This window comes from Notamacropus eugenii, chromosome 1, assembly GCF_028372415.1.
Source record: "Notamacropus eugenii isolate mMacEug1 chromosome 1, mMacEug1.pri_v2, whole genome shotgun sequence".
Taxonomy (NCBI): Eukaryota; Metazoa; Chordata; class Mammalia; order Diprotodontia; family Macropodidae; genus Notamacropus; species Notamacropus eugenii.
This window is the reverse complement of record NC_092872.1, coordinates 145339500-145411307: the sequence shown is the minus strand read 5'-3', so window position 1 is coordinate 145411307 and position 71808 is coordinate 145339500. Positions and strand designations below refer to the sequence as shown.

Genomic DNA, 71808 nt, shown 5'->3' with positions numbered 1-71808 from the left:
TCTCGGGGGCACTATCAACTATTATGCAGACGTCTCTGACGTCCCAGTTTCACTGCCCCAATACACAAGTCTCTGTCACCGCAGTCAGCACCAGTCTTAGGAGATTGTTTCAAAATTTCCTTTCCTAGACCAATGACGTGTAGATCCATGACTAGAGTGGCTGTTGTATGCCACTGCTGGCAAGATCCTACCACACCCTTTCTGATCAGAGAGAAGTTTTCCTGCGAGCTGAACTACCAGACCTATGGCACCACCAGGCTGGGCGTGTATATTCTGAAGAATGACATCCTCTACCTAAATGGTGAGCTACCTAACTGAAGCAAGGTTTCGCACCCATGCCTTTTTTCTTTGTTCTAATCCCAACATTACCTTTTTTCTCATTTTCATTATGCTTTGGCCCCTCAGGCAGCCCAAACTTTCTTCTCATTCATCCCTTGTCGATACAATTGCACCAAAGTCATGTTACACATACCTAGTTCCCCAGAGAGTGGGTTCTGGCTTTTCTTCTTTTCAGTCAGTTTCAGTCACCAATCTCTGAGGAAGTAGCTGTTTGGTTCTACAGATTTCTAAACAACTTCAAGGAAGTCATACATAAAAGGAAGCAAATGTATAGATGACACAGAGTTGTTTGGTAGGTAGCTACCATACGGCAAAGAATCAGGATCTGGTAAGGACTCAACTCACTGGACAAACAGGCTGTTACATTTAACAAAATAAATTGAGTGAAGACGAATATAAGATTTTGGAATTAGGTTTCTTTCAATCAATGGATTGAGTTCAGAATGGAGGAGACATGGCTAGACAGCATTTTGTGGGGGTTCTCACATACTTCAAACTCCATAATGAATGACAAGTACAATGACAATGGCACAAGTTAGTTGAAAAGTATCGTGCATATATTTACAGAGACTATTTTCACATGCAGAGCTTTAGAAGTGTTAGTCCTACCATGCTTTGGATGCATCAGAGTACATCTGAATACCGAGTTTAATCTCTCAGTTACAATTGAGGAGGGTGTTGGGCAGGGAGGGGCTCACTGAGGAACAGGGTGAAAATGGAGTGGACTTCCATTCAGGTCAAACCAATTATCTTTTGGATGGTTGTCTATTGAGTGTCATTCATTTTGCTGAGCTCATAAATTCAAATAGCGTTTGAACTTAAGCAGCTTGCATGTATCCAGAAAGAGCAAAACATGAAATATATTTACAGCAAATACACGACATCTCTTTCTAGTGGGGTACATCAAGAAAACGGTTCGAGGAGACAGGGTTTCAGGTGAACCAGTGAGAGGATGAGGGGTTCCTAGCAGTGGAAGTGAGGATGGACAGCTTTCCAGGGGTGTGTGAGCACTTATGTAAGGCCAGAAGATGGAATGTCAGGTACGGGTAAAATACAACAGCTAGAATGTATAGTGTATGACTGTGAGACATGTAAATGAAATGGATAGAGATCATTGGGCTTTAACTGGATTTGTTGTTGGCTTAAAATATGAAATAGGGACACTTCTATTTTATTCCATGGCTAATCTTAAAGAAGGGAGTCTGCAAATTTTAGACCAGTGAAGGTTCTTAAGGATGTGAGTGGCATGGCCAGACCGGGGCTTTGGGAACTTGAATTTAACAAGTGTGTGGAAGATGGGCTGAAGTCGAGAGGGCAGAATCTGAGAGGCCAGTTTGTGGAGGCTATTGTGCTAGGCCATGCCAGCTAGTGGGGATGAGGACTTGAATGAAGGTAGTGTCTGGGTGAGTTAATGTGTGCGGTGCTGTAGAAATAGAATAGATGTTAATTTTGGAAACTGGAGGCAAGGGAGCAAGGCTGAGGGTGAGTGTTGTGAACCGGGTCACCATGGTGCCATCAGCAGCAATAGGTAGATGATGCTGAGATGTGGGTTTAGAAAGACATCTGAATCACCCTCTGGACAGGTTGTGTTTAAGATGAGTTTGCAACCTTTGTGTGGAAATGTCCAGTCATCGTGTCCCTCAAGAGAAGAATTAAATCATATAACGCTATGAAAGAGAGAGTCTGGAGGAGAAACGGTGTGATCAGCAGTGTCTGTATCATAGAAATTTCCAAAGGAATAAGGACTGCGTAAAAGTCACTGAATTTAGCGATGAAGAGATGATTGGTCAAACTCAGGGAGTTTCAGTTAAATGGTAGGATCAGAAGGCAGATTGCAAGAGGGTGAGAAGTGAGGAGGAGAGGGAGAAGCAGCTTTTTTCTCGATTGACTGTAAAAGGGAGAAGACATGTAGGAATAGGGGAAGGTGAGGACAGGATCAAGTGAAAGGTATTTTTCTCCCCCTAAGGGTGGAAGACATTTGTAGTAAGCAGAAGAGGAATTGGTTTGTCAAATGTTGCCATGCTAATGTTATGGACAGTATGGACAAATGGTGACTAGATGGCATCACAGCTAAGTAGTTGACAACTGGAAGAATGGCTGGACCCAAAGAATAGTCAGTAATTATTCCTGGAAGGAGGTGTGTAGTGAATTGTCCCAGGGATATTTCTTGGTCTCTGTGCTACCTAGGGAAGGAAAACAGCTAGAGAATAGGTAGAAAACACGTTTACTGATTTTACATCTAACCCCAAGGGTTTGAGATAGAACCAATAGATCTACTGGATGACAGATTTGGAATTCCAAATCTTAGGCTAGAATGGTGGGCTCAGATGTAGTAAGGTGAAATTTAATAGACATAGTACAATTTTGCGTCTGTACTCTCAAAACCCTTTTATGAGTCCAAGATGGACAAGCAGAGGCTGGGAATTTCTGAACAAATATTGGGACATTTAATGGACTGAAGCTCAACATGGTTCAACAGTGTGATGTGTTAAATAACAAAGGTTAAGGAAAACCTTAGGGTACATGAAAGAGACAGAGTATTCAAGTGTCTTCAGGGAGTTAAAGGGCTGTCACAGGGAAATGTGCCTGGACTTGTTCTGCTTTGACCCAGAAGGTAGAACGAGCAATACAGTGTCACGTTACAAAGAAGCAAATATCCACTAGAAGTGAAGAAAAATTTCGTATCATGTGGTGGGATGGTCTACTTCAGGAAGGAGAAGGTTTGCCTTCCCTGAGGAATGTCAAATAAATGGTCGATCACCACTTCTTGGGGATGTGGTGGAGGGTATTCCTGGTCAGGTAAGGGTTGGACCAGGCCATGCCTGAGGTGTCGCATTTCTGTTCGTCCTTCATCCTGATGTGTTGATTTTCTCCTACAAGTCAGAAGACTATGGAGAAGAGCCTGGTGACAATCCAAGGCAACCCATGGGAAAGTGTGCTGTTGTCTGTGTCTCTTTAGAGCAGAGGACAGCAAGTCAAGATCCTTTGTTATGTTTGTCACGGTAGAGAGCTGACAGGTTCCCAGGAGAATTCTCTTGTCCCTTTGTTCAACGATCACATCCTCCACATCTTGTGTGGGGGAGGGTGACCCTCAAAGACCTCCTCCCAAACGCATGTGCACATATACCCACACAGAAGACAGGACATAAATTTCCTGCTGTGGAGTGAATGACTAAGTACATATACATATATATACATATATATACACACACACACACACATGTGTATATCATTTACATCTTTATATATATAACATACATATATATTTATAGATAAAGATAGATATATTTATATATATTCATATCTATATCTATGTATATATCTATATATATGTATATATACATGTGATTTGTTTCCACATGGGCATCCATGTATCTAAGCAATTAGCTACCATTCATGAATCAGTCAATATGTCACTCTGTCCTCCTTGGAATGTTTTGACAGCTTGATGCACTGCCACAAATTCAGCATATTGACCCCTTCCACCTGTGCAAGGACTTTCCAATATCCACCTAGTACTTGGCTTAGAGGCTACCGCTTTCCAGTGTATTCTGAGGCCCTAATATTCTGCTGCACCATCAGTAAATTATTCCTTTCCCTTTTCTTCAGTTAATCCTTCTAATCCCTCATTCCATTTTGCCAAGGGTTATACCAACTTTTGCTATGGTTCGGAGGGTATATCATTTCCCTTAATGGGTATGTTTGCTATTCATTCATAGAGGGTTGATTTAAATGTATTTTGAACATAGCATTTCCAATGACTTGTCCAATTCTTTGAGAAGCTGGTGTAATCATTACCCAGGTCTTGAATCCATTTGCCAGCATTAATGTTACCCCATGAGTCAAAGTCAGTTGTCCAGTCTCTACCAAAGCCCAACAGGCAGCTAACCACTGCTTTTCAAACGGGGTGTATTGAATGCCAGAAGAAAGGAGTTTCCTAGACAAAAATCCAAAGGGCACATTTCAGACAGGTTGAATATGCCATAAATCAAGGCTCAATTGGATCGTGGTCTATGCTTCCACAAAAGCTTTACTTTGTTCAAGTGACCAAGTGCCAATTCAGTGTTTTTTATTGTAATCTTCTATAAGGGTTCAAATTTTGTTCTTGATGTGGTACATGATGTCCCCAATATCCAAATAATCCTTGAAACTTTTGGGCCTCTATCTTATTGGTGCAGATGGAAAAATTCTGAATCTCTTGTCAGGTTTGTGGGAGGTGTCAACACCCTTTTCCTTTATGTACCCCTCAAATTTTCCAAGTTCAGTTAGCTCTTGAAACTTTGCACGGTTAATTTCCAAATTTTATCCCCTGGAATCCTGTCCATGGTGCCAAATGAATCGCTAAGGCAGTGTTTACGGTACTGGGGGTAACTGTGAATATACTGGCATAGTTGTCAATTGCAAAGTGTAACAGATGCTCCATAGAGAAGGTAGAAAAAAAACATTGATTGGGACCTCAGAAAGCCACGTTCCCAAACCACCAAGCAACACCATGTATAGTAACAAAGAAGTCAATACACATGATGGCAAAGAATTTTTCGTTTAAATTACGATTATTCAGGTACAGAGGGCAAGCTTAGTATGCATTTCCTCAGGAGTGTCTTACTGTATTTTCCTAGCAGATGAGAGGCATAGGCAAGGGAGGTTGAGGAAATGGTAGGGGTACCTTGAAATGGATGTTATTGAGGCCAGGGATTACCAGTTTTCCTTCCATGACAAGATAAGAATAGATTTGTCAGTACATCTATTTGTTCGATGTGCCCAGAGTTCAGACATGGATATTTTTTCCTCTTCTACAATAGCTGGTGTAAACAGCCTGCAGCCTTTACCATTCAACTTCATCAGGACCAGCTTGTCCTACCAAGACCACATGGATCACCCTGGTTCTGCCTATTTGTGTTCCATCAAAAGGACCTTGCAGCAGCTGGTGAGATTTCTCAGTCCCTACCCTGACCTTGGGATGCTCTAATGGACAAAAGCATTGGTTCTGGAGAGATAGGACACTGGGTTCAAATACGTTGTCTGGTGCTTCTTGCCTGTGTTACCTTGGGCTAATTATCTAATCTCCCTGAGCCTCAGGTTTCCTCATCTGTGAAATTAGGATAGCAAAGTCAGAATAAACGAATGAATGAATGAGTCTTTCATAATCAAGGGCATACTGTGTGCTGGACAGTTTGCTAACTACTGGGAATACAGATACAAGTGAAGAAGACCATCCAAGCTTTCAAGGAGCTTGAATTCTAAGGGGCCCGGAAGGGGTTGAAGACAGCACATTAAGGCAATGTGGAAAATCAGCAGATTATATATTCCAGATTGCATTGTGTCACAGTGTTTGAGAAATGTCCTAAGGCTCTGGTTCCGGGGATGATAAGGTGAAAGCTTATATTTCGGTGGCGATGATTGTGTTGGGGAGAGAGGTATGATAGAACGAGTCAGGAGCAGAGTGTAAGCAGTTTAGTATGTAGGCAAGTCAGAAGACAGCTTCTAAGGTGTTTGGGAGCTCCAGATTTATGATGTCAAGCCCCCTCCTCCTCCTCAATAGTCTACTCCATTCTTTGGGCGTCATCTTTACAAGGCCCATTTGTTCACTCACATTTTCCTTTCCTTGCAGCTGAATCCCTTCTCCTCGGGAAGCACACTAACTTCACTGAGGTGAGACCTGGGAAGCTAAGACTTGGAGGTCTAGGTTTCTGTCCTGGGGCTACACTCACATAAGTAGGGCTCACGGTAGACAATATACATATAAAGTCTCCACAAAGTGACCTTTTCCTGCATTTCCCCATTCCTCAATTGTTTCATGCCTCTCTGTCTTGGCCATGGAGTGTCAGGAATGGAGATCTTTGTGTCTTCCACAGTGCTTTCTCCAGAACAGTTGTAGGTTTGTAGGTCCTCTCGGGGGCACTATCAACTATTATGCAGACGTCTCTGACGTCCCAGTTTCACTGCCCCAATACACAAGTCTCTGTCACCGCAGTCAGCACCAGTCTTAGGAGATTGTTTCAAAATTTCCTTTCCTAGACCAATGACGTGTAGATCCATGACTAGAGTGGCTGTTGTATGCCACTGCTGGCAAGATCCTACCACACCCTTTCTGATCAGAGAGAAGTTTTCCTGCGAGCTGAACTACCAGACCTATGGCACCACCAGGCTGGGCGTGTATATTCTGAAGAATGACATCCTCTACCTAAATGGTGAGCTACCTAACTGAAGCAAGGTTTCGCACCCATGCCTTTTTTCTTTGTTCTAATCCCAACATTACCTTTTTTCTCATTTTCATTATGCTTTGGCCCCTCAGGCAGCCCAAACTTTCTTCTCATTCATCCCTTGTCGATACAATTGCACCAAAGTCATGTTACACATACCTAGTTCCCCAGAGAGTGGGTTCTGGCTTTTCTTCTTTTCAGTCAGTTTCAGTCACCAATCTCTGAGGAAGTAGCTGTTTGGTTCTACAGATTTCTAAACAACTTCAAGGAAGTCATACATAAAAGGAAGCAAATGTATAGATGACACAGAGTTGTTTGGTAGGTAGCTACCATACGGCAAAGAATCAGGATCTGGTAAGGACTCAACTCACTGGACAAACAGGCTGTTACATTTAACAAAATAAATTGAGTGAAGACGAATATAAGATTTTGGAATTAGGTTTCTTTCAATCAATGGATTGAGTTCAGAATGGAGGAGACATGGCTAGACAGCATTTTGTGGGGGTTCTCACATACTTCAAACTCCATAATGAATGACAAGTACAATGACAATGGCACAAGTTAGTTGAAAAGTATCGTGCATATATTTACAGAGACTATTTTCACATGCAGAGCTTTAGAAGTGTTAGTCCTACCATGCTTTGGATGCATCAGAGTACATCTGAATACCGAGTTTAATCTCTCAGTTACAATTGAGGAGGGTGTTGGGCAGGGAGGGGCTCACTGAGGAACAGGGTGAAAATGGAGTGGACTTCCATTCAGGTCAAACCAATTATCTTTTGGATGGTTGTCTATTGAGTGTCATTCATTTTGCTGAGCTCATAAATTCAAATAGCGTTTGAACTTAAGCAGCTTGCATGTATCCAGAAAGAGCAAAACATGAAATATATTTACAGCAAATACACGACATCTCTTTCTAGTGGGGTACATCAAGAAAACGGTTCGAGGAGACAGGGTTTCAGGTGAACCAGTGAGAGGATGAGGGGTTCCTAGCAGTGGAAGTGAGGATGGACAGCTTTCCAGGGGTGTGTGAGCACTTATGTAAGGCCAGAAGATGGAATGTCAGGTACGGGTAAAATACAACAGCTAGAATGTATAGTGTATGACTGTGAGACATGTAAATGAAATGGATAGAGATCATTGGGCTTTAACTGGATTTGTTGTTGGCTTAAAATATGAAATAGGGACACTTCTATTTTATTCCATGGCTAATCTTAAAGAAGGGAGTCTGCAAATTTTAGACCAGTGAAGGTTCTTAAGGATGTGAGTGGCATGGCCAGACCGGGGCTTTGGGAACTTGAATTTAACAAGTGTGTGTAAGATGGTTGAAGTTTAGAGGGCAGAATCTGAGAGGCCAGTTTGTGGAGGCTATTGTGCTAGGCCATGCCAGCTAGTGGGGATGAGGACTTGAATGAAGGTAGTGTCTGGGTGAGTTAATGTGTGCGGTGCTGTAGAAATAGAATAGATGTTAATTTTGGAAACTGGAGGCAAGGGAGCAAGGCTGAGGGTGAGTGTTGTGAACCGGGTCACCATGGTGCCATCAGCAGCAATAGGTAGATGATGCTGAGATGTGGGTTTAGAAAGACATCTGAATCACCCTCTGGACAGGTTGTGTTTAAGATGAGTTTGCAACCTTTGTGTGGAAATGTCCAGTCATCGTGTCCCTCAAGAGAAGAATTAAATCATATAACGCTATGAAAGAGAGAGTCTGGAGGAGAAACGGTGTGATCAGCAGTGTCTGTATCATAGAAATTTCCAAAGGAATAAGGACTGCGTAAAAGTCACTGAATTTAGCGATGAAGAGATGATTGGTCAAACTCAGGGAGTTTCAGTTAAATGGTAGGATCAGAAGGCAGATTGCAAGAGGGTGAGAAGTGAGGAGGAGAGGGAGAAGCAGCTTTTTTCTCGATTGACTGTAAAAGGGAGAAGACATGTAGGAATAGGGGAAGGTGAGGACAGGATCAAGTGAAAGGTATTTTTCTCCCCCTAAGGGTGGAAGACATTTGTAGTAAGCAGAAGAGGAATTGGTTTGTCAAATGTTGCCATGCTAATGTTATGGACAGTATGGACAAATGGTGACTAGATGGCATCACAGCTAAGTAGTTGACAACTGGAAGAAAGGCTGGACCCAAAGAATAGTCAGTAATTATTCCTGGAAGGAGGTGTGTAGTGAATTGTCCCAGGGATATTTCTTGGTCTCTGTGCTACCTAGGGAAGGAAAACAGCTAGAGAATAGGTAGAAAACACGTTTACTGATTTTACATCTAACCCCAAGGGTTTGAGATAGAACCAATAGATCTACTGGATGACAGATTTGGAATTCCAAATCTTAGGCTAGAATGGTGGGCTCAGATGTAGTAAGGTGAAATTTAATAGACATAGTAGAATTTTGCGTCTGTACTCTCAAAACCCTTTTATGAGTCCAAGATGGACAAGCAGAGGCTGGGAATTTCTGAACAAATATTGGGACATTTAATGGACTGAAGCTCAACATGGTTCAACAGTGTGATGTGTTAAATAACAAAGGTTAAGGAAAACCTTAGGGTACATGAAAGAGACAGAGTATTCAAGTGTCTTCAGGGAGTTAAAGGGCTGTCACAGGGAAATGTGCCTGGACTTGTTCTGCTTTGACCCAGAAGGTAGAACGAGCAATACAGTGTCACGTTACAAAGAAGCAAATATCCACTAGAAGTGAAGAAAAATTTCGTATCATGTGGTGGGATGGTCTACTTCAGGAAGGAGAAGGTTTGCCTTCCCTGAGGAATGTCAAATAAATGGTCGATCACCACTTCTTGGGGATGTGGTGGAGGGTATTCCTGGTCAGGTAAGGGTTGGACCAGGCCATGCCTGAGGTGTCGCATTTCTGTTCGTCCTTCATCCTGATGTGTTGATTTTCTCCTACAAGTCAGAAGACTATGGAGAAGAGCCTGGTGACAATCCAAGGCAACCCATGGGAAAGTGTGCTGTTGTCTGTGTCTCTTTAGAGCAGAGGAGAGCAAGTCAAGATCCTTTGTTATGTTTGTCACGGTAGAGAGCTGACAGGTTCCCAGGAGAATTCTCTTGTCCCTTTGTTCAACGATCACATCCTCCACATCTTGTGTGGGGGAGGGTGACCCTCAAAGACCTCCTCCCAAACGCATGTGCACATATACCCACACAGAAGACAGGACATAAATTTCCTGCTGTGGAGTGAATGACTAAGTACATATACATATATATACATATATATACACACACACACACACATGTGTATATCATTTACATCTTTATATATATAACATACATATATATTTATAGATAAAGATAGATATATTTATATATATTTATATCTATATCTATGTATATATCTATATATATGTATATATACATGTGATTTGTTTCCACATGGGCATCCATGTATCTAAGCAATTAGCTACCATTCATGAATCAGTCAATATGTCACTCTGTCCTCCTTGGAATGTTTTGACAGCTTGATGCACTGCCACAAATTCAGCATATTGACCCCTTCCACCTGTGCAAGGACTTTCCAATATCCACCTAGTACTTGGCTTAGAGGCTACCGCTTTCCAGTGTATTCTGAGGCCCTAATATTCTGCTGCACCATCAGTAAATTATTCCTTTCCCTTTTCTTCAGTTAATCCTTCTAATCCCTCATTCCATTTTGCCAAGGGTTATACCAACTTTTGCTATGGTTCGGAGGGTATATCATTTCCCTTAATGGGTATGTTTGCTATTCATTCATAGAGGGTTGATTTAAATGTATTTTGAACATAGCATTTCCAATGACTTGTCCAATTCTTTGAGAAGCTGGTGTAATCATTACCCAGGTCTTGAATCCATTTGCCAGCATTAATGTTACCCCATGAGTCAAAGTCAGTTGTCCAGTCTCTACCAAAGCCCAACAGGCAGCTAACCACTGCTTTTCAAACGGGGTGTATTGAATGCCAGAAGAAAGGAGTTTCCTAGACAAAAATCCAAAGGGCACATTTCAGACAGGTTGAATATGCCATAAATCAAGGCTCAATTGGATCGTGGTCTATGCTTCCACAAAAGCTTTACTTTGTTCAAGTGACCAAGTGCCAATTCAGTGTTTTTTATTGTAATCTTCTATAAGGGTTCAAATTTTGTTCTTGATGTGGTACATGATGTCCCCAATATCCAAATAATCCTTGAAACTTTTGGGCCTCTATCTTATTGGTGCAGATGGAAAAATTCTGAATCTCTTGTCAGGTTTGTGGGAGGTGTCAACCCCCTTTTCCTTTATGTACCCCTCAAATTTTCCAAGTTCAGTTAGCTCTTGAAACTTTGCACGGTTAATTTCCAAATTTTATCCCCTGGAATCCTGTCCATGGTGCCAAATGAATCGCTAAGGCAGTGTTTACGGTACTGGGGGTAACTGTGAATATACTGGCATAGTTGTCAATTGCAAAGTGTAACAGATGCTCCATAGAGAAGGTAGAAAAAAAACATTGATTGGGACCTCAGAAAGCCACGTTCCCAAACCACCAAGCAACACCATGTATAGTAACAAAGAAGTCAATACACATGATGGCAAAGAATTTTTCGTTTAAATTACGATTATTCAGGTACAGAGGGCAAGCTTAGTATGCATTTCCTCAGGAGTGTCTTACTGTATTTTCCTAGCAGATGAGAGGCATAGGCAAGGGAGGTTGAGGAAATGGTAGGGGTACCTTGAAATGGATGTTATTGAGGCCAGGGATTACCAGTTTTCCTTCCATGACAAGATAAGAATAGATTTGTCAGTACATCTATTTGTTCGATGTGCCCAGAGTTCAGACATGGATATTTTTTCCTCTTCTACAATAGCTGGTGTAAACAGCCTGCAGCCTTTACCATTCAACTTCATCAGGACCAGCTTGTCCTACCAAGACCACATGGATCACCCTGGTTCTGCCTATTTGTGTTCCATCAAAAGGACCTTGCAGCAGCTGGTGAGATTTCTCAGTCCCTACCCTGACCTTGGGATGCTCTAATGGACAAAAGCATTGGTTCTGGAGAGATAGGACACTGGGTTCAAATACGTTGTCTGGTGCTTCTTGCCTGTGTTACCTTGGGCTAATTATCTAATCTCCCTGAGCCTCAGGTTTCCTCATCTGTGAAATTAGGATAGCAAAGTCAGAATAAACGAATGAATGAATGAGTCTTTCATAATCAAGGGCATACTGTTTGCTGGACAGTTTGCTAAGTACTGGGAATACAGATACAAGTGAAGAAGACCATCCAAGCCTTCAAGGAGCTTGAATTCTAAGGGGCCCGGAAGGGGTTGAAGACAGCACATTAAGGCAATGTGGAAAATCAGCAGATTATATATTCCAGATTGCATTGTGTCACAGTGTTTGAGAAATGTCCTAAGGCTCTGGTTCCGGGGATGATAAGGTGAAAGCTTATATTTCGGTGGCGATGATTGTGTTGGGGAGAGAGGTATGATAGAACGAGTCAGGAGCAGAGTGTAAGCAGTTTAGTATGTAGGCAAGTCAGAAGACAGCTTCTAAGGTGTTTGGGAGCTCCAGATTTATGATGTCAAGCCCCCTCCTCCTCCTCAATAGTCTACTCCATTCTTTGGGCGTCATCTTTACAAGGCCCATTTGTTCACTCACATTTTCCTTTCCTTGCAGCTGAATCCCTTCTCCTCAGGAAGCACACTAACTTCACTGAGGTGAGACCTGGGAAGCTAAGACTTGGAGGTCTAGGTTTCTGTCCTGGGGCTACACTCACATAAGTAGGGCTCACGGTAGACAATATACATATAAAGTCTCCACAAAGTGACCTTTTCCTGCATTGCCCCATTCCTCAGTTGTTTCATGCCTCTCTGTCTTGGCCATGGAGTGTCAGGAATGGAGATCTTTGTGTCTTCCACAGTGCTTTCTCCAGAACAGTTGTAGGTTTGTAGGTCCTCTCGGGGACACTATCAACTATTATGCAGACGTCTCTGACGTCCCAGTTTCACTGCCCCAATACACAAGTCTCTGTCACCGCAGTCAGCACCAGTCTTAGGAGATTGTTTCAAAATTTCCTTTCCTAGACCAATGACGTGTAGATCCATGACTAGAGTGGCTGTTGTATGCCACTGCTGGCAAGATCCTACCACACCCTTTCTGATCAGAGAGAAGTTTTCCTGCGAGCTGAACTACCAGACCTATGGCACCACCAGGCTGGGCGTGTATATTCTGAAGAATGACATCCTCTACCTAAATGGTGAGCTACCTAACTGAAGCAAGGTTTCGCACCCATGCCTTTTTTCTTTGTTCTAATCCCAACATTACCTTTTTTCTCATTTTCATTATGCTTTGGCCCCTCAGGCAGCCCAAACTTTGTTCTCATTCATCCCTTGTCGATACAATTGCACCAAAGTCATGTTACACATACCTAGTTCCCCAGAGAGTGGGTTCTGGCTTTTCTTCTTTTCAGTCAGTTTCAGTCACCAATCTCTGAGGAAGTAGCTGTTTGGTTCTACAGATTTCTAAACAACTTCAAGGAAGTCATACATAAAAGGAAGCAAATGTATAGATGACACAGAGTTGTTTGGTAGGTAGCTACCATACGGCAAAGAAACAGGATCTGGTAAGGACTCAACTCACTCGACAAACAGGCTGTTACATTTAACAAAATAAATTGAGTGAAGACGAATATAAGATTTTGGAATTAGGTTTCTTTCAATCAATGGATTGAGTTCAGAATGGAGGAGACATGGCTAGACAGCATTTTGTGGGGGTTCTCACATACTTCAAACTCCATAATGAATGACAAGTACAATGACAATGGCACAAGTTAGTTGAAAAGTATCGTGCATATATTTACAGAGACTATTTTCACATGCAGAGCTTTAGAAGTGTTAGTCCTACCATGCTTTGGATGCATCAGAGTACATCTGAATACCGAGTTTAATCTCTCAGTTACAATTGAGGAGGGTGTTGGGCAGGGAGGGGCTCACTGAGGAACAGGGTGAAAATGGAGTGGACTTCCATTCAGGTCAAACCAATTATCTTTTGGATGGTTGTCTATTGAGTGTCATTCATTTTGCTGAGCTCATAAATTCAAATAGCGTTTGAACTTAAGCAGCTTGCATGTATCCAGAAAGAGCAAAACATGAAATATATTTACAGCAAATACACGACCTCTCTTTCTAGTGGGGTACATCAAGAAAACGGTTCGAGGAGACAGGGTTTCAGGTGAACCAGTGAGAGGATGAGGGGTTCCTAGCAGTGGAAGTGAGGATGGACAGCTTTCCAAGGGTGTGTGAGCACTTATGTAAGGCCAGAAGATGGAATGTCAGGTACGGGTAAAATACAACAGCTAGAATGTATAGTGTATGACTGTGAGACATGTAAATGAAATGGATAGAGATCATTGGGCTTTAACTGGATTTGTTGTTGGCTTAAAATATGAAATAGGGACACTTCTATTTTATTCCATGGCTAATCTTAAAGAAGGGAGTCTGCAAATTTTAGACCAGTGAAGGTTCTTAAGGATGTGAGTGGCATGGCCAGACCGGGGCTTTGGGAACTTGAATTTAACAAGTGTGTGGAAGATGGTTGAAGTTTAGAGGGCAGAATCTGAGAGGCCAGTTTGTGGAGGCTATTGTGCTAGGCCATGCCAGCTAGTGGGGATGAGGACTTGAATGAAGGTAGTGTCTGGGTGAGTTAATGTGTGCGGTGCTGTAGAAATAGAATAGATGTTAATTTTGGAAACTGGAGGCAAGGGAGCAAGGCTGAGGGTGAGTGTTGTGAACCGGGTCACCATGGTGCCATCAGCAGCAATAGGTAGATGATGCTGAGATGTGGGTTTAGAAAGACATCTGAATCACCCTCTGGACAGGTTGTGTTTAAGATGAGTTTGCAACCTTTGTGTGGAAATGTCCAGTCATCGTGTCCCTCAAGAGAAGAATTAAATCATATAACGCTATGAAAGAGAGAGTCTGGAGGAGAAACGGTGTGATCAGCAGTGTCTGTATCATAGAAATTTCCAAAGGAATAAGGACTGCGTAAAAGTCACTGAATTTAGCGATGAAGAGATGATTGGTCAAACTCAGGGAGTTTCAGTTAAATGGTAGGATCAGAAGGCAGATTGCAAGAGGGTGAGAAGTGAGGAGGAGAGGGAGAAGCAGCTTTTTTCTCGATTGACTGTAAAAGGGAGAAGACATGTAGGAATAGGGGAAGGTGAGGACAGGATCAAGTGAAAGGTATTTTTCTCCCCCTAAGGGTGGAAGACATTTGTAGTAAGCAGAAGAGGAATTGGTTTGTCAAATGTTGCCATGCTAATGTTATGGACAGTATGGACAAATGGTGACTAGATGGCATCACAGCTAAGTAGTTGACAACTGGAAGAATGGCTGGACCCAAAGAATAGTCAGTAATTATTCCTGGAAGGAGGTGTGTAGTGAATTGTCCCAGGGATATTTCTTGGTCTCTGTGCTACCTAGGGAAGGAAAACAGCTAGAGAATAGGTAGAAAACACATTTACTGATTTTACATCTAACCCCAAGGGTTTGAGATAGAACCAATAGATCTACTGGATGACAGATTTGGAATTCCAAATCTTAGGCTAGAATGGTGGGCTCAGATGTAGTAAGGTGAAATTTAATAGACATAGTAGAATTTTGCGTCTGTACTCTCAAAACCCTTTTATGAGTCCAAGATGGACAAGCAGAGGCTGGGAATTTCTGAACAAATATTGGGACATTTAATGGACTGAAGCTCAACATGGTTCAACAGTGTGATGTGTTAAATAACAAAGGTTAAGGAAAACCTTAGGGTACATGAAAGAGACAGAGTATTCAAGTGTCTTCAGGGAGTTAAAGGGCTGTCACAGGGAAATGTGCCTGGACTTGTTCTGCTTTGACCCAGAAGGTAGAACGAGCAATACAGTGTCACGTTACAAAGAAGCAAATATCCACTAGAAGTGAAGAAAAATTTCGTATCATGTGGTGGGATGGTCTACTTCAGGAAGGAGAAGGTTTGCCTTCCCTGAGGAATGTCAAATAAATGGTCGATCACCACTTCTTGGGGATGTGGTGGAGGGTATTCCTGGTCAGGTAAGGGTTGGACCAGGCCATGCCTGAGGTGTCGCATTTCTGTTCGTCCTTCATCCTGATGTGTTGATTTTCTCCTACAAGTCAGAAGACTATGGAGAAGAGCCTGGTGACAATCCAAGGCAACCCATGGGAAAGTGTGCGGTTGTCTGTGTCTCTTTAGAGCAGAGGAGAGCAAGTCAAGATCCTTTGTTATGTTTGTCACGGTAGAGAGCTGACAGGTTCCCAGGAGAATTCTCTTGTCCCTTTGTTCAACGATCACATCCTCCACATCTTGTGTGGGGGAGGGTGACCCTCAAAGACCTCCTCCCAAACGCATGTGCACATATACCCACACAGAAGACAGGACATAAATTTCCTGCTGTGGAGTGAATGACTAAGTACATATACATATATATACATATATATACACACACACACACACACATGTGTATATCATTTACATCTTTATATATATAACATACATATATATTTATAGATAAAGATAGATATATTTATATATATTTATATCTATATCTATGTATATATCTATATATATGTATATATACATGTGATTTGTTTCCACATGGGCATCCATGTATCTAAGCAATTAGCTACCATTCATGAATCAGTCAATATGTCACTCTGTCCTCCTTGGAATGTTTTGACAGCTTGATGCACTGCCACAAATTCAGCATATTGACCCCTTCCACCTGTGCAAGGACTTTCCAATATCCACCTAGTACTTGGCTTAGAGGCTACCGCTTTCCAGTGTATTCTGAGGCCCTAATATTCTGCTGCACCATCAGTAAATTATTCCTTTCCCTTTTCTTCAGTTAATCCTTCTAATCCCTCATTCCATTTTGCCAAGGGTTATACCAACTTTTGCTATGGTTCGGAGGGTATATCATTTCCCTTAATGGGTATGTTTGCTATTCATTCATAGAGGGTTGATTTAAATGTATTTTGAACATAGCATTTCCAATGACTTGTCCAATTCTTTGAGAAGCTGGTGTAATCATTACCCAGGTCTTGAATCCATTTGCCAGCATTAATGTTACCCCATGAGTCAAAGTCAGTTGTCCAGTCTCTACCAAAGCCCAACAGGCAGCTAACCACTGCTTTTCAAACGGGGTGTATTGAATGCCAGAAGAAAGGAGTTTCCTAGACAAAAATCCAAAGGGCACATTTCAGACAGGTTGAATATGCCATAAATCAAGGCTCAATTGGATCGTGGTCTATGCTTCCACAAAAGCTTTACTTTGTTCAAGTGACCAAGTGCCAATTCAGTGTTTTTTATTGTAATCTTCTATAAGGGTTCAAATTTTGTTCTTGATGTGGTACATGATGTCCCCAATATCCAAATAATCCTTGAAACTTTTGGGCCTCTATCTTATTGGTGCAGATGGAAAAATTCTGAATCTCTTGTCAGGTTTGTGGGAGGTGTCAACCCCCTTTTCCTTTATGTACCCCTCAAATTTTCCAAGTTCAGTTAGCTCTTGAAACTTTGCACGGTTAATTTCCAAATTTTATCCCCTGGAATCCTGTCCATGGTGCCAAATGAATCGCTAAGGCAGTGTTTACGGTACTGGGGGTAACTGTGAATATACTGGCATAGTTGTCAATTGCAAAGTGTAACAGATGCTCCATAGAGAAGGTAGAAAAAAAACATTGATTGGGACCTCAGAAAGCCACGTTCCCAAACCACCAAGCAACACCATGTATAGTAACAAAGAAGTCAATACACATGATGGCAAAGAATTTTTCGTTTAAATTACGATTATTCAGGTACAGAGGGCAAGCTTAGTATGCATTTCCTCAGGAGTGTCTTACTGTATTTTCCTAGCAGATGAGAGGCATAGGCAAGGGAGATTGAGGAAATGGTAGGGGTACCTTGAAATGGATGTTATTGAGGCCAGGGATTACCAGTTTTCCTTCCATGACAAGATAAGAATAGATTTGTCAGTACATCTATTTGTTCGATGTGCCCAGAGTTCAGACATGGATATTTTTTCCTCTTCTACAATAGCTGGTGTAAACAGCCTGCAGCCTTTACCATTCAACTTCATCAGGACCAGCTTGTCCTACCAAGACCACATGGATCACCCTGGTTCTGCCTATTTGTGTTCCATCAAAAGGACCTTGCAGCAGCTGGTGAGATTTCTCAGTCCCTACCCTGACCTTGGGATGCTCTAATGGACAAAAGCATTGGTTCTGGAGAGATAGGACACTGGGTTCAAATACGTTGTCTGGTGCTTCTTGCCTGTGTTACCTTGGGCTAATTATCTAATCTCCCTGAGCCTCAGGTTTCCTCATCTGTGAAATTAGGATAGCAAAGTCAGAATAAACGAATGAATGAATGAGTCTTTCATAATCAAGGGCATACTGTGTGCTGGACAGTTTGCTAAGTACTGGGAATACAGATACAAGTGAAGAAGACCATCCAAGCCTTCAAGGAGCTTGAATTCTAAGGGGCCCGGAAGGGGTTGAAGACAGCACATTAAGGCAATGTGGAAAATCAGCAGATTATATATTCCAGATTGCATTGTGTCACAGTGTTTGAGAAATGTCCTAAGGCTCTGGTTCCGGGGATGATAAGGTGAAAGCTTATATTTCGGTGGCGATGATTGTGTTGGGGAGAGAGGTATGATAGAACGAGTCAGGAGCAGAGTGTAAGCAGTTTAGTATGTAGGCAAGTCAGAAGACAGCTTCTAAGGTGTTTGGGAGCTCCAGATTTATGATGTCAAGCCCCCTCCTCCTCCTCAATAGTCTACTCCATTCTTTGGGCGTCATCTTTACAAGGCCCATTTGTTCACTCACATTTTCCTTTCCTTGCAGCTGAATCCCTTCTCCTCGGGAAGCACACTAACTTCACTGAGGTGAGACCTGGGAAGCTAAGACTTGGAGGTCTAGGTTTCTGTCCTGGGGCTACACTCACATAAGTAGGGCTCACGGTAGACAATATACATATAAAGTCTCCACAAAGTGACCTTTTCCTGCATTGCCCCATTCCTCAGTTGTTTCATGCCTCTCTGTCTTGGCCATGGAGTGTCAGGAATGGAGATCTTTGTGTCTTCCACAGTGCTTTCTCCAGAACAGTTGTAGGTTTGTAGGTCCTCTCGGGGACACTATCAACTATTATGCAGACGTCTCTGACGTCCCAGTTTCACTGCCCCAATACACAAGTCTCTGTCACCGCAGTCAGCACCAGTCTTAGGAGATTGTTTCAAAATTTCCTTTCCTAGACCAATGACGTGTAGATCCATGACTAGAGTGGCTGTTGTATGCCACTGCTGGCAAGATCCTACCACACCCTTTCTGATCAGAGAGAAGTTTTCCTGCGAGCTGAACTACCAGACCTATGGCACCACCAGGCTGGGCGTGTATATTCTGAAGAATGACATCCTCTACCTAAATGGTGAGCTACCTAACTGAAGCAAGGTTTCGCACCCATGCCTTTTTTCTTTGTTCTAATCCCAACATTACCTTTTTTCTCATTTTCATTATGCTTTGGCCCCTCAGGCAGCCCAAACTTTCTTCTCATTCATCCCTTGTCGATACAATTGCACCAAAGTCATGTTACACATACCTAGTTCCCCAGAGAGTGGGTTCTGGCTTTTCTTCTTTTCAGTCAGTTTCAGTCACCAATCTCTGAGGAAGTAGCTGTTTGGTTCTACAGATTTCTAAACAACTTCAAGGAAGTCATACATAAAAGGAAGCAAATGTATAGATGACACAGAGTTGTTTGGTAGGTAGCTACCATACGGCAAAGAAACAGGATCTGGTAAGGACTCAACTCACTCGACAAACAGGCTGTTACATTTAACAAAATAAATTGAGTGAAGACGAATATAAGATTTTGGAATTAGGTTTCTTTCAATCAATGGATTGAGTTCAGAATGGAGGAGACATGGCTAGACAGCATTTTGTGGGGGTTCTCACATACTTCAAACTCCATAATGAATGACAAGTACAATGACAATGGCACAAGTTAGTTGAAAAGTATCGTGCATATATTTACAGAGACTATTTTCACATGCAGAGCTTTAGAAGTGTTAGTCCTACCATGCTTTGGATGCATCAGAGTACATCTGAATACCGAGTTTAATCTCTCAGTTACAATTGAGGAGGGTGTTGGGCAGGGAGGGGCTCACTGAGGAACAGGGTGAAAATGGAGTGGACTTCCATTCAGGTCAAACCAATTATCTTTTGGATGGTTGTCTATTGAGTGTCATTCATTTTGCTGAGCTCATAAATTCAAATAGCGTTTGAACTTAAGCAGCTTGCATGTATCCAGAAAGAGCAAAACATGAAATATATTTACAGCAAATACACGACATCTCTTTCTAGTGGGGTACATCAAGAAAACGGTTCGAGGAGACAGGGTTTCAGGTGAACCAGTGAGAGGATGAGGGGTTCCTAGCAGTGGAAGTGAGGATGGACAGCTTTCCAGGGGTGTGTGAGCACTTATGTAAGGCCAGAAGATGGAATGTCAGGTACGGGTAAAATACAACAGCTAGAATGTATAGTGTATGACTGTGAGACATGTAAATGAAATGGATAGAGATCATTGGGCTTTAACTGGATTTGTTGTTGGCTTAAAATATGAAATAGGGACACTTCTATTTTATTCCATGGCTAATCTTAAAGAAGGGAGTCTGCAAATTTTAGACCAGTGAAGGTTCTTAAGGATGTGAGTGGCATGGCCAGACCGGGGCTTTGGGAACTTGAATTTAACAAGTGTGTGGAAGATGGTTGAAGTTTAGAGGGCAGAATCTGAGAGGCCAGTTTGTGGAGGCTATTGTGCTAGGCCATGCCAGCTAGTGGGGATGAGGACTTGAATGAAGGTAGTGTCTGGGTGAGTTAATGTGTGCGGTGCTGTAGAAATAGAATAGATGTTAATTTTGGAAACTGGAGGCAAGGGAGCAAGGCTGAGGGTGAGTGTTGTGAACCGGGTCACCATGGTGCCATCAGCAGCAATAGGTAGATGATGCTGAGATGTGGGTTTAGAAAGACATCTGAATCACCCTCTGGACAGGTTGTGTTTAAGATGAGTTTGCAACCTTTGTGTGGAAATGTCCAGTCATCGTGTCCCTCAAGAGAAGAATTAAATCATATAACGCTATGAAAGAGAGAGTCTGGAGGAGAAACGGTGTGATCAGCAGTGTCTGTATCATAGAAATTTCCAAAGGAATAAGGACTGCGTAAAAGTCACTGAATTTAGCGATGAAGAGATGATTGGTCAAACTCAGGGAGTTTCAGTTAAATGGTAGGATCAGAAGGCAGATTGCAAGAGGGTGAGAAGTGAGGAGGAGAGGGAGAAGCAGCTTTTTTCTCGATTGACTGTAAAAGGGAGAAGACATGTAGGAATAGGGGAAGGTGAGGACAGGATCAAGTGAAAGGTATTTTTCTCCCCCTAAGGGTGGAAGACATTTGTAGTAAGCAGAAGAGGAATTGGTTTGTCAAATGTTGCCATGCTAATGTTATGGACAGTATGGACAAATGGTGACTAGATGGCATCACAGCTAAGTAGTTGACAACTGGAAGAAAGGCTGGACCCAAAGAATAGTCAGTAATTATTCCTGGAAGGAGGTGTGTAGTGAATTGTCCCAGGGATATTTCTTGGTCTCTGTGCTACCTAGGGAAGGAAAACAGCTAGAGAATAGGTAGAAAACACGTTTACTGATTTTACATCTAACCCCAAGGGTTTGAGATAGAACCAATAGATCTACTGGATGACAGATTTGGAATTCCAAATCTTAGGCTAGAATGGTGGGCTCAGATGTAGTAAGGTGAAATTTAATAGACATAGTAGAATTTTGCGTCTGTACTCTCAAAACCCTTTTATGAGTCCAAGATGGACAAGCAGAGGCTGGGAATTTCTGAACAAATATTGGGACATTTAATGGACTGAAGCTCAACATGGTTCAACAGTGTGATGTGTTAAATAACAAAGGTTAAGGAAAACCTTAGGGTACATGAAAGAGACAGAGTATTCAAGTGTCTTCAGGGAGTTAAAGGGCTGTCACAGGGAAATGTGCCTGGACTTGTTCTGCTTTGACCCAGAAGGTAGAACGAGCAATACAGTGTCACGTTACAAAGAAGCAAATATCCACTAGAAGTGAAGAAAAATTTCGTATCATGTGGTGGGATGGTCTACTTCAGGAAGGAGAAGGTTTGCCTTCCCTGAGGAATGTCAAATAAATGGTCGATCACCACTTCTTGGGGATGTGGTGGAGGGTATTCCTGGTCAGGTAAGGGTTGGACCAGGCCATGCCTGAGGTGTCGCATTTCTGTTCGTCCTTCATCCTGATGTGTTGATTTTCTCCTAGAAGTCAGAAGACTATGGAGAAGAGCCTGGTGACAATCCAAGGCAACCCATGGGAAAGTGTGCGGTTGTCTGTGTCTCTTTAGAGCAGAGGAGAGCAAGTCAAGATCCTTTGTTATGTTTGTCACGGTAGAGAGCTGACAGGTTCCCAGGAGAATTCTCTTGTCCCTTTGTTCAACGATCACATCCTCCACATCTTGTGTGGGGGAGGGTGACCCTCAAAGACCTCCTCCCAAACGCATGTGCACATATACCCACACAGAAGACAGGACATAAATTTCCTGCTGTGGAGTGAATGACTAAGTACATATACATATATATACATATATATACACACACACACACACACATGTGTATATCATTTACATCTTTATATATATAACATACATATATATTTATAGATAAAGATAGATATATTTATATATATTTATATCTATATCTATGTATATATCTATATATATGTATATATACATGTGATTTGTTTCCACATGGGCATCCATGTATCTAAGCAATTAGCTACCATTCATGAATCAGTCAATATGTCACTCTGTCCTCCTTGGAATGTTTTGACAGCTTGATGCACTGCCACAAATTCAGCATATTGACCCCTTCCACCTGTGCAAGGACTTTCCAATATCCACCTAGTACTTGGCTTAGAGGCTACCGCTTTCCAGTGTATTCTGAGGCCCTAATATTCTGCTTCACCATCAGTAAATTATTCCTTTCCCTTTTCTTCAGTTAATCCTTCTAATCCCTCATTCCATTTTGCCAAGGGTTATACCAACTTTTGCTATGGTTCGGAGGGTATATCATTTCCCTTAATGGGTATGTTTGCTATTCATTCATAGAGGGTTGATTTAAATGTATTTTGAACATAGCATTTCCAATGACTTGTCCAATTCTTTGAGAAGCTGGTGTAATCATTACCCAGGTCTTGAATCCATTTGCCAGCATTAATGTTACCCCATGAGTCAAAGTCAGTTGTCCAGTCTCTACCAAAGCCCAACAGGCAGCTAACCACTGCTTTTCAAACGGGGTGTATTGAATGCCAGAAGAAAGGAGTTTCCTAGACAAAAATCCAAAGGGCACATTTCAGACAGGTTGAATATGCCATAAATCAAGGCTCAATTGGATCGTGGTCTATGCTTCCACAAAAGCTTTACTTTGTTCAAGTGACCAAGTGCCAATTCAGTGTTTTTTATTGTAATCTTCTATAAGGGTTCAAATTTTGTTCTTGATGTGGTACATGATGTCCCCAATATCCAAATAATCCTTGAAACTTTTGGGCCTCTATCTTATTGGTGCAGATGGAAAAATTCTGAATCTCTTGTCAGGTTTGTGGGAGGTGTCAACCCCCTTTTCCTTTATGTACCCCTCAAATTTTCCAAGTTCAGTTAGCTCTTGAAACTTTGCACGGTTAATTTCCAAATTTTATCCCCTGGAATCCTGTCCATGGTGCCAAATGAATCGCTAAGGCAGTGTTTACGGTACTGGGGGTAACTGTGAATATACTGGCATAGTTGTCAATTGCAAAGTGTAACAGATGCTCCATAGAGAAGGTAGAAAAAAAACATTGATTGGGACCTCAGAAAGCCACGTTCCCAAACCACCAAGCAACACCATGTATAGTAACAAAGAAGTCAATACACATGATGGCAAAGAATTTTTCGTTTAAATTACGATTATTCAGGTACAGAGGGCAAGCTTAGTATGCATTTCCTCAGGAGTGTCTTACTGTATTTTCCTAGCAGATGAGAGGCATAGGCAAGGGAGGTTGAGGAAATGGTAGGGGTACCTTGAAATGGATGTTATTGAGGCCAGGGATTACCAGTTTTCCTTCCATGACAAGATAAGAATAGATTTGTCAGTACATCTATTTGTTCGATGTGCCCAGAGTTCAGACATGGATATTTTTTCCTCTTCTACAATAGCTGGTGTAAACAGCCTGCAGCCTTTACCATTCAACTTCATCAGGACCAGCTTGTCCTACCAAGACCACATGGATCACCCTGGTTCTGCCTATTTGTGTTCCATCAAAAGGACCTTGCAGCAGCTGGTGAGATTTCTCAGTCCCTACCCTGACCTTGGGATGCTCTAATGGACAAAAGCATTGGTTCTGGAGAGATAGGACACTGGGTTCAAATACGTTGTCTGGTGCTTCTTGCCTGTGTTACCTTGGGCTAATTATCTAATCTCCCTGAGCCTCAGGTTTCCTCATCTGTGAAATTAGGATAGCAAAGTCAGAATAAACGAATGAATGAATGAGTCTTTCATAATCAAGGGCATACTGTTTGCTGGACAGTTTGCTAAGTACTGGGAATACAGATACAAGTGAAGAAGACCATCCAAGCCTTCAAGGAGCTTGAATTCTAAGGGGCCCGGAAGGGGTTGAAGACAGCACATTAAGGCAATGTGGAAAATCAGCAGATTATATATTCCAGATTGCATTGTGTCACAGTGTTTGAGAAATGTCCTAAGGCTCTGGTTCCGGGGATGATAAGGTGAAAGCTTATATTTCGGTGGCGATGATTGTGTTGGGGAGAGAGGTATGATAGAACGAGTCAGGAGCAGAGTGTAAGCAGTTTAGTATGTAGGCAAGTCAGAAGACAGCTTCTAAGGTGTTTGGGAGCTCCAGATTTATGATGTCAAGCCCCCTCCTCCTCCTCAATAGTCTACTCCATTCTTTGGGCGTCATCTTTACAAGGCCCATTTGTTCACTCACATTTTCCTTTCCTTGCAGCTGAATCCCTTCTCCTCGGGAAGCACACTAACTTCACTGAGGTGAGACCTGGGAAGCTAAGACTTGGAGGTCTAGGTTTCTGTCCTGGGGCTACACTCACATAAGTAGGGCTCACGGTAGACAATATACATATAAAGTCTCCACAAAGTGACCTTTTCCTGCATTTCCCCATTCCTCAATTGTTTCATGCCTCTCTGTCTTGGCCATGGAGTGTCAGGAATGGAGATCTTTGTGTCTTCCACAGTGCTTTCTCCAGAACAGTTGTAGGTTTGTAGGTCCTCTCGGGGGCACTATCAACTATTATGCAGACGTCTCTGACGTCCCAGTTTCACTGCCCCAATACACAAGTCTCTGTCACCGCAGTCAGCACCAGTCTTAGGAGATTGTTTCAAAATTTCCTTTCCTAGACCAATGACGTGTAGATCCATGACTAGAGTGGCTGTTGTATGCCACTGCTGGCAAGATCCTACCACACCCTTTCTGATCAGAGAGAAGTTTTCCTGCGAGCTGAACTACCAGACCTATGGCACCACCAGGCTGGGCGTGTATATTCTGAAGAATGACATCCTCTACCTAAATGGTGAGCTACCTAACTGAAGCAAGGTTTCGCACCCATGCCTTTTTTCTTTGTTCTAATCCCAACATTAACTTTTTTCTCATTTTCATTATGCTTTGGCCCCTCAGGCAGCCCAAACTTTCTTCTCATTCATCCCTTGTCGATACAATTGCACCAAAGTCATGTTACACATACCTAGTTCCCCAGAGAGTGGGTTCTGGCTTTTCTTCTTTTCAGTCAGTTTCAGTCACCAATCTCTGAGGAAGTAGCTGTTTGGTTCTACAGATTTCTAAACAACTTCAAGGAAGTCATACATCAAAGGAAGCAAATGTATAGATGACACAGAGTTGTTTGGTAGGTAGCTACCATACGGCAAAGAATCAGGATCTAGTAAGGACTCAACTCACTGGACAAACAGGCTGTTACATTTAACAAAATAAATTGAGTGAAGACGAATATAAGATTTTGGAATTAGGTTTCTTTCAATCAATGGATTGAGTTCAGAATGGAGGAGACATGGCTAGACAGCATTTTGTGGGGGTTCTCACATACTTCAAACTCCATAATGAATGACAAGTACAATGACAATGGCACAAGTTAGTTGAAAAGTATCGTGCATATATTTACAGAGACTATTTTCACATGCAGAGCTTTAGAAGTGTTAGTCCTACCATGCTTTGGATGCATCAGAGTACATCTGAATACCGAGTTTAATCTCTCAGTTACAATTGAGGAGGGTGTTGGGCAGGGAGGGGCTCACTGAGGAACAGGGTGAAAATGGAGTGGACTTCCATTCAGGTCAAACCAATTATCTTTTGGATGGTTGTCTATTGAGTGTCATTCATTTTGCTGAGCTCATAAATTCAAATAGCATTTGAACTTAAGCAGCTTGCATGTATCCAGAAAGAGCAAAACATGAAATATATTTACAGCAAATACACGACCTCTCTTTCTAGTGGGGTACATCAAGAAAACGGTTCGAGGAGACAGGGTTTCAGGTGAACCAGTGAGAGGATGAGGGGTTCCTAGCAGTGGAAGTGAGGATGGACAGCTTTCCAGGGGTGTGTGAGCACTTATGTAAGGCCAGAAGATGGAATGTCAGGTACGGGTAAAATACAACAGCTAGAATGTATAGTGTATGACTGTGAGACATGTAAATGAAATGGATAGAGATCATTGGGCTTTAACTGGATTTGTTGTTGGCTTAAAATATGAAATAGGGACACTTCTATTTTATTCCATGGCTAATCTTAAAGAAGGGAGTCTGCAAATTTTAGACCAGTGAAGGTTCTTAAGGATGTGAGTGGCATGGCCAGACCGGGGCTTTGGGAACTTGAATTTAACAAGTGTGTGGAAGATGGTTGAAGTTTAGAGGGCAGAATCTGAGAGGCCAGTTTGTGGAGGCTATTGTGCTAGGCCATGCCAGCTAGTGGGGATGAGGACTTGAATGAAGGTAGTGTCTGGGTGAGTTAATGTGTGCGGTGCTGTAGAAATAGAATAGATGTTAATTTTGGAAACTGGAGGCAAGGGAGCAAGGCTGAGGGTGAGTGTTGTGAACCGGGTCACCATGGTGCCATCAGCAGCAATAGGTAGATGATGCTGAGATGTGGGTTTAGAAAGACATCTGAATCACCCTCTGGACAGGTTGTGTTTAAGATGAGTTTGCAACCTTTGTGTGGAAATGTCCAGTCATCGTGTCCCTCAAGAGAAGAATTAAATCATATAACGCTATGAAAGAGAGAGTCTGGAGGAGAAACGGTGTGATCAGCAGTGTCTGTATCATAGAAATTTCCAAAGGAATAAGGACTGCGTAAAAGTCACTGAATTTAGCGATGAAGAGATGATTGGTCAAACTCAGGGAGTTTCAGTTAAATGGTAGGATCAGAAGGCAGATTGCAAGAGGGTGAGAAGTGAGGAGGAGAGGGAGAAGCAGCTTTTTTCTCGATTGACTGTAAAAGGGAGAAGACATGTAGGAATAGGGGAAGGTGAGGACAGGATCAAGTGAAAGGTATTTTTCTCCCCTTAAGGGTGGAAGACATTTGTAGTAAGCAGAAGAGGAATTGGTTTGTCAAATGTTGCCATGCTAATGTTATGGACAGTATGGACAAATGGTGACTAGATGGCATCACAGCTAAGTAGTTGACAACTGGAAGAATGGCTGGACCCAAAGAATAGTCAGTAATTATTCCTGGAAGGAGGTGTGTAGTGAATTGTCCCAGGGATATTTCTTGGTCTCTGTGCTACCTAGGGAAGGAAAACAGCTAGAGAATAGGTAGAAAACACGTTTACTGATTTTACATCTAACCCCAAGGGTTTGAGATAGAACCAATAGATCTACTGGATGACAGATTTGGAATTCCAAATCTTAGGCTAGAATGGTGGGCTCAGATGTAGTAAGGTGAAATTTAATAGACATAGTAGAATTTTGCGTCTGTACTCTCAAAACCCTTTTATGAGTCCAAGATGGACAAGCAGAGGCTGGGAATTTCTGAACAAATATTGGGACATTTAATGGACTGAAGCTCAACATGGTTCAACAGTGTGATGTGTTAAATAACAAAGGTTAAGGAAAACCTTAGGGTACATGAAAGAGACAGAGTATTCAAGTGTCTTCAGGGAGTTAAAGGGCTGTCACAGGGAAATGTGCCTGGACTTGTTCTGCTTTGACCCAGAAGGTAGAACGAGCAATACAGTGTCACGTTACAAAGAAGCAAATATCCACTAGAAGTGAAGAAAAATTTCGTATCATGTGGTGGGATGGTCTACTTCAGGAAGGAGAAGGTTTGCCTTCCCTGAGGAATGTCAAATAAATGGTCGATCACCACTTCTTGGGGATGTGGTGGAGGGTATTCCTGGTCAGGTAAGGGTTGGACCAGGCCATGCCTGAGGTGTCGCATTTCTGTTCGTCCTTCATCCTGATGTGTTGATTTTCTCCTAGAAGTCAGAAGACTATGGAGAAGAGCCTGGTGACAATCCAAGGCAACCCATGGGAAAGTGTGCGGTTGTCTGTGTCTCTTTAGAGCAGAGGAGAGCAAGTCAAGATCCTTTGTTATGTTTGTCACGGTAGAGAGCTGACAGGTTCCCAGGAGAATTCTCTTGTCCCTTTGTTCAACGATCACATCCTCCACATCTTGTGTGGGGGAGGGTGACCCTCAAAGACCTCCTCCCAAACGCATGTGCACATATACCCACACAGAAGACAGGACATAAATTTCCTGCTGTGGAGTGAATGACTAAGTACATATACATATATATACATATATATACACACACACACACACATGTGTATATCATTTACATCTTTATATATATAACATACATATATATTTATAGATAAAGATAGATATATTTATATATATTTATATCTATATCTATGTATATATCTATATATATGTATATATACATGTGATTTGTTTCCACATGGGCATCCATGTATCTAAGCAATTAGCTACCATTCATGAATCAGTCAATATGTCACTCTGTCCTCCTTGGAATGTTTTGACAGCTTGATGCACTGCCACAAATTCAGCATATTGACCCCTTCCACCTGTGCAAGGACTTTCCAATATCCACCTAGTACTTGGCTTAGAGGCTACCGCTTTCCAGTGTATTCTGAGGCCCTAATATTCTGCTGCACCATCAGTAAATTATTCCTTTCCCTTTTCTTCAGTTAATCCTTCTAATCCCTCATTCCATTTTGCCAAGGGTTATACCAACTTTTGCTATGGTTCGGAGGGTATATCATTTCCCTTAATGGGTATGTTTGCTATTCATTCATAGAGGGTTGATTTAAATGTATTTTGAACATAGCATTTCCAATGACTTGTCCAATTCTTTGAGAAGCTGGTGTAATCATTACCCAGGTCTTGAATCCATTTGCCAGCATTAATGTTACCCCATGAGTCAAAGTCAGTTGTCCAGTCTCTACCAAAGCCCAACAGGCAGCTAACCACTGCTTTTCAAACGGGGTGTATTGAATGCCAGAAGAAAGGAGTTTCCTAGACAAAAATCCAAAGGGCACATTTCAGACAGGTTGAATATGCCATAAATCAAGGCTCAATTGGATCGTGGTCTATGCTTCCACAAAAGCTTTACTTTGTTCAAGTGACCAAGTGCCAATTCAGTGTTTTTTATTGTAATCTTCTATAAGGGTTCAAATTTTGTTCTTGATGTGGTACATGATGTCCCCAATATCCAAATAATCCTTGAAACTTTTGGGCCTCTATCTTATTGGTGCAGATGGAAAAATTCTGAATCTCTTGTCAGGTTTGTGGGAGGTGTCAACCCCCTTTTCCTTTATGTACCCCTCAAATTTTCCAAGTTCAGTTAGCTCTTGAAACTTTGCACGGTTAATTTCCAAATTTTATCCCCTGGAATCCTGTCCATGGTGCCAAATGAATCGCTAAGGCAGTGTTTACGGTACTGGGGGTAACTGTGAATATACTGGCATAGTTGTCAATTGCAAAGTGTAACAGATGCTCCATAGAGAAGGTAGAAAAAAAACATTGATTGGGACCTCAGAAAGCCACGTTCCCAAACCACCAAGCAACACCATGTATAGTAACAAAGAAGTCAATACACATGATGGCAAAGAATTTTTCGTTTAAATTACGATTATTCAGGTACAGAGGGCAAGCTTAGTATGCATTTCCTCAGGAGTGTCTTACTGTATTTTCCTAGCAGATGAGAGGCATAGGCAAGGGAGGTTGAGGAAATGGTAGGGGTACCTTGAAATGGATGTTATTGAGGCCAGGGATTACCAGTTTTCCTTCCATGACAAGATAAGAATAGATTTGTCAGTACATCTATTTGTTCGATGTGCCCAGAGTTCAGACATGGATATTTTTTCCTCTTCTACAATAGCTGGTGTAAACAGCCTGCAGCCTTTACCATTCAACTTCATCAGGACCAGCTTGTCCTACCAAGACCACATGGATCACCCTGGTTCTGCCTATTTGTGTTCCATCAAAAGGACCTTGCAGCAGCTGGTGAGATTTCTCAGTCCCTACCCTGACCTTGGGATGCTCTAATGGACAAAAGCATTGGTTCTGGAGAGATAGGACACTGGGTTCAAATACGTTGTCTGGTGCTTCTTGCCTGTGTTACCTTGGGCTAATTATCTAATCTCCCTGAGCCTCAGGTTTCCTCATCTGTGAAATTAGGATAGCAAAGTCAGAATAAACGAATGAATGAATGAGTCTTTCATAATCAAGGGCATACTGTGTGCTGGACAGTTTGCTAAGTACTGGGAATACAGATACAAGTGAAGAAGACCATCCAAGCTTTCAAGGAGCTTGAATTCTAAGGGGCCCGGAAGGGGTTGAAGACAGCACATTAAGGCAATGTGGAAAATCAGCAGATTATATATTCCAGATTGCATTGTGTCACAGTGTTTGAGAAATGTCCTAAGGCTCTGGTTCCGGGGATGATAAGGTGAAAGCTTATATTTCGGTGGCGATGATTGTGTTGGGGAGAGAGGTATGATAGAACGAGTCAGGAGCAGAGTGTAAGCAGTTTAGTATGTAGGCAAGTCAGAAGACAGCTTCTAAGGTGTTTGGGAGCTCCAGATTTATGATGTCAAGCCCCCTCCTCCTCCTCAATAGTCTACTCCATTCTTTGGGCGTCATCTTTACAAGGCCCATTTGTTCACTCACATTTTCCTTTCCTTGCAGCTGAATCCCTTCTCCTCGGGAAGCACACTAACTTCACTGAGGTGAGACCTGGGAAGCTAAGACTTGGAGGTCTAGGTTTCTGTCCTGGGGCTACACTCACATAAGTAGGGCTCACGGTAGACAATATACATATAAAGTCTCCACAAAGTGACCATTTCCTGCATTTCCCCATTCCTCAATTGTTTCATGCCTCTCTGTCTTGGCCATGGAGTGTCAGGAATGGAGATCTTTGTGTCTTCCACAGTGCTTTCTCCAGAACAGTTGTAGGTTTGTAGGTCCTCTCGGGGGCACTATCAACTATTATGCAGACGTCTCTGACGTCCCAGTTTCACTGCCCCAATACACAAGTCTCTGTCACCGCAGTCAGCACCAGTCTTAGGAGATTGTTTCAAAATTTCCTTTCCTAGACCAATGACGTGTAGATCCATGACTAGAGTGGCTGTTGTATGCCACTGCTGGCAAGATCCTACCACACCCTTTCTGATCAGAGAGAAGTTTTCCTGCGAGCTGAACTACCAGACCTATGGCACCACCAGGCTGGGCGTGTATATTCTGAAGAATGACATCCTCTACCTAAATGGTGAGCTACCTAACTGAAGCAAGGTTTCGCACCCATGCCTTTTTTCTTTGTTCTAATCCCAACATTACCTTTTTTCTCATTTTCATTATGCTTTGGCCCCTCAGGCAGCCCAAACTTTCTTCTCATTCATCCCTTGTCGATACAATTGCACCAAAGTCATGTTACACATACCTAGTTCCCCAGAGAGTGGGTTCTGGCTTTTCTTCTTTTCAGTCAGTTTCAGTCACCAATCTCTGAGGAAGTAGCTGTTTGGTTCTACAGATTTCTAAACAACTTCAAGGAAGTCATACATCAAAGGAAGCAAATGTATAGATGACACAGAGTTGTTTGGTAGGTAGCTACCATACGGCAAAGAATCAGGATCTAGTAAGGACTCAACTCACTGGACAAACAGGCTGTTACATTTAACAAAATAAATTGAGTGAAGACGAATATAAGATTTTGGAATTAGGTTTCTTTCAATCAATGGATTGAGTTCAGAATGGAGGAGACATGGCTAGACAGCATTTTGTGGGGGTTCTCACATACTTCAAACTCCATAATGAATGACAAGTACAATGACAATGGCACAAGTTAGTTGAAAAGTATCGTGCATATATTTACAGAGACTATTTTCACATGCAGAGCTTTAGAAGTGTTAGTCCTACCATGCTTTGGATGCATCAGAGTACATCTGAATACCGAGTTTAATCTCTCAGTTACAATTGAGGAGGGTGTTGGGCAGGGAGGGGCTCACTGAGGAACAGGGTGAAAATGGAGTGGACTTCCATTCAGGTCAAACCAATTATCTTTTGGATGGTTGTCTATTGAGTGTCATTCATTTTGCTGAGCTCATAAATGCAAATAGCATTTGAACTTAAGCAGCTTGCATGTATCCAGAAAGAGCAAAACATGAAATATATTTACAGCAAATACACGACCTCTCTTTCTAGTGGGGTACATCAAGAAAACGGTTCGAGGAGACAGGGTTTCAGGTGAACCAGTGAGAGGATGAGGGGTTCCTAGCAGTGGAAGTGAGGATGGACAGCTTTCCAGGGGTGTGTGAGCACTTATGTAAGGCCAGAAGATGGAATGTCAGGTACGGGTAAAATACAACAGCTAGAATGTATAGTGTATGACTGTGAGACATGTAAATGAAATGGATAGAGATCATTGGGCTTTAACTGGATTTGTTGTTGGCTTAAAATATGAAATAGGGACACTTCTATTTTATTCCATGGCTAATCTTAAAGAAGGGAGTCTGCAAATTTTAGACCAGTGAAGGTTCTTAAGGATGTGAGTGGCATGGCCAGACCGGGGCTTTGGGAACTTGAATTTAACAAGTGTGTGGAAGATGGTTGAAGTTTAGAGGGCAGAATCTGAGAGGCCAGTTTGTGGAGGCTATTGTGCTAGGCCATGCCAGCTAGTGGGGATGAGGACTTGAATGAAGGTAGTGTCTGGGTGAGTTAATGTGTGCGGTGCTGTAGAAATAGAATAGATGTTAATTTTGGAAACTGGAGGCAAGGGAGCAAGGCTGAGGGTGAGTGTTGTGAACCGGGTCACCATGGTGCCATCAGCAGCAATAGGTAGATGATGCTGAGATGTGGGTTTAGAAAGACATCTGAATCACCCTCTGGACAGGTTGTGTTTAAGATGAGTTTGCAACCTTTGTGTGGAAATGTCCAGTCATCGTGTCCCTCAAGAGAAGAATTAAATCATATAACGCTATGAAAGAGAGAGTCTGGAGGAGAAACGGTGTGATCAGCAGTGTCTGTATCATAGAAATTTCCAAAGGAATAAGGACTGCGTAAAAGTCACTGAATTTAGCGATGAAGAGATGATTGGTCAAACTCAGGGAGTTTCAGTTAAATGGTAGGATCAGAAGGCAGATTGCAAGAGGGTGAGAAGTGAGGAGGAGAGGGAGAAGCAGCTTTTTTCTCGATTGACTGTAAAAGGGAGAAGACATGTAGGAATAGGGGAAGGTGAGGACAGGATCAAGTGAAAGGTATTTTTCTCCCCTTAAGGGTGGAAGACATTTGTAGTAAGCAGAAGAGGAATTGGTTTGTCAAATGTTGCCATGCTAATGTTATGGACAGTATGGACAAATGGTGACTAGATGGCATCACAGCTAAGTAGTTGACAACTGGAAGAATGGCTGGACCCAAAGAATAGTCAGTAATTATTCCTGGAAGGAGGTGTGTAGTGAATTGTCCCAGGGATATTTCTTGGTCTCTGTGCTACCTAGGGAAGGAAAACAGCTAGAGAATAGGTAGAAAACACGTTTACTGATTTTACATCTAACCCCAAGGGTTTGAGATAGAACCAATAGATCTACTGGATGACAGATTTGGAATTCCAAATCTTAGGCTAGAATGGTGGGCTCAGATGTAGTAAGGTGAAATTTAATAGACATAGTAGAATTTTGCGTCTGTACTCTCAAAACCCTTTTATGAGTCCAAGATGGACAAGCAGAGGCTGGGAATTTCTGAACAAATATTGGGACATTTAATGGACTGAAGCTCAACATGGTTCAACAGTGTGATGTGTTAAATAACAAAGGTTAAGGAAAACCTTAGGGTACATGAAAGAGACAGAGTATTCAAGTGTCTTCAGGGAGTTAAAGGGCTGTCACAGGGAAATGTGCCTGGACTTGTTCTGCTTTGACCCAGAAGGTAGAACGAGCAATACAGTGTCACGTTACAAAGAAGCAAATATCCACTAGAAGTGAAGAAAAATTTCGTATCATGTGGTGGGATGGTCTACTTCAGGAAGGAGAAGGTTTGCCTTCCCTGAGGAATGTCAAATAAATGGTCGATCACCACTTCTTGGGGATGTGGTGGAGGGTATTCCTGGTCAGGTAAGGGTTGGACCAGGCCATGCCTGAGGTGTCGCATTTCTGTTCGTCCTTCATCCTGATGTGTTGATTTTCTCCTAGAAGTCAGAAGACTATGGAGAAGAGCCTGGTGACAATCCAAGGCAACCCATGGGAAAGTGTGCGGTTGTCTGTGTCTCTTTAGAGCAGAGGAGAGCAAGTCAAGATCCTTTGTTATGTTTGTCACGGTAGAGAGCTGACAGGTTCCCAGGAGAATTCTCTTGTCCCTTTGTTCAACGATCACATCCTCCACATCTTGTGTGGGGGAGGGTGACCCTCAAAGACCTCCTCCCAAACGCATGTGCACATATACCCACACAGAAGACAGGACATAAATTTCCTGCTGTGGAGTGAATGACTAAGTACATATACATATATATACATATATATACACACACACACACACATGTGTATATCATTTACATCTTTATATATATAACATACATATATATTTATAGATAAAGATAGATATATTTATATATATTTATATCTATATCTATGTATATATCTATATATATGTATATATACATGTGATTTGTTTCCACATGGGCATCCATGTATCTAAGCAATTAGCTACCATTCATGAATCAGTCAATATGTCACTCTGTCCTCCTTGGAATGTTTTGACAGCTTGATGCACTGCCACAAATTCAGCATATTGACCCCTTCCACCTGTGCAAGGACTTTCCAATATCCACCTAGTACTTGGCTTAGAGGCTACCGCTTTCCAGTGTATTCTGAGGCCCTAATATTCTGCTGCACCATCAGTAAATTATTCCTTTCCCTTTTCTTCAGTTAATCCTTCTAATCCCTCATTCCATTTTGCCAAGGGTTATACCAACTTTTGCTATGGTTCGGAGGGTATATCATTTCCCTTAATGGGTATGTTTGCTATTCATTCATAGAGGGTTGATTTAAATGTATTTTGAACATAGCATTTCCAATGACTTGTCCAATTCTTTGAGAAGCTGGTGTAATCATTACCCAGGTCTTGAATCCATTTGCCAGCATTAATGTTACCCCATGAGTCAAAGTCAGTTGTCCAGTCTCTACCAAAGCCCAACAGGCAGCTAACCACTGCTTTTCAAACGGGGTGTATTGAATGCCAGAAGAAAGGAGTTTCCTAGACAAAAATCCAAAGGGCACATTTCAGACAGGTTGAATATGCCATAAATCAAGGCTCAATTGGATCGTGGTCTATGCTTCCACAAAAGCTTTACTTTGTTCAAGTGACCAAGTGCCAATTCAGTGTTTTTTATTGTAATCTTCTATAAGGGTTCAAATTTTGTTCTTGATGTGGTACATGATGTCCCCAATATCCAAATAATCCTTGAAACTTTTGGGCCTCTATCTTATTGGTGCAGATGGAAAAATTCTGAATCTCTTGTCAGGTTTGTGGGAGGTGTCAACCCCCTTTTCCTTTATGTACCCCTCAAATTTTCCAAGTTCAGTTAGCTCTTGAAACTTTGCACGGTTAATTTCCAAATTTTATCCCCTGGAATCCTGTCCATGGTGCCAAATGAATCGCTAAGGCAGTGTTTACGGTACTGGGGGTAACTGTGAATATACTGGCATAGTTGTCAATTGCAAAGTGTAACAGATGCTCCATAGAGAAGGTAGAAAAAAAACATTGATTGGGACCTCAGAAAGCCACGTTCCCAAACCACCAAGCAACACCATGTATAGTAACAAAGAAGTCAATACACATGATGGCAAAGAATTTTTCGTTTAAATTACGATTATTCAGGTACAGAGGGCAAGCTTAGTATGCATTTCCTCAGGAGTGTCTTACTGTATTTTCCTAGCAGATGAGAGGCATAGGCAAGGGAGGTTGAGGAAATGGTAGGGGTACCTTGAAATGGATGTTATTGAGGCCAGGGATTACCAGTTTTCCTTCCATGACAAGATAAGAATAGATTTGTCAGTACATCTATTTGTTCGATGTGCCCAGAGTTCAGACATGGATATTTTTTCCTCTTCTACAATAGCTGGTGTAAACAGCCTGCAGCCTTTACCATTCAACTTCATCAGGACCAGCTTGTCCTACCAAGACCACATGGATCACCCTGGTTCTGCCTATTTGTGTTCCATCAAAAGGACCTTGCAGCAGCTGGTGAGATTTCTCAGTCCCTACCCTGACCTTGGGATGCTCTAATGGACAAAAGCATTGGTTCTGGAGAGATAGGACACTGGGTTCAAATACGTTGTCTGGTGCTTCTTGCCTGTGTTACCTTGGGCTAATTATCTAATCTCCCTGAGCCTCAGGTTTCCTCATCTGTGAAATTAGGATAGCAAAGTCAGAATAAACGAATGAATGAATGAGTCTTTCATAATCAAGGGCATACTGTGTGCTGGACAGTTTGCTAAGTACTGGGAATACAGATACAAGTGAAGAAGACCATCCAAGCCTTCAAGGAGCTTGAATTCTAAGGGGCCCGGAAGGGGATGAAGACAGCACATTAAGGCAATGTGGAAAATCAGCAGATTATATATTCCAGATTGCATTGTGTCACAGTGTTTGAGAAATGTCCTAAGGCTCTGGTTCCGGGGATGATAAGGTGAAAGCTTATATTTCGGTGGCGATGATTGTGTTGGGGAGAGAGGTATGATAGAACGAGTCAGGAGCAGAGTGTAAGCAGTTTAGTATGTAGGCAAGTCAGAAGACAGCTTCTAAGGTGTTTGGGAGCTCCAGATTTATGATGTCAAGCCCCCTCCTCCTCCTCAATAGTCTACTCCATTCTTTGGGCGTCATCTTTACAAGGCCCATTTGTTCACTCACATTTTCCTTTCCTTGCAGCTGAATCCCTTCTCCTCGGGAAGCACACTAACTTCACTGAGGTGAGACCTGGGAAGCTAAGACTTGGAGGTCTAGGTTTCTGTCCTGGGGCTACACTCACATAAGTAGGGCTCACGGTAGACAATATACATATAAAGTCTCCACAAAGTGACCTTTTCCTGCATTTCCCCATTCCTCAGTTGTTTCATGCCTCTCTGTCTTGGCCATGGAGTGTCAGGAATGGAGATCTTTGTGTCTTCCACAGTGCTTTCTCCAGAACAGTTGTAGGTTTGTAGGTCCTCTCGGGGGCACTATCAACTATTATGCAGACGTCTCTGACGTCCCAGTTTCACTGCCCCAATACACAAGTCTCTGTCACCGCAGTCAGCACCAGTCTTAGGAGATTGTTTCAAAATTTCCTTTCCTAGACCAATGACGTGTAGATCCATGACTAGAGTGGCTGTTGTATGCCACTGCTGGCAAGATCCTACCACACCCTTTCTGATCAGAGAGAAGTTTTCCTGCGAGCTGAACTACCAGACCTATGGCACCACCAGGCTGGGCGTGTATATTCTGAAGAATGACATCCTCTACCTAAATGGTGAGCTACCTAACTGAAGCAAGGTTTCGCACCCATGCCTTTTTTCTTTGTTCAAATCCCAACATTACCTCTTTTCTCATTTTCATTATGCTTTGGCCCCTCAGGCAGCCCAAACTTTCTTCTCATTCATCCCTTGTCGATACAATTGCACCAAAGTCATGTTACACATACCTAGTTCCCCAGAGACTGGGTTCTGGCTTTTCTTCTTTTCAGTCAGTTTCAGTCACCAATCTCTGAGGAAGTAGCTGTTTGGTTCTACAGATTTCTAAACAACTTCAAGGAAGTCATACATCAAAGGAAGCAAATGTATAGATGACACAGAGTTGTTTGGTAGGTAGCTACCATACGGCAAAGAATCAGGATCTGGTAAGGACTCAACTCACTCGACAAACAGGCTGTTACATTTAACAAAATAAATTGAGTGAAGACGAATATAAGATTTTGGAATTAGGTTTCTTTCAATCAATGGATTGAGTTCAGAATGGAGGAGACATGGCTAGACAGCATTTTGTGGGGGTTCTCACATACTTCAAACTCCATAATGAATGACAAGTACAATGACAATGGCACAAGTTAGTTGAAAAGTATCGTGCATATATTTACAGAGACTCTTTTCACATGCAGAGCTTTAGAAGTGTTAGTCCTACCATGCTTTGGATGCATCAGAGTACATCTGAATACCGAGTTTAATCTCCCAGTTACAATTGAGGAGGGTGTTGGGCAGGGAGGGGCTCACTGAGGAACAGGGTGAAAATGGAGTGGACTTCCATTCAGGTCAAACCAATTATCTTTTGGATGGTTGTCTATTGAGTGTCATTCATTTTGCTGAGCTCATAAATTCAAATAGCATTTGAACTTAAGCAGCTTGCATGTATCCAGAAAGAGCAAAACATGAAATATATTTACAGCAAATACACGACCTCTCTTTCTAGTGGGGTACATCAAGAAAACGGTTCGAGGAGACAGGGTTTCAGGTGAACCAGTGAGAGGATGAGGGGTTCCTAGCAGTGGAAGTGAGGATGGACAGCTTTCCAGGGGTGTGTGAGCACTTATGTAAGGCCAGAAGATGGAATGTCAGGTACGGGTAAAATACAACAGCTAGAATGTATAGTGTATGACTGTGAGACATGTAAATGAAATGGATAGAGATCATTGGGCTTTAACTGGATTTGTTGTTGGCTTAAAATATGAAATAGGGACACTTCTATTTTATTCCATGGCTAATCTTAAAGAAGGGAGTCTGCAAATTTTAGACCAGTGAAGGTTCTTAAGGATGTGAGTGGCATGGCCAGACCGGGGCTTTGGGAACTTGAATTTAACAAGTGTGTGGAAGATGGTTGAAGTTTAGAGGGCAGAATCTGAGAGGCCAGTTTGTGGAGGCTATTGTGCTAGGCCATGCCAGCTAGTGGGGATGAGGACTTGAATGAAGGTAGTGTCTGGGTGAGTTAATGTGTGCGGTGCTGTAGAAATAGAATAGATGTTAATTTTGGAAACTGGAGGCAAGGGAGCAAGGCTGAGGGTGAGTGTTGTGAACCGGGTCACCATGGTGCCATCATCAGCAATAGGTAGATGATGCTGAGATGTGGGTTTAGAAAGACATCTGAATCACCCTCTGGACAGGTTGTGTTTAAGATGAGTTTGCAACCTTTGTGTGGAAATGTCCAGTCATCGTGTCCCTCAAGAGAAGAATTAAATCATATAACGCTATGAAAGAGAGAGTCTGGAGGAGAAACGGTGTGATCAGCAGTGTCTGTATCATAGAAATTTCCAAAGGAATAAGGACTGCGTAAAAGTCACTGAATTTAGCGATGAAGAGATGATTGGTCAAACTCAGGGAGTTTCAGTTAAATGGTAGGATCAGAAGGCAGATTGCAAGAGGGTGAGAAGTGAGGAGGAGAGGGAGAAGCAGCTTTTTTCTCGATTGACTGTAAAAGGGAGAAGACATGTAGGAATAGGGGAAGGTGAGGACAGGATCAAGTGAAAGGTATTTTTCTCCCCTTAAGGGTGGAAGACATTTGTAGTAAGCAGAAGAGGAATTGGTTTGTCAAATGTTGCCATGCTAATGTTATGGACAGTATGGACAAATGGTGACTAGATGGCATCACAGCTAAGTAGTTGACAACTGGAAGAATGGCTGGACCCAAAGAATAGTCAGTAATTATTCCTGGAAGGAGGTGTGTAGTGAATTGTCCCAGGGATATTTCTTGGTCTCTGTGCTACCTAGGGAAGGAAAACAGCTAGAGAATAGGTAGAAAACACGTTTACTGATTTTACATCTAACCCCAAGGGTTTGAGATAGAACCAATAGATCTACTGGATGACAGATTTGGAATTCCAAATCTTAGGCTAGAATGGTGGGCTCAGATGTAGTAAGGTGAAATTTAATAGACATAGTAGAATTTTGCGTCTGTACTCTCAAAACCCTTTTATGAGTCCAAGATGGACAAGCAGAGGCTGGGAATTTCTGAACAAATATTGGGACATTTAATGGACTGAAGCTCAACATGGTTCAACAGTGTGATGTGTTAAATAACAAAGGTTAAGGAAAACCTTAGGGTACATGAAAGAGACAGAGTATTCAAGTGTCTTCAGGGAGTTAAAGGGCTGTCACAGGGAAATGTGCCTGGACTTGTTCTGCTTTGACCCAGAAGGTAGAACGAGCAATACAGTGTCACGTTACAAAGAAGCAAATATCCACTAGAAGTGAAGAAAAATTTCGTATCATGTGGTGGGATGGTCTACTTCAGGAAGGAGAAGGTTTGCCTTCCCTGAGGAATGTCAAATAAATGGTCGATCACCACTTCTTGGGGATGTGGTGGAGGGTATTCCTGGTCAGGTAAGGGTTGGACCAGGCCATGCCTGAGGTGTCGCATTTCTGTTCGTCCTTCATCCTGATGTGTTGATTTTCTCCTAGAAGTCAGAAGACTATGGAGAAGAGCCTGGTGACAATCCAAGGCAACCCATGGGAAAGTGTGCGGTTGTCTGTGTCTCTTTAGAGCAGAGGAGAGCAAGTCAAGATCCTTTGTTATGTTTGTCACGGTAGAGAGCTGACAGGTTCCCAGGAGAATTCTCTTGTCCCTTTGTTCAACGATCACATCCTCCACATCTTGTGTGGGGGAGGGTGACCCTCAAAGACCTCCTCCCAAACGCATGTGCACATATACCCACACAGAAGACAGGACATAAATTTCCTGCTGTGGAGTGAATGACTAAGTACATATACATATATATACATATATATACACACACACACACACATGTGTATATCATTTACATCTTTATATATATAACATACATATATATTTATAGATAAAGATAGATATATTTATATATATTTATATCTATATCTATGTATATATCTATATATATGTATATATACATGTGATTTGTTTCCACATGGGCATCCATGTATCTAAGCAATTAGCTACCATTCATGAATCAGTCAATATGTCACTCTGTCCTCCTTGGAATGTTTTGACAGCTTGATGCACTGCCACAAATTCAGCATATTGACCCCTTCCACCTGTGCAAGGACTTTCCAATATCCACCTAGTACTTGGCTTAGAGGCTACCGCTTTCCAGTGTATTCTGAGGCCCTAATATTCTGCTGCACCATCAGTAAATTATTCCTTTCCCTTTTCTTCAGTTAATCCTTCTAATCCCTCATTCCATTTTGCCAAGGGTTATACCAACTTTTGCTATGGTTCGGAGGGTATATCATTTCCCTTAATGGGTATGTTTGCTATTCATTCATAGAGGGTTGATTTAAATGTATTTTGAACATAGCATTTCCAATGACTTGTCCAATTCTTTGAGAAGCTGGTGTAATCATTACCCAGGTCTTGAATCCATTTGCCAGCATTAATGTTACCCCATGAGTCAAAGTCAGTTGTCCAGTCTCTACCAAAGCCCAACAGGCAGCTAACCACTGCTTTTCAAACGGGGTGTATTGAATGCCAGAAGAAAGGAGTTTCCTAGACAAAAATCCAAAGGGCACATTTCAGACAGGTTGAATATGCCATAAATCAAGGCTCAATTGGATCGTGGTCTATGCTTCCACAAAAGCTTTACTTTGTTCAAGTGACCAAGTGCCAATTCAGTGTTTTTTATTGTAATCTTCTATAAGGGTTCAAATTTTGTTCTTGATGTGGTACATGATGTCCCCAATATCCAAATAATCCTTGAAACTTTTGGGCCTCTATCTTATTGGTGCAGATGGAAAAATTCTGAATCTCTTGTCAGGTTTGTGGGAGGTGTCAACCCCCTTTTCCTTTATGTACCCCTCAAATTTTCCAAGTTCAGTTAGCTCTTGAAACTTTGCACGGTTAATTTCCAAATTTTATCCCCTGGAATCCTGTCCATGGTGCCAAATGAATCGCTAAGGCAGTGTTTACGGTACTGGGGGTAACTGTGAATATACTGGCATAGTTGTCAATTGCAAAGTGTAACAGATGCTCCATAGAGAAGGTAGAAAAAAAACATTGATTGGGACCTCAGAAAGCCACGTTCCCAAACCACCAAGCAACACCATGTATAGTAACAAAGAAGTCAATACACATGATGGCAAAGAATTTTTCGTTTAAATTACGATTATTCAGGTACAGAGGGCAAGCTTAGTATGCATTTCCTCAGGAGTGTCTTACTGTATTTTCCTAGCAGATGAGAGGCATAGGCAAGGGAGGTTGAGGAAATGGTAGGGGTACCTTGAAATGGATGTTATTGAGGCCAGGGATTACCAGTTTTCCTTCCATGACAAGATAAGAATAGATTTGTCAGTACATCTATTTGTTCGATGTGCCCAGAGTTCAGACATGGATATTTTTTCCTCTTCTACAATAGCTGGTGTAAACAGCCTGCAGCCTTTACCATTCAACTTCATCAGGACCAGCTTGTCCTACCAAGACCACATGGATCACCCTGGTTCTGCCTATTTGTGTTCCATCAAAAGGACCTTGCAGCAGCTGGTGAGATTTCTCAGTCCCTACCCTGACCTTGGGATGCTCTAATGGACAAAAGCATTGGTTCTGGAGAGATAGGACACTGGGTTCAAATACGTTGTCTGGTGCTTCTTGCCTGTGTTACCTTGGGCTAATTATCTAATCTCCCTGAGCCTCAGGTTTCCTCATCTGTGAAATTAGGATAGCAAAGTCAGAATAAACGAATGAATGAATGAGTCTTTCATAATCAAGGGCATACTGTGTGCTGGACAGTTTGCTAAGTACTGGGAATACAGATACAAGTGAAGAAGACCATCCAAGCCTTCAAGGAGCTTGAATTCTAAGGGGCCCGGAAGGGGATGAAGACAGCACATTAAGGCAATGTGGAAAATCAGCAGATTATATATTCCAGATTGCATTGTGTCACAGTGTTTGAGAAATGTCCTAAGGCTCTGGTTCCGGGGATGATAAGGTGAAAGCTTATATTTCGGTGGCGATGATTGTGTTGGGGAGAGAGGTATGATAGAACGAGTCAGGAGCAGAGTGTAAGCAGTTTAGTATGTAGGCAAGTCAGAAGACAGCTTCTAAGGTGTTTGGGAGCTCCAGATTTATGATGTCAAGCCCCCTCCTCCTCCTCAATAGTCTACTCCATTCTTTGGGCGTCATCTTTACAAGGCCCATTTGTTCACTCACATTTTCCTTTCCTTGCAGCTGAATCCCTTCTCCTCGGGAAGCACACTAACTTCACTGAGGTGAGACCTGGGAAGCTAAGACTTGGAGGTCTAGGTTTCTGTCCTGGGGCTACACTCACATAAGTAGGGCTCACGGTAGACAATATACATATAAAGTCTCCACAAAGTGACCTTTTCCTGCATTTCCCCATTCCTCAGTTGTTTCATGCCTCTCTGTCTTGGCCATGGAGTGTCAGGAATGGAGATCTTTGTGTCTTCCACAGTGCTTTCTCCAGAACAGTTGTAGGTTTGTAGGTCCTCTCGGGGGCACTATCAACTATTATGCAGACGTCTCTGACGTCCCAGTTTCACTGCCCCAATACACAAGTCTCTGTCACCGCAGTCAGCACCAGTCTTAGGAGATTGTTTCAAAATTTCCTTTCCTAGACCAATGACGTGTAGATCCATGACTAGAGTGGCTGTTGTATGCCACTGCTGGCAAGATCCTACCACACCCTTTCTGATCAGAGAGAAGTTTTCCTGCGAGCTGAACTACCAGACCTATGGCACCACCAGGCTGGGCGTGTATATTCTGAAGAATGACATCCTCTACCTAAATGGTGAGCTACCTAACTGAAGCAAGGTTTCGCACCCATGCCTTTTTTCTTTGTTCAAATCCCAACATTACCTCTTTTCTCATTTTCATTATGCTTTGGCCCCTCAGGCAGCCCAAACTTTCTTCTCATTCATCCCTTGTCGATACAATTGCACCAAAGTCATGTTACACATACCTAGTTCCCCAGAGACTGGGTTCTGGCTTTTCTTCTTTTCAGTCAGTTTCAGTCACCAATCTCTGAGGAAGTAGCTGTTTGGTTCTACAGATTTCTAAACAACTTCAAGGAAGTCATACATCAAAGGAAGCAAATGTATAGATGACACAGAGTTGTTTGGTAGGTAGCTACCATACGGCAAAGAATCAGGATCTGGTAAGGACTCAACTCACTCGACAAACAGGCTGTTACATTTAACAAAATAAATTGAGTGAAGACGAATATAAGATTTTGGAATTAGGTTTCTTTCAATCAATGGATTGAGTTCAGAATGGAGGAGACATGGCTAGACAGCATTTTGTGGGGGTTCTCACATACTTCAAACTCCATAATGAATGACAAGTACAATGACAATGGCACAAGTTAGTTGAAAAGTATCGTGCATATATTTACAGAGACTCTTTTCACATGCAGAGCTTTAGAAGTGTTAGTCCTACCATGCTTTGGATGCATCAGAGTACATCTGAATACCGAGTTTAATCTCCCAGTTACAATTGAGGAGGGTGTTGGGCAGGGAGGGGCTCACTGAGGAACAGGGTGAAAATGGAGTGGACTTCCATTCAGGTCAAACCAATTATCTTTTGGATGGTTGTCTATTGAGTGTCATTCATTTTGCTGAGCTCATAAATTCAAATAGCATTTGAACTTAAGCAGCTTGCATGTATCCAGAAAGAGCAAAACATGAAATATATTTACAGCAAATACACGACCTCTCTTTCTAGTGGGGTACATCAAGAAAACGGTTCGAGGAGACAGGGTTTCAGGTGAACCAGTGAGAGGATGAGGGGTTCCTAGCAGTGGAAGTGAGGATGGACAGCTTTCCAGGGGTGTGTGAGCACTTATGTAAGGCCAGAAGATGGAATGTCAGGTACGGGTAAAATACAACAGCTAGAATGTATAGTGTATGACTGTGAGACATGTAAATGAAATGGATAGAGATCATTGGGCTTTAACTGGATTTGTTGTTGGCTTAAAATATGAAATAGGGACACTTCTATTTTATTCCATGGCTAATCTTAAAGAAGGGAGTCTGCAAATTTTAGACCAGTGAAGGTTCTTAAGGATGTGAGTGGCATGGCCAGACCGGGGCTTTGGGAACTTGAATTTAACAAGTGTGTGGAAGATGGTTGAAGTTTAGAGGGCAGAATCTGAGAGGCCAGTTTGTGGAGGCTATTGTGCTAGGCCATGCCAGCTAGTGGGGATGAGGACTTGAATGAAGGTAGTGTCTGGGTGAGTTAATGTGTGCGGTGCTGTAGAAATAGAATAGATGTCAATTTTGGAAACTGGAAGCAAGGGAGCAAGGTTGAGGGTGAGTGTTGTGAACCGGGTCACCATGGTGCCATCAGCAGCAATAGGTAGATGATGCTGAGATGTGGGTTTAGAAAGACATCTGAATCACCCTCTGGACAGGTTGTGTTTAAGATGAGTTTGCAACCTTTGTGTGGAAATGTCCAGTCATCGTGTCCCTCAAGAGAAGAATTAAATCATATAACGCTATGAAAGAGAGAGTCTGGAGGAGAAACGGTGTGATCAGCAGTGTCTGTATCATAGAAATTTCCAAAGGAATAAGGACTGCGTAAAAGTCACTGAATTTAGCGATGAAGAGATGATTGGTCAAACTCAGGGAGTTTCAGTTAAATGGTAGGATCAGAAGGCAGATTGCAAGAGGGTGAGAAGTGAGGAGGAGAGGGAGAAGCAGCTTTTTTCTCGATTGACTGTAAAAGGGAGAAGACATGTAGGAATAGGGGAAGGTGAGGACAGGATCAAGTGAAAGGTATTTTTCTCCCCCTAAGGGTGGAAGACATTTGTAGTAAGCAGAAGAGGAATTGGTTTGTCAAATGTTGCCATGCTAATGTTATGGACAGTATGGACAAATGGTGACTAGATGGCATCACAGCTAAGTAGTTGACAACTGGAAGAATGGCTGGACCCAAAGAATAGTCAGTAATTATTCCTGGAAGGAGGTGTGTAGTGAATTGTCCCAGGGATATTTCTTGGTCTCTGTGCTACCTAGGGAAGGAAAACAGCTAGAGAATAGGTAGAAAACACGTTTACTGATTTTACATCTAACCCCAAGGGTTTGAGATAGAACCAATAGATCTACTGGATGACAGATTTGGAATTCCAAATCTTAATCTAGAATGGTGGGCTCAGATGTAGTAAGGTGAAATTTAATAGACATAGTAGAATTTTGCGTCTGTACTCTCAAAACCCTTTTATGAGTCCAAGATGGACAAGCAGAGGCTGGGAATTTCTGAACAAATATTGGGACATTTAATGGACTGAAGCTCAACATGGTTCAACAGTGTGATGTGTTAAATAACAAAGGTTAAGGAAAACCTTAGGGTACATGAAAGAGACAGAGTATTCAAGTGTCTTCAGGGAGTTAAAGGGCTGTCACAGGGAAATGTGCCTGGACTTGTTCTGCTTTGACCCAGAAGGTAGAACGAGCAATACAGTGTCACGTTACAAAGAAGCAAATATCCACTAGAAGTGAAGAAAAATTTCGTATCATGTGGTGGGATGGTCTACTTCAGGAAGGAGAAGGTTTGCCTTCCCTGAGGAATGTCAAATAAATGGTCGATCACCACTTCTTGGGGATGTGGTGGAGGGTATTCCTGGTCAGGAAAGGGTTGGACCAGGCCATGCCTGAGGTGTCGCATTTCTGTTTGTCCTTCATCCTGATGTGTTGATTTTCTCCTAGAAGTCAGAAGACTATGGAGAAGAGCCTGGTGACAATCCAAGGCAACCCATGGGAAAGTGTGCTGTTGTCTGTGTCTCTTTAGAGCAGAGGAGAGCAAGTCAAGATCCTTTGTTATGTTTGTCACGGTAGAGAGCTGACAGGTTCCCAGGAGAATTCTCTTGTCCCTTTGTTCAACGATCACATCCTCCACATCTTGTGTGGGGGAGGGTGACCCTCAAAGACCTCCTCCCAAACGCATGTGCACATATACCCACACAGAAGACAGGACATAAATTTCCTGCTGTGGAGTGAATGACTAAGTACATATACATATATATACATATACATACATATATATACACACACACACATGTGTATATCATTTACATCTTTATATATATAACATACATATATATTTATAGATAAAGATAGATATATTTATATATATTTATATCTATATCTATGTATATATCTATATATATGTATATATACATGTGATTTGTTTCCACATGGGCATCCATGTATCTAAGCAATTAGCTACCATTCATGAATCAGTCAATATGTCACTCTGTCCTCCTTGGAATGTTTTGACAGCTTGATGCACTGCCACAAATTCAGCATATTGACCCCTTCCACCTGTGCAAGGACTTTCCAATATCCACCTAGTACTTGGCTTAGAGGCTACTGCTTTCCAGTGTATTCTGAGGCCCTAATATTCTGCTGCACCATCAGTAAACTCTTCCTTTCCCTTTTCTTCAGTTAATCCTTCTAATCCCTCATTCCATTTTGCCAAGGGTTATACCAACTTTTACTATGGTTCCGAGGGTATATCATTTCCCTTAGTGGGTATGTTTGCTATTCATTCATAGAGGGTTGATTTAAATGTATTTTGAACATAGCATTTCCAATGACTTGTCCAATTCTTTGAGAAGCTGGTGTAATCATTACCCAGGTCTTGAATCCATTTGCCAGCATTAATGTTACCCCATGAGTCAAAGTCAGTTGTCCAGTCTCTACCAAAGCCCAACAGGCAGCTAACCACTGCTTTTCAAAAGGGGTGTATTGAATGCCAGAAGAAAGGAGTTTCCTAGACAAAAATCCAAAGGGCACATTTCAGACAGGTTGAATATGCCATAAATCAAGGCTCAATTGTATCGTGGTCTATGCTTCCACAAAAGCTTTACTTTGTTCAAGTGACCAAGCGCCAATTCAGTGTTTTTTATTGTAATCTTCTATAAGGGTTCAAATTTTGTTCTTGATGTGGTACATGATGTCCCCAATATCCAAATAATCCTTGAAACTTTTGGGCCTCTATCTTATTGGTGCAGATGGAAAAATTCTGAATCTCTTGTCAGGTTTGTGGGAGGTGTCAACCCCCTTTTCCTTTATGTACCCCTCAAATTTTCCAAGTTCAGTTAGCTCTTGAAACTTTGCACGGTTAATTTCCAAATTTTATCCCCTGGAATCCTGTCCATGGTGCCAAATGAATCGCTAAGGCAGTGTTTACGGTACTGGGGGTAACTGTGAATATACTGGCATAGTTGTCAATTGCAAAGTGTAACAGATGCTCCATAGAGAAGGTAGAAAAAAAACATTGATTGGGACCTCAGAAAGCCACGTTCCCAAACCACCAAGCAACACCATGTATAGTAACAAAGAAGTCAATACACATGATGGCAAAGAATTTTTCGTTTAAATTACGATTATTCAGGTACAGAGGGCAAGCTTAGTATGCATTTCCTCAGGAGTGTCTTACTGTATTTTCCTAGCAGATGAGAGGCATAGGCAAGGGAGGTTGAGGAAATGGTAGGGGTACCTTGAAATGGATGTTATTGAGGCCAGGGATTACCAGTTTTCCTTCCATGACAAGATAAGAATAGATTTGTCAGTACATCTATTTGTTCGATGTGCCCAGAGTTCAGACATGGATATTTTTTCCTCTTCTACAATAGCTGGTGTAAACAGCCTGCAGCCTTTACCATTCAACTTCATCAGGACCAGCTTGTCCTACCAAGACCACATGGATCACCCTGGTTCTGCCTATTTGTGTTCCATCAAAAGGACCTTGCAGCAGCTGGTGAGATTTCTCAGTCCCTACCCTGACCTTGGGATGCTCTAATGGACAAAAGCATTGGTTCTGGAGAGATAGGACGCTGGGTTCAAATACGTTCTCTGGTGCTTCTTGCCTGTGTTACCTTGGGCTAATTATCTAATCTCCCTGAGCCTCAGGTTTCCCCATCTGTGAAATTAGGATAGCAAAGTAAGAATAAACGAATGAATGAATGAGTCTTTAATAATCAAGTGCATACTGTGTGCTGGACAGTTTGCTAAGTACTGGGAATACAGATACAAGTGAAGAAGACCATCCAAGCCTTCAAGGAGCTTGAATTCTAAGGGGCCCGGAAGGGGTTGAAGACAGCACATTAAGGCAATGTGGAAAATCAGCAGATTATATATTCCAGATTGCATTGTGTCACAGTGTTTGAGAAATGTCCTAAGGCTCTGGTTCCGGGGATGATAAGGTGAAAGCTTATATTTCGGTGGCGATGATTGTTTTGGGGAGAGGTATGATAGAACGAGTCAGGAGCAGAGTGTAAGCAGTTTAGTATGTAGGCAAGTCAGAAGACAGCTTCTAAGGTGTTTGGGAGCTCCAGATTTATGATGTCAAGCCCCCTCCTCCTCCTCAATAGTCTACTCCATTCTTTGGGCGTCATCTTTACAAGGCCCATTTGTTCACTCACATTTTCCTTTCCTTGCAGCTGAATCCCTTCTCCTCGGGAAGCACACTAACTTCACTGAGGTGAGACCTGGGAAGCTAAGACTTGGAGGTCTAGGTTTCTGTCCTGGGGCTACACTCACATAAGTAGGGCTCACGGTAGACAATATACATATAAAGTCTCCACAAAGTGACCTTTTCCTGCATTTCCCCATTCCTCAGTTGTTTCATGCCTCTCTGTCTTGGCCATGGAGTGTCAGGAATGGAGATCTTTGTGTCTTCCACAGTGCTTTCTCCAGAACAGTTGTAGGTTTGTAGGTCCTCTCGGGGACACTATCAACTATTATCCTGACGTCTCTGACGTCCCAGTTTCACTGCCCCAATACACAAGTCTCTGTCACCGCAGTCAGCACCAGTCTTAGGAGATTGTTTCAAAATTTCCTTTCCTAGACCAATGACGTGTAGATCCATGACTAGAGTGGCTGTTGTATGCCACTGCTGGCAAGATCCTACCACACCCTTTCTGATCAGAGAGAAGTTTTCCTGCGAGCTGAACTACCAGACCTATGGCACCACCAGGCTGGGCGTGTATATTCTGAAGAATGACATCCTCTACCTAAATGGTGAGCTACCTAACTGAAGCAAGGTTTCGCACCCATGCCTTTTTTCTTTGTTCTAATCCCAACATTACCTTTTTTCTCATTTTCATTATGCTTTGGCCCCTCAGGCAGCCCAAACTTTCTTCTCATTCATCCCTTGTCGATACAATTGCACCAAAGTCATGTTACACATACCTAGTTCCCCAGAGAGTGGGTTCTGGCTTTTCTTCTTTTCAGTCAGTTTCAGTCACCAATCTCTGAGGAAGTAGCTGTTTGGTTCTACAGATTTCTAAACAACTTCAAGGAAGTCATACATAAAAGGAAGCAAATGTATAGATGACACAGAGTTGTTTGGTAGGTAGCTACCATACGGCAAAGAAACAGGATCTAGTAAGGACTCAACTCACTCGACAAACAGGCTGTTACATTTAACAAAATAAATTGAGTGAAGACGAATATAAGATTTTGGAATTAGGTTTCTTTCAATCAATGGATTGAGTTCAGAATGGAGGAGACATGGCTAGACAGCATTTTGTGGGGGTTCTCACATACTTCAAACTCCATAATGAATGACAAGTACAATGACAATGGCACAAGTTAGTTGAAAAGTATCGTGCATATATTTACAGAGACTCTTTTCACATGCAGAGCTTTAGAAGTGTTAGTCCTACCATGCTTTGGATGCATCAGAGTACATCTGAATACCGAGTTTAATCTCTCAGTTACAATTGAGGAGGGTGTTGGGCAGGGAGGGGCTCACTGAGGAACAGGGTGAAAATGGAGTGGACTTCCATTCAGGTCAAACCAATTATCTTTTGGATGGTTGTCTATTGAGTGTCATTCATTTTGCTGAGCTCATAAATTCAAATAGCATTTGAACTTAAGCAGCTTGCATGTATCCAGAAAGAGCAAAACATGAAATATATTTACAGCAAATACACGACCTCTCTTTCTAGTGGGGTACATCAAGAAAATGGTTCGAGGAGACAGGGTTTCAGGTGAACCAGTGAGAGGATGAGGGGTTCCTAGCAGTGGAAGTGAGGATGGACAGCTTTCCAGGGGTGTGTGAGCACTTATGTAAGGCCAGAAGATGGAATGTCAGGTACGGGTAAAATACAACAGCTAGAATGTATAGTGTATGACTGTGAGACATGTAAATGAAATGGATAGAGATCATTGGGCTTTAACTGGATTTGTTGTTGGCTTAAAATATGAAATAGGGACACTTCTATTTTATTCCATGGGTAATCTTAAAGAAGGGAGTCTGCAAATTTTAGACCAGTGAAGGTTCTTAAGGATGTGAGTGGCATGGCCAGACCGGGGCTTTGGGAACTTGAATTTAACAAGTGTGTGGAAGATGGGCTGAAGTCGAGAGGGCAGAATCTGAGAGGCCAGTTTGTGGAGGCTATTGTGCTAGGCCATGCCAGCTAGTGGGGATGAGGACTTGAATGAAGGTAGTGTCTGGGTGAGTTAATGTGTGCGGTGCTGTAGAAATAGAATAGATGTTAATTTTGGAAACTGGAGGCAAGGGAGCAAGGCTGAGGGTGAGTGTTGTGAACCGGGTCACCATGGTGCCATCAGCAGCAATAGGTAGATGATGCTGAGATGTGGGTTTAGAAAGACATCTGAATCACCCTCTGGACAGGTTGTGTTTAAGATGAGTTTGCAACCTTTGTGTGGAAATGTCCAGTCATCGTGTCCCTCAAGAGAAGAATTAAATCATATAACGCTATGAAAGAGAGAGTCTGGAGGAGAAACGGTGTGATCAGCAGTGTCTGTATCATAGAAATTTCCAAAGGAATAAGGACTGCGTAAAAGTCACTGAATTTAGCGATGAAGAGATGATTGGTCAAACTCAGGGAGTTTCAGTTAAATGGTAGGATCAGAAGGCAGATTGCAAGAGGGTGAGAAGTGAGGAGGAGAGGGAGAAGCAGCTTTTTTCTCGATTGACTGTAAAAGGGAGAAGACATGTAGGAATAGGGGAAGGTGAGGACAGGATCAAGTGAAAGGTATTTTTCTCCCCTTAAGGGTGGAAGACATTTGTAGTAAGCAGAAGAGGAATTGGTTTGTCAAATGTTGCCATGCTAATGTTATGGACAGTATGGACAAATGGTGACTAGATGGCATCACAGCTAAGTAGTTGACAACTGGAAGAATGGCTGGACCCAAAGAATAGTCAGTAATTATTCCTGGAAGGAGGTGTGTAGTGAATTGTCCCAGGGATATTTCTTGGTCTCTGTGCTACCTAGGGAAGGAAAACAGCTAGAGAATAGGTAGAAAACACGTTTACTGATTTTACATCTAACCCCAAGGGTTTGAGATAGAACCAATAGATCTACTGGATGACAGATTTGGAATTCCAAATCTTAGGCTAGAATGGTGGGCTCAGATGTAGTAAGGTGAAATTTAATAGACATAGTAGAATTTTGCGTCTGTACTCTCAAAACCCTTTTATGAGTCCAAGATGGACAAGCAGAGGCTGGGAATTTCTGAACAAATATTGGGACATTTAATGGACTGAAGCTCAACATGGTTCAACAGTGTGATGTGTTAAATAACAAAGGTTAAGGAAAACCTTAGGGTACATGAAAGAGACAGAGTATTCAAGTGTCTTCAGGGAGTTAAAGGGCTGTCACAGGGAAATGTGCCTGGACTTGTTCTGCTTTGACCCAGAAGGTAGAACGAGCAATACAGTGTCACGTTACAAAGAAGCAAATATCCACTAGAAGTGAAGAAAAATTTCGTATCATGTGGTGGGATGGTCTACTTCAGGAAGGAGAAGGTTTGCCTTCCCTGAGGAATGTCAAATAAATGGTCGATCACCACTTCTTGGGGATGTGGTGGAGGGTATTCCTGGTCAGGAAAGGGTTGGACCAGGCCATGCCTGAGGTGTCGCATTTCTGTTTGTCCTTCATCCTGATGTGTTGATTTTCTCCTAGAAGTCAGAAGACTATGGAGAAGAGCCTGGTGACAATCCAAGGCAACCCATGGGAAAGTGTGCTGTTGTCTGTGTCTCTTTAGAGCAGAGGAGAGCAAGTCAAGATCCTTTGTTATGTTTGTCACGGTAGAGAGCTGACAGGTTCCCAGGAGAATTCTCTTGTCCCTTTGTTCAACGATCACATCCTCCACATCTTGTGTGGGGGAGGGTGACCCTCAAAGACCTCCTCCCAAACGCATGTGCACATATACCCACACAGAAGACAGGACATAAATTTCCTGCTGTGGAGTGAATGACTAAGTACATATACATATATATACATATACATACATATATATACACACACACACATGTGTATATCATTTACATCTTTATATATATAACATACATATATATTTATAGATAAAGATAGATATATTTATATATATTTATATCTATATCTATGTATATATCTATATATATGTATATATACATGTGATTTGTTTCCACATGGGCATCCATGTATCTAAGCAATTAGCTACCATTCATGAATCAGTCAATATGTCACTCTGTCCTCCTTGGAATGTTTTGACAGCTTGATGCACTGCCACAAATTCAGCATATTGACCCCTTCCACCTGTGCAAGGACTTTCCAATATCCACCTAGTACTTGGCTTAGAGGCTACCGCTTTCCAGTGTATTCTGAGGCCCTAATATTCTGCTGCACCATCAGTAAACTCTTCCTTTCCCTTTTCTTCAGTTAATCCTTCTAATCCCTCATTCCATTTTGCCAAGGGTTATACCAACTTTTGCTATGGTTCGGAGGGTATATCCTTTCCCTTAGTGGGTATGTTTGCTATTCATTCATAGAGGGTTGATTTAAATGTATTTTGAACATAGCATTTCCAATGACTTGTCCAATTCTTTGAGAAGCTGGTGTAATCATTACCCAGGTCTTGAATCCATTTGCCAGCATTAATGTTACCCCATGAGTCAAAGTCAGTTGTCCAGTCTCTACCAAAGCCCAACAGGCAGCTAACTACTGCTTTTCAAAAGGGGTGTATTGAATGCCAGATGAAAAGAGTTTCTTAGATAAAAATTCAAAGGGCACATTTCAGACAGGTTGAATATGCCATAAATCAAGGCTCAATTGTATCGTGGTCTATGCTTCCACAAAAGCTTTACTTTGTTCAAGTGACCAAGCGCCAATTCAGTGTTTTTTATTGTAATCTTCTATAAGGGTTCAAATTTTGTTCTTGATGTGGTACATGATGTACCCAATATCCAAATAATCCTTGAAACTTTTGGGCCTCTATCTTATTGGTGCAGATGGAAAAATTCTGAATCTCTTGTCAGGTTTGTGGGAGGTGTCAACCCCCTTTTCCTTTATGTACCTCTCAAATCTTCCAAGTTCAGTTAGCTCTTGAAACTTTGCACGGTTAATTTCCAAATTTTATCCCCTGGAATCCTGTCCATGGTGCCAAATGAATCGCTAAGGCAGTGTTCACGGTACTGGGGGTAACTGTGAATATACTGGCATAGTTGTCAATTGCAAAGTGTAACAGATGCTCCATAGAGAAGGTAGAAAAAAAACATTGATTGGGACTTCAGAAAGCCACGTTCCCAAACCACCAAGCAACGCCATGTATAGTAACAAAGAAGTCAATACACATGATGGCAAAGATGTTTTCGTTTAAATTACGATTATTCAGGTACAAAGGGCAAGCTTAGTATGCATTTCCTCAGGAGTGTCTTACTGTATTTTACTAGCAGATGAGAGGCATAGGCAAGGGAGGTTGAGGAAATGGTAGGGGTACCTTGAAATGGATGTTATTGAGGCCAGGGATTACCAGTTTTCCTTCCATGACAAGATAAGAATAGATTTGTCAGTACATCTATTTGTTCGATGTGCCCAGAGTTCAGACATGGATATTTTTTCCTCTTCTACAATAGCTGGTGTAAACAGCCTGCAGCCTTTACCATTCAACTTCATCAGGACCAGCTTGTCCTACCAAGACCACATGGATCACCCTGGTTCTGCCTATTTGTGTTCCATCAAAAGGACCTTGCAGCAGCTGGTGAGATTTCTCAGTCCCTACCCTGACCTTGGGATGCTCTAATGGACAAAAGCATTGGTTCTGGAGAGATAGGACACTGGGTTCAAATACGTTGTCTGGTGCTTCTTGCCTGTGTTACCTTGGGCTAATTATCTAATCTCCCTGAGCCTCAGGTTTCCCCATCTGTGAAATTAGGATAGCAAAGTAAGAATAAACGAATGAATGAATGAGTCTTTCATAATCAAGTGCATACTGTGTGCTGGACAGTTTGCTAAGTACTGGGAATACAGATACAAGTGAAGAAGACCATCCAAGCCTTCAAGGAGCTTGAATTCTAAGGGGCCCGGAAGGGGTTGAAGACAGCACATTAAGGCAATGTGGAAAATCAGCAGATTATATATTCCAGATTGCATTGTGTCACAGTGTTTGAGAAATGTCCTAAGGCTCTGGTTCCGGGGATGATAAGGTGAAAGCTTATATTTCGGTGGCGATGATTGTGTTGGGGAGAGGTATGATAGAACGAGTCAGGAGCAGAGTGTAAGCAGTTTAGTATGTAGGCAAGTCAGAAGACAGCTTCTAAGGTGTTTGGGAGCTCCAGATTTATGATGTCAAGCCCCCTCCTCCTCCTCAATAGTCTACTCCATTCTTTGGGCGTCATCTTTACAAGGCCCATTTGTTCACTCACATTTTCCTTTCCTTGCAGCTGAATCCCTTCTCCTCGGGAAGCACACTAACTTCACTGAGGTGAGACCTGGGAAGCTAAGACTTGGAGGTCTAGGTTTCTGTCCTGGGGCTACACTCACATAAATAGGGCTCACGGTAGACAATATACATATAAAGTCTCCACAAAGTGACCTTTTCCTGCATTTCCCCATTCCTCAGTTGTTTCATGCCTCTCTGTCTTGGCCATGGAGTGTCAGGAATGGAGATCTTTGTGTCTTCCACAGTGCTTTCTCCAGAACAGTTGTGGGTTTGTAGGTCCTCTCGGGGGCACTATCAAGTATTATGTAGACGTCTCTGACGTCCCAGTTTCACTGCCCCAATACACAAGTCTCTGTCACCGCAGTCAGCACCAGTCTTAGGAGATTGTATCAAAATTTCCTTTCCTAGACCAATGACGTGTAGATCCATGACTAGAGTGGCTGTTGTATGCCACTGCTGGCAAGATCCTACCACACCCTTTCTGATCAGAGAGAAGTTTTCCTGCGAGCTGAACTACCAGACCTATGGCACCACCAGGCTGGGCGTGTATATTCTGAAGAATGACATCCTCTACCTAAATGGTGAGCTACCTAACTGAAGCAAGGTTTCGCACCCATGCATTTTTTCTTTGTTCTAATCCCAACATTACCTCTTTTCTCATTTTCATTATGCTTTGGCCCCTCAGGCAGCCCAAACTTTCTTCTCATTCATCCCTTGTCGATACAATTGCACCAAAGTCATGTTACACATACCTAGTTCCCCAGAGAGTGGGTTCTGGCTTTTCTTCTTTTCAGTCAGTTTCAGTCACCAATCTCTGAGGAAGTAGCTGTTTGGTTCTACAGATTTCTAAACAACTTCAAGGAAGCCATACATAAAAGGAAGCAAATGTATAGATGACACAAAGTTGTTTGGTAGGTAGCTACCATACGGCAAAGAATCAGGATCTAGTAAGGACTCAACTCACTCGACAAACAGGCTGTTACATTTAACAAAATAAATTGAGTGAAGACGAATATAAGATTTTGGAATTAGGTTTCTTTCAATCAATGGATTGAGTTCAGAATGGAGGAGACATGGCTAGACAGCATTTTGTGGGGGTTCTCACATACTTCAAACTCCATAATGAATGACAAGTACAATGACAATGGCACAAGTTAGTTGAAAAGTATCGTGCATATATTTACAGAGACTCTTTTCACATGCAGAGCTTTAGAAGTGTTAGTCCTACCATGCTTTGGATGCATCAGAGTACATCTGAATACCGAGTTTAATCTCTCAGTTACAATTGAGGAGGGTGTTGGGCAGGGAGGGGCTCACTGAGGAACAGGGTGAAAATGGAGTGGACTTCCATTCAGGTCAAACCAATTATCTTTTGGATGGTTGTCTATTGAGTGTCATTCATTTTGCTGAGCTCATAAATTCAAATAGCATTTGAACTTAAGCAGCTTGCATGTATCCAGAAAGAGCAAAACATGAAATATATTTACAGCAAATACACGACCTCTCTTTCTAGTGGGGTACATCAAGAAAACGGTTCGAGGAGACAGGGTTTCAGGTGAACCAGTGAGAGGATGAGGGGTTCCTAGCAGTGGAAGTGAGGATGGACAGCTTTCCAGGGGTGTGTGAGCACTTATGTAAGGCCAGAAGATGGAATGTCAGGTACGGGTAAAATACAACAGCTAGAATGTATAGTGTATGACTGTGAGACATGTAAATGAAATGGATAGAGATCATTGGGCTTTAACTGGATTTGTTGTTGGCTTAAAATATGAAATAGGGACACTTCTATTTTATTCCATGGGTAATCTTAAAGAAGGGAGTCTGCAAATTTTAGACCAGTGAAGGTTCTTAAGGATGTGAGTGGCATGGCCAGACCGGGGCTTTGGGAACTTGAATTTAACAAGTGTGTGGAAGATGGGCTGAAGTCGAGAGGGCAGAATCTGAGAGGCCAGTTTGTGGAGGCTATTGTGCTAGGCCATGCCAGCTAGTGGGGATGAGGACTTGAATGAAGGTAGTGTCTGGGTGAGTTAATGTGTGCGGTGCTGTAGAAATAGAATAGATGTTAATTTTGGAAACTGGAGGCAAGGGAGCAAGGCTGAGGGTGAGTGTTGTGAACCGGGTCACCATGGTGCCATCAGCAGCAATAGGTAGATGATGCTGAGATGTGGGTTTAGAAAGACATCTGAATCACCCTCTGGACAGGTTGTGTTTAAGATGAGTTTGCAACCTTTGTGTGGAAATGTCCAGTCATCGTGTCCCTCAAGAGAAGAATTAAATCATATAACGCTATGAAAGAGAGAGTCTGGAGGAGAAACGGTGTGATCAGCAGTGTCTGTATCATAGAAATTTCAAAAGGAATAAGGACTGCTTAAAAGCCACTGAATTTAGCCATGAAGAGATGATTGGTCAAACTCAGGGAGTTTCAGTTAAATGGTAGGATCAGAAGGCAGATTGCAAGAGGGTGAGAAGTGAGGAGGAGAGGGAGAAGCAGCTTTTTTCTCGATTGACTGTAAAAGGGAGAAGACATGTAGGAATAGGGGAAGGTGAGGACAGGATCAAGTGAAAGGTATTTTTCTCCCCTTAAGGGTGGAAGACATTTGTAGTAAGCAGAAGAGGAATTGGTTTGTCAAATGTTGCCATGCTAATGTTATGGACAGTATGGACAAATGGTGACTAGATGGCATCACAGCTAAGTAGTTGACAACTGGAAGAATGGCTGGACCCAAAGAATAGTCAGTAATTATTCCTGGAAGGAGGTGTGTAGTGAATTGTCCCAGGGATATTTCTTGGTCTCTGTGCTACCTAGGGAAGGAAAACAGCTAGAGAATAGGTAGAAAACACGTTTACTGATTTTACATCTAACCCCAAGGGTTTAAGATAGAACCAATGGATATATTGGATGACAGATTTGGAATTCCAAATCATAGGCTAGAATGGTGGGCTCAGATGTAGTAAGGTGAAATTTAATAGACATAGTAGAATTTTGCGTCTGTACTCTCAAAACCCTTTTATGAGTCCAAGATGGACAAGCGGAGGCTGGAATTTTCTGACCAAATATTGGGACATTTAATGGACTGAAGCTCGACATGGATCAACAGTGTGGTGTGTCAAATAACAAAGTTTAAGGAAAACCTTAGGGTATATGAAAGAGACACAGTATTCAATTGTCTTAAGGGGGTTAAAGGGCTGTCACAGGGAAATGGGCCTGGACTTGTTCTGCTTTGACCCAGAAGGTAGAACGAGCAATACAGTGTCACGTTACAAAGAAGCAAATATCCACTAGAAGTGAAGAAAAATTTCGTATCATGTGGTGGGATGGTCTACTTCAGGAAGGAGAAGGTTTGCCTTCCCTGAGGAATGTCAAATAAATGGTCGATCACCACTTCTTGGGGATGTGGTGGAGGGTATTCCTGGTCAGGTAAGGGTTGGACCAGGCCATGCCTGAGGTGTCACATTTCTGTTCGTCCTTCATCCTGATGTGTTGATTTTCTCCTAGAAGTCAGAAGACTATGGAGAAGAGCCTGGTGACAATCCAAGGCAACCCATGGGAAAGTGTGTTGTTGTCTGTGTCTCTTTAGAGCAGAGGAGAGCAAGTCAAGATCCTTTGTTATGTTTGTCACGGTAGAGAGCTGACAGGTTCCCAGGAGAATTCTCTTGTCCCTTTGTTCAGCGATCACATCCTCCACATACGAAAAGACAGCAAGCTGAGCCACCAGGTCTTCTTTTCTCAATGTAGCCTCTCAAGTGTTCTTTGCCTTCTATTCCCAACTCCTTTGATATTTACATTCATTTTCTGTCCTTTGTTTCCCAGTTTGTCATGAACACCATCCATTTCAATTCATGAAAACTAAATGCCTTGTTTCACAGATATCCGTTGAGTCGCAGGCAATTGTGATTTCAGAAATGTCTTCACAAGGGGAGTTGGTGCTCAGAACCAGAACAGTGAAATTGGCATGACTTTCTCTCAAATCTGTGCCTCTGTAACTCACTTGAGCCTTGTTAGAAAGGACTCCTAGTATTAGAATCAGCTACCTCAATATGGAATGACTTTCCTCTCACTGTAACTCTTTGGGCAGAGGGTGATTATCCTTTCTTTTCCCGGGGTTCTTTGGGAAGTCCTGTTTCGATGCCATCTAGGAGGCTTCCAAGGCTGAAATTCTATGTGGAAAAGTAGGATATCTCCCTCCTACTGGATCTTTCGGATAAGAGACATTGAATCAGACTCTGGGATTCTCATGTCCTCTCTCCAAGATTCCATGGTGAAAAGGTTGCCCTCACAGGACAATCCGGGTTATGGACATAATGTTCCATATGAAGCTCAGATGGAAAAATGTTCCTGGAGCAGGAATTACGTGTTGAGAATCTTCCTTGAGAGCTTCATTCTATTTCTGCCAGAGACATTACCAGCAGTGAAAATAACCTTAGCCCCTGAAAGCCGTTCTGTGGTTACTTAAACACCAGTCAAATGAGTTTGATGACAGTCATGTATTTACTTTGTCATTTCCTGCATAGAGAACCCAGAGATGGTGCCCAGTGTGGAATCATTCCTTCATCTCCTACTATATGCCAAGGAATGTACTATGTCCTCGGAATGCAAAGAATGACATAAAAATACTCAGTCCCTGCCCTTAAGGTGTTAGCCAACTTAACTTTCTCCCACTTTATGTCCTCATTTTAATAAGACTCTTCTTTTGCAGCTTCTGGGGTAGCCACTATAGCAACCTTCCCATATTCCGTGGGATCAACAGGACCTGAAGCCTACACAGGTAGAATTGTTAGGACTTTAGCGTTCTGGAAAGGGCTCAGTAGGCTTTTCAAAGTTCTGGAAAGAAGGAGAAAAGGAAGGGAACGTAGAGTTTCCAAACAAACCCTACTAACTCTATGATGCAGAGGCTGGGCAAGACAGGAGTGGGGATTTGGCATGACTTCTGAAGTCCCTTGTAAGCAATTCCAGAGAAGATTTAAATATCTGGTAATTTGCCAGAGAGATCCCTGCAGGCACGTGGCACAAATTGTTGCATCTCATGCCAAAGATGAGGAAAAAGAAAGGCCCCTCGAACAGCCCCCCACCTTGTCTGACCAGAGTTAGCATTTGCCCAGAACCTGGTACCTCTTGTGATAATTCAGCTTCATGTTGAACTTCATTCTCTTCGAGATTGTGGGTCCCCACATAGTCATCTGGACATAGCTTGGGAGCTCTTTGAAAGCAGGGCCTTCTTTTGCTTCTGTTGGTATGTCTAGCACTTATTACAATGCATTGTATATGGCAAATGATGAATAAGTGCTTTCCTGATCAATCTTGACCAAATCAAGCAGAACCCTTTCCCCATCCAACGAACTTCTCTTGGTTCTCTAGTTTCTCAGTTGTGGTTCTATCAACGGTTTTCTTTCACCTTGATTTAGTTTGAGCTCCTTTGTCAACCACTTTTGCTCCAGGAACATCTTCCAGTCCATTACCATTCCTTAGCACCAGCCTTACCACTTACCAAAGTGCTAGCATCTCGGGATCCTTTGGTGGACTGTCTTTACGGCTTTTGTCATTAGATTAGGACTTGAAGAAAAGCTGAATAAAGCGGAACTGGGAGAGTGAGAAATCGTACCTACCCAGAGATATCAGTGCAGCCAGGTTAATGGGTTTCCCTTGCAGAAAGGAATAGAATAGGAACTGGGTGACCTTGGGCATGCTAGTAGAGTGGATAATGCTCACACACAGATGTTCCTCTCTGACTCATATTTCAGTTAGTGGCACGTCCAGCATGGAATCTCTTGTTGCAAACTTTACCGTTACGAACTTCATCTGCTCAGAAGATATGGGGCAGCCCAGTTCTGACACATTCAACTCTGCTGAGAATGTCATGCAACACATGGTTAGTCTTCCCCATATCCGACCCCATCCGCCAACTACACAGCTGATTTCCCCATTCCTTGACTGGGATCCATCTTCTCTTACCCCAAGTTTACTTGACTCTTTCCTTGCTTTGCCAGATTGGCCTCTTGTTTAGGGAAACTACCATTGGGCCCTATTTCCCTGAATGCAAGGTGACTTCTTTGAGGTAAGAATTGTAACACTTTCCGCACACCCTTGAGGATAAACCTCTAATGGACTGCTATATGTAAAAGATAGTCAACTCGATTATACACTTACCTTTAGTCTCATTTTCTCTATGTTCAAATTCCCAAACAACTTTATCCCAGTGCCTCTAATCCCAGAAAGTGCAGGAAATAAAAGTGCGTTCATTCATAAGTACTGATTTGTAAGAAACAGTCTAATGTCAAGAATGTCTTCTCCAGTTGCGGTCCTACGGCTTCTCACCACTGCTACCCAGACAGGTAATGCTAGCTCACCGACCATTCCAAGGCCACTGTCAGCCTTTCTCAGGTCACTTCTGGCATATATTTAAGCCCCTCTCTACCCAGAATCCCAACACATTTCTCAGCACCAATTTCACAGATGTTCATATCACCTCCCATTGTTGTTTTTATCTAGAGCTATGATGAATGGATTTGCAACCAGAGTGGATTTCCTGTGTACCCATCGCGTTGTCCCTGTCAAGCCTGTCATGGACAGTGAAGTGTACTGGGAGATGAGCAGGGAAACACATGGCATTACCATTCTGTGCCTCTTCACCCTGGCCAAGGACAGTCATTACCTTGATGGTGAGCTACCTAACTGAGCCATCATCTTGGCCACTCTCCCGACCAGTCTTCTGATATAACCTCAGTATTATTTTCTCTTCATTTTAAGCCTTATTCTTTTATCCCTTATTCCACCCCTGCCCAGAATCCTTTATTCCAATGTCCCATTTTTTCATCCAGGTCCAAAAGATAGAACCTACGTATAACTGAGTTGCTAGACTGCCCACTACTTGGTGCCATCTCTGGTGTTATCTGTGGTAGCTGGAGATAATTGTTGTTCTGTCCATTTTTTGGTCTTTGAAAATGCAAACTTTGAAGTAATTCTTTGGTTGGAGACTAGAGGTCAGCAAGGAGAAGGATGGATGAGGTGAAGTAAGGAAGGATAAGTATCTAAGAGTAGGATGGAATCAGGAGGACAAAAGGTTTCCACCTACGACAATGATGGCTCTGTACCAATCAAGTGAAATTTAATAAGAATTGACATGTACTGAAGTGGAAGAAAGTGGATTTGAAGGAAGAGGGCCTGGGTTCTACTCCTAACTTTCTAATTCCTCTCAGTTTGACAGCTGACTAACAAATTACCCTAGATGAGCCTCAGCTGTGTCTTCTGTAAATTATAATGTTGGCCCAGATGTGGTCTTGGCCAGGTCTCAATATGTGATTCTGATTCAAACGGCTCTTTAGTGCTTTTGAAATCCAATCCACTTCTATATTAATGAAACAGAAGTATATAGTTTTGGGGAGACAGAACTCTATAACAAGTCATTGGAAAGTGACCTTGGAGATTATCTTGAGAGTAAGCTTAATAAGAGCCATCAAAGTGACAGGGCATGCATGCCAAAAACCCCAACAGAAACACACTGGTGTGCTAATATGTCTCTTGGTCTTCCTTGAGGGTGGAAATTCCCTCCCGGGAGGCAAAGTGCTAGCTGTCCAAAACCTATCATTTTAAGGACTTTCCTGAGCCTGAGACGTTAAGTGATTTGACAGGATCAGAGCATTCATTCAGTTTTAAGGGATGGGTTCTGATTTCAGAACTTCTGAATTCTGAATAGCCATTTCAAACCAGTTTGCCATATGATTTCTTGTCACAATTCTGTCTGCATTTAGCTGACTACAAGGAATCGTAGTTGAATCTACAACAACAGAAGTGTAGTAGCTTGAAAGGAGGGAGGTGACAGTTCTATCTTCCTCTGCCTTTACAAGTTGAAGCTAGTTCATTTTGAGGAGCCCCAGGATGGCGAGGCATCATGAAAGTATGGGGTAAAGGCAGAGAGGCAGTGCAGTAGCTAGTGTCCTGATCCTAGAGCCAGGGAAAACCGAGTTCCAGTCTTGCCTGACAAGCTCACTGGCTGTGTGACATAGGGACGTCACTTAAGGGAACAGCTTTCATGCTCCATTTGCTCGTCTGAAAAATGGGGATAATCATAGTAATACCAATCTCAAAATTCGACAGTGAGGAGAAATGGGACCACATTTCTAAAGTACTGTGAAAACCTTAAATCATCTTGCAGAGATATACTACTGATGATGATGGCGACAGCTAGAAAGAACTGTTCATGTTTAGCCAGGAGACATCATGATCACATTCTTTGATTTTTCAGGAGCCTATCATGAGCAAGAGGTTTTCATTCTGCTGAATCCCATAAGGCAGAATTAGGAGCAATGAATGATTGCTGAGGCCAGAGAAGAAAATGGGGGGTCCGGTACAAGTCGACATTTGCTCCCACAGGAAATCACATAAAGATACAACCCTGTTTTGTCTCTCACCCTTCCTGGCTGGGTCTCAGACAAAAGCGTGAGTTAGGCAGTGCAAGGGAGGATTCTCTCTTTCTCCAGGATGCAAATCCCTTGGTTCCTCAGGGGTGATAAACTAAGGCCTTACTTCAGCTGAGTCTCTAAGTAACTCTCTTGCTTGACTGTCCATCCTTTGTTTTCCAGGTTACAAGGAAGAAAGCATGGTCCAATCTACTGAGGTTTTGTGGAGTCCTCTCATGCTACCTCCCTGGGCTACAGGGAAGAAGACCTCCTCAATTCACCCCAGGGCTGTGGCCTTGGAAGGAGAAGGCCACAGTGCGATGAGCAATTGGGTCCCCATCTGTGCCAGGCCCTTGACTGAATGTGCTCTTCATCAGATGCCCTTCGTGAGGGTCAACTGGAACTGCAGCTTCTCCTCCAACCTGGGTTCGAACTCCATTGGACAAGGTTTTCTGGACGGGACCAGGAAGACCACAGGCCACTGCCCCAGGGGCCTATTCAAGCTGGATAACCTCCACATGACAAGTAGGGAAAATAGAATCGAGTCAGGGTGGGGAAACTGCAGTGGGAAGAGGAGATGGGAAGGGGCCTTGAGGCAGAAGGAAAGCTTAGGAGGCTTGGAATCCAGCAATTGGGGGTGAAATTAAGACTGATGATTCTGAAACACTGCAGAGCAAGGAAGTTCCCTACAACAGAACGCATAACAGGTTAACAACAGGAAGGTTCTTAGGACCTACAATGTCAGGACTTGGAAAGCCTTTAGAATTGAGATTGTCAGAGTTTTGGGTGCAGCACACAGAAGCCAAGATGTCGGTGCTGGGAGGGCCCTTAGAAGCCAGGATGTCGGACATTGGAGAGCAGTATTAACATACAGAATGGAGAAGGTTTGATCTGGGAAGGGCCTCAGAGCTTCCAACCCTATAAATTTGAGATTGAGCAAAGTCAGATCCAGGGAACAGACTTGAATTTGCCCAAAGTCACTGAAAGTTAGTGTCAGAGGTGAGAAAAAACAATTCCAATGCCAGACCATCCCTACACTCCCCCAAACCCAAGCAAGGAGCTGACAGGGGTCTCTTTTCAGGGCAGAAACTTATGACCTTTGCAAATGCCTTCTGAGAGCCCCAGTCATGAGGGCCTCCCTGAGGACAAAGGGAGTCCTCCAAAGAGCCACAAGACACACAAACCTTGTTGCCATTTACCCCTTCAGGCTGCTCCTCCCATCTTTTCCTCTGTGGATCTTCAAACCTCTTTCACTTAGAAAACATTTATTAGCATCTCAAATGAGATATTATTTCTGAAGTAATTATTATGTAACATGTACTTAAGTGAATGCTTGTTCCTTTTTAAAAAAAAAAAAATTAATGAATATTTTGTTGGATGGTAAGTTCCCAATTGTCTCCCTTCTTCCCCACCACCGCGTAGAGAAAGCCACAGACAGATGGATAGAAATATACAAACTATGCCATGCATTCTTCGTTCATTCTTTCCTCTAGCCCCTCCTCCTCCCTCCACACTCTGCTCTTCCTTTCACTCCCATCCCTTCCACTCCCTTCCTCTCTTCTGCAGAGGTTCATGCATGGCATTTCATAGACACGGAGAACTCCTTTTAGGGAACTCATGTTTCCAGTGCACACCCATACATACTTTTATCTTAATATCTTCGAGAGTGACATTGAGAGGCAAAGTGATTTGCCCAGGGTCAAGGAGACAACATGTGCCCGAAGCCACTGGACTTGTAGTTATATCTTCCTGTCTCCGAATTCAGCTATCTACCCTCTTCTCCACATTTCCTCTCAAGGGCATAATGGAGGAGATAAGATTCGAGACTGGACCTGTGATTTCCTGTGTGAACGCAGCACTTGGAGGAAAAGCTTCCTTCAACAGAACAGATTTTAAATTCACTTGAGACTTAGGAGAGTTGGAGAGTTGGCTGTGGATAAGACAGACTTGCATTAGCAATGCAATAGATCTGAGTGTGACAGACAACTCTGTGAGAACCTAGTGGATTGACTTTTCGTGGCTCTTGGACTTGAAGAGAAAGTGATATTGGAGCTGGGCTTCCACATCTTGTGTGCCTGTTACATGTGGGGGCTAATCCTGTTGGGAACGCTCCACACACTGTGCTGTCCTCACATCCCTGTGATGGCCCCTTAGCATCATCTCTGTTTCTCCCCAGACATGCCCTACTGGACCATCAGCTTTTTCGGCCTGGCACTACTCCTGGTGCTCCTGGTTAACCTTATGTGATACTTCACAGTAAGAGAAACTGGGGAACCCCTAAGAGCCTGTTAGTACTGTGTGCATGTGTGTGTGTGTGTGTGTGTGAAAGTGAGAGAGAGAGAGAGAGAGAGTAAGGGAGGGAGGGAGGGAGAGAGGGAGGGAGGGAGGGAGGGAGGGAGGGAGAGAGGGAGAGAGACTTTGTGGTTGCACAGTGGAAAGACGATTGTGGTATCTGGAGCCAAAAGACCTGTGTTCAAATCCTCATCAAGTATGTCACCATCATCAAGCGCCCCCCCCCCCCCATGGGTAAGACTCAATCTTACAACCCAAAATCACTTGGTCACTTCTCTTCTTTTCCGAATTGTTGGATTGTTTTTGAATTCTTTTAATTGGCATATTTTTCATTATGAGGGAAGGTGAACACAGGAAAAGACTTTCAGGTTTTAGAACTTCTAAAAAGTTTTTAATTCGATGGTGAGGAAAGAGAAATATGAACAAGGGTGAGTACTGTGGCTCAGTTTGGACGATCTTATTGAGAGCCAAGAGGCAGTCCCTATTATTCCAGTTTTGTTGTTGTTGTTTTTTTTTTTACCAAGGAGAATTCTCTTTGTAGTAAAATCGCTGTTTAAGAAGGTGATACCTGAGTTAAAAACAGGCACCTAACTGAGATGAGTTCCAGGGCACCAAGCACAGTGGATACTGAGAGAAATGAGGCAGATGCCATTGGAGAAGCCAGAATCAGCCATTTGGGGAAAATGGTGTGGCATGGAAGAGGATCAAAGGAGGGCGAATGTCCTCATCTTCAAAAAAGGGAAGAGAAAAAAATCTGCACATGGAGAATAAGGAGCTTGATTTCTGTTACTGAAAAGTTAAACATTAGGTTATGAAAGGTTTGGGTAGCAAAGTGATAGAAAAACAGGTCGTAGGCCTGGTGCTAGCGTTCCCAATGTCACCCCCCCAGCTCATTTCATCTCCCATGTTCTCCATGTGTTTAGATTGCTCAGTATGGCAAATGCTGCGGTTATCATTTAACAAGATTTTTGCAAATGATATGACCGAGTTTCCCGTGCAGTCTTTTCCAAAATAAGAGTGATGTGGGCTAGCAAGTAAAAGGATCTGGTGGATGTAGAATGAGAGGAAGGATCAGTCCCAAACCGTAGTCGGTCCTTCACCTTTCAGTATCAGCATGAAAATTGGTTTCTGGCAGAGCACCATAAGGATCTGGATGTGACCTGGATCTAAAGTTTTTCTAAGTGACGTCAGTGAAGGCTAAGACTGAATGCTTTTCAAAAAGAGCTAACCATTTTAGTAGTCAGGATTACAAAAGATCTAAAAGGCAACAAGTATTAGGTCGATTCTCGTAGGAAGAAACTGGTGTCTCTTTGATTGTGTATTACACAAGCTTCAATAAATATAACTATGTCGGTCACATTAATTTAGAAATAGTGAAGAAGAGGATTGCACAGGAAACCGAGAATCTCTTACATAGAGTTTTGGTCATTTCAAAGTAGATACTTAATTTATACGAACCCCATAGAATTATTTGTCTATGTCCCCTTTCTGAACTTGGTTCTGTTCTTGCTGGATATTTTAAAATGTGATTTTTAAACTCTTTCTTCCATCAGGCTATTATGGGTACCCATCCGTCTCAAGTAATCATCTCCTTCCCTCTTTTCCTCCCCAAGAAATGAAATCTGCCACCCTTCTAAGAGACAAATAAAATTGGGGGTTGGGATGCAAACATGTGTCATCTCTAAAGATAGTTTGCTTCTGCTCTTGTACTCTCTACCAACAGGATGTTGGCCTGGTTCACTAATCGTCTTCTGGAGAAGTGAAGACCTCAGAATACTTTTCCTTTACATCATTTTTGTCATTGAATATGAGTGTGCTTTACTCCATCTGCTCATTTGTTTCCCTAAATTTTTCTTAATGACTTTTATAATTCCATACTATTCATTTACGTTCACATACCACAATTTTTCAGCCATCTTCTCATTGCTGGACATGCTGTCGGCCTTCAGTTCTTTGCCTTAGCAAAAAGTGCTGCCATATTTTTGCATATTTCAACCTGTGGAGTATGAAATAATTGACTGAGAATGAAATAATCAAGGATCAAAAATCAGCTTCACTACTAACCTCTAGGGGAAGGTATGATGACAGAGTGATGTAGTTGAAAGAATCTGGGCTTTTAGGGCTCTCCAGCTCCAGTTGAGTCAGTAGTGTAATATGGCATCCAAGAGAGTTAGAGCGGTCTTTGCTGCAGTAAGAAAATAATGTGGCCAGGCCTAGGAGGGCAATAGCGCACATGCCAGGGCTAAGGTGAAGCTCATTGGTAAGTTGGAATGTTCAGTGACAATGACCAAGTTTCTTCAGGCCTGGCCACCTGATCTGGAGGAGGACAAGGGCCGGATGAGCCCGGTAAAAAGGATATTTGCAGGAATTATGTCTGTTTTCAAGTCTTTGAAAGGCAGTCACAAGAAAAGGATCTAAACTCCATGTAGCAGAATCCCAAACAAAGGAATTAGCAAAGTCATCACACTTCAAGCTGGAAGAGATGGAGAGTTCTCCATCCCAGCAGAGATTTGGGCAGAAGCTAGCTGACAGGCCCTGAGGGAATGCAGAGTTAGGCCTATTGCTTGCTGTTCAAGGGTGTGTTGGCCTGTGTGTATGCTGAGGTCTTCAGAACTCAGAGCTTCTTGGTGGTTTCCCAGAGATGATTTGTGATTGGTGTATTGTTTGTCGGCTGTCTGTTGACAGATCACCTTTGATCCCTTAGGGGGTGAGTGTTTCCTTTGAATATTTGTATCATTTAAAAATGTTATATTCCATTAGATTGCACTTCCTGAGAGTATTTTGTCTCTGCAGTTTTTCTTTGAGTTCCGGTTATTTGTGACGTGTAAGGGTGTAGGGGTGTGAAGTGTGAGGTTTTTATGTTCTACCATATCATCTTCTCAACACATGAAAAATCTTGATGTATCATCTCAATTTCATCTCACTTTCTTTCAAAATGGTTAACCTTTTGACCTTGCAGAAACTTATGTTGATATATCCTCTTAAGGTTGGGAAGCCAAGTTTCTTTTTATCCACATTCCGTTGTTCATGAGAGGTTTTGGTTTGCCTTGAAGGCAATATTTTAATGTACATGTATAATTTGTAGAAACTTACGATACCTCTTTCTGCTCCTCCTGGATTGCATTCTTTTGATACAGTATTTATTCCTTTGACCTCTTTCTTCTCTTAAAGCCAAGTAATGGCTAGGATTCCGCAACAAATGAAAGAACACAGGATCACAACGTAGGAATCGATGGCTTCGTGGACGCCTAGATGGAAAGTCACTTAAAGGACACTCAGTTACCTGCCTTTGTGTTCCCTCTAGGGGTCACAAACACTCCAGCATTAACCCAAAGGAAGAGAACCAGCCTGTCCACACCTATTCAGTATTGGAAGAATGACTCTGGGCCTTTATAAACTTTATTATCCTGAAAAGAAGAAAACATTTGTACTGGATATTTTAATTTATTTTAAAATACATACGTCCTGTAGTTGGATGAGTATAACTAGTAAAAATAAAACCATGTAATTGTTACAAAATAACCTCATGTCTTTTTCAATTTACTTCGATTGTCCTTTTTTGTTCTTCTGTCTCCTTGCCATATTTATGTCTGCTCTTAGAGAATTTTGTATATAGATTATTTAGAGAAGCAGAGCAGTGTAGGTCTGGCTTTTCGAAAAATGATTTTTTTTTTTTGTCTGTATATTTGCAACACAAATGTGACTCTGTGAAATGTTTTGAGCCTTTTTCCAACAGCATTCTGGCTTAGCTTTTTTACAAAGTGGACAGTGCTTCTCCTTCTTTAGGAGCAACCACCCTCACCCAGGCTCAAGCACCAAAAGTTCCCAAGTGAAGCATGGGGGACCTGTCACCAGAGGGTCCATAAAGTCCTGAGGTCCCCTCCGAATCAGAGAAAAAAGAAGCCAATTGGCAGGATGAGGGTGATGCATAGGAGGGAGGAAGAGAAAGGAAAGGGAGAGCTGGGCAAAGCATGGCGAGGGGTCGTATAGGGCGCTATAGCTTGGCTAGTTTCCAGTTTGGGTTACTGGATTCTTCTGCCCTTGGCAGGCTGTTCAGAGATGAGATAAGAAGGATCTCCACTGCCACCTTTGGCTGTAACAGTCTGAGGTTTAGACCTCAAATTGACATCAGGTCAGTCTTACCCAGCCACATGAAACCATTGTATCCAAGGAGAGAAACACGGTCCCTGCAGACTGCACTCATAAGCATGTTAGGTCGACTTGCCAAAACAAACTTTGGCATTTTAGTCTCTGTCCTGCTCAGGAATCATTGTTTCGGATGCAGATGAAGGGGAATGTATTAAGACACTAGCATCAGTGCAGAATTCTGGCTGTCTTCTTTGATCTAGGTCCTCTTGAACCCTAGAATAACATATTAACAAAGCGGCCAGCCCGAATAAGCCACACTTCACCTCCTCACACCATTCTACCCAAACTCAACATCATGAGAAAGCTCGATCAGGAGGGTAGCGGCCTGGGAAATTTGTGATTTGTTATGGTTAATTTCCAAAAAAAATCCCTTAGAAAAACAGTTGCAGTAGTTAGTGGGAGATTTTTGTATTGGTTTGTGTGGGAATTTCGTTTTCTAAGAACATCGACGATATCATTGAAATGATGACATGTTTTACACTTGGCTTTGTTTTGAGTCAGCTGTGCAAGCTCACCAACATCACTTTGTCTTCCAGAGCCATCTGTGTCCCTTTCATTCTGATCTCTCCTTTGACTCTGTCCCTCCTCAAAGCTGTTTGCTTCTGATCACCCCTCCCTAGTCTTCCCTGTCTTCTATCATGTCCCTCCCTCTTAGGCCCTTAAACTATGGAGCTCCTGGAGAACAAGGACAGTTTGTGTCTCTTTCTTTGCATTCGCAGTGCTTAGCACAGTGCCAGGCACATAATGAGATATTAATAATTGTTTGTTGAATCATTTGTGGCTCTAAAAGCCAACCCCTCCTCCTTCCTGTTCTCTCTTTGGATTCTGTGACATCACCTCTTGTTTACCTCCTACCAATCTGACACCTCCCTCTCCAAGGCCTTAACTGGCTTCCTAGTCCACAGTCTTCTCCCTAAGTGTGGGTGAGTATTCCCTAACGTTCCAACTTATTCCCCTTCCACTACACGTATACAACTTTTATCAAATTGTTTGCCTACTCACTGAGGCTGGGGAAGGAAGGGAGAGAAGAAGGGAGAGTTTGGGGATTTGAAATAAAAAAGAATCTTAAAATTGTTTTACATGTAATGGGGAAAAAAATAAAATATTAAATTTTGAAAAGAAAACAAATGTCACCCCCAGAACTGAGATTATAATAGGAATTTAATCCTATCCATATGCTTTTTTCC

General features: G+C 42.4%; 2 protein-coding genes across 7 annotated transcripts; both read left to right on the top strand.

Moving 5' to 3' along the window:
• Positions 1–42517: 42517 nt before the first annotated feature.
• On the top strand, positions 42518–56499 carry LOC140521057 (mucin-16-like). Of its 2 annotated transcripts, none has more exons than XM_072635706.1 (9): positions 42518–42638; positions 43323–43363; positions 43730–43902; positions 48748–48872; positions 49555–49595; positions 49962–50134; positions 54981–55105; positions 55788–55828; positions 56195–56499. In XM_072635706.1, exons 1-9 carry the CDS (start codon positions 42582–42584, stop codon positions 56382–56384), a joined length of 966 nt encoding a protein of 321 aa, XP_072491807.1. In that variant the 5' UTR covers positions 42518–42581; the 3' UTR covers positions 56385–56499. The 2 variants fall into 2 exon arrangements, with proteins under 2 accessions (XP_072491807.1, XP_072491816.1); XM_072635715.1 differs by having other exon boundaries at positions 42520–42638; positions 56276–56499.
• Positions 56500–59162: 2663 nt separating this feature from the next.
• On the top strand, positions 59163–69994 carry LOC140521103 (mucin-16-like). 5 transcript variants are annotated; one of them, XM_072635839.1, is made up of 7 exons: positions 59169–60552; positions 61526–61653; positions 61772–61839; positions 62274–62443; positions 64364–64705; positions 66357–66436; positions 69644–69994. In XM_072635839.1, exons 2-6 carry the CDS (start codon positions 61543–61545, stop codon positions 66425–66427), a joined length of 762 nt encoding a protein of 253 aa, XP_072491940.1. In that variant the 5' UTR covers positions 59169–60552; positions 61526–61542; the 3' UTR covers positions 66428–66436; positions 69644–69994. The 5 variants fall into 5 exon arrangements, with proteins under 5 accessions (XP_072491906.1, XP_072491925.1, XP_072491932.1 ...); XM_072635815.1 differs by having other exon boundaries at positions 59168–61653; XM_072635824.1 differs by lacking the exons at positions 66357–66436; positions 69644–69994 and having other exon boundaries at positions 59164–60552; positions 64364–65564.
• Positions 69995–71808: the final 1814 nt, after the last annotated feature.

Bases quoted from the DNA above. Each gene is read 5' to 3' on its own strand.
- LOC140521057 (XM_072635706.1), top strand. From the start codon at position 42,582: ATGGATCACCCTGGTTCTGCCTATTTGTGTTCCATCAAAAGGACCTTG. The intron at 43,903-48,747 runs GTGAGCTACCTA...CTTCTACAATAG, and splicing joins TGACATCCTCTACCTAAATG to CTGGTGTAAACAGCCTGCAG. The intron at 55,106-55,787 runs GTGAGATTTCTC...CTTTCCTTGCAG, and splicing joins AAAGGACCTTGCAGCAGCTG to CTGAATCCCTTCTCCTCGGG.
- LOC140521103 (XM_072635805.1), top strand. From the start codon at position 61,468: ATGCTAGTAGAGTGGATAATGCTCACACACAGATGTTCCTCTCTGACT. The intron at 61,654-61,771 runs GTTAGTCTTCCC...TTGCTTTGCCAG, and splicing joins AGAATGTCATGCAACACATG to ATTGGCCTCTTGTTTAGGGA. The intron at 61,840-62,273 runs GTAAGAATTGTA...GTTTTTATCTAG, and splicing joins TGCAAGGTGACTTCTTTGAG to AGCTATGATGAATGGATTTG.